A 72,089-nucleotide genomic window follows, 5' to 3' on the forward strand; every position below is an offset into this window, starting at 1 on the left:
GTCTCCATGTTCAGCCTCTGAGTTGATTCATGTTTTCATCCTAATGAGATAGAAGTCTGTAAGTAAAAATTGAAAGAGAAGACCTATTTCCCTAAACCCTCTTTGCAAGATACTGGAACATGTACCCAGTTAAGTTGATGCTTAACTAAGAGAATATATTAATAGGAATGAAAAATCTCCCCTGACTTTCCCCCAAAGTCAACTGCATTGTGAGGTGGCAGCTTTCAGAATTGTCAGGAGCAGGTAATGGGGTGCTGTTATTTGGTGGGAGATTGTGGTGCAGCCATGGAAGATGTTGTTCCCAGGACTATATCACACTTGAGGCTGATGTAATTTCACTGAGGACAGACCAAAATCCCTCATGAGGAATTCCTTGGCATCCCTCAAAATACTTTGAGAGTGTTACATTGAGAAAGTAGATGAGCAAATTAGGGAAACAACCTATAAAATGTAGGTTATTATTGATGATATGACACTATTTCATCCTTTGGCTATTAAAGGCTATGAAAAGTTGATTTGTTAATACTTTAATTTTCAAAGGAACAATTTACATCTGCCTGTATCAATCACTTTAGTCTTGTAACACTTCATTATTCTTCATCCTATGTGACAGTATGTCCTGCAACACCACCTCTTACCCTACAACCCTGGAGAACTCCTCTATTGTTAGACAGCTCAGGGGAGCACGACAGTGCAAAGACTCATGTGGGATCCAGGGCAACAGTCTGAAATGTAGCACCTTGGTTACTCTGGGCTTTAGGATTAGGGAACTAATCTCCCAGTCTTCAGGTCCCACTAGATCAAACATGCATTCTTGGTCTAGAGGACCAAGTTATCCAGTCAAAGTCAATTGCTGAGAGGAAAATGGAGACTTCTAATTTATGAGAAAAGTGCAGCATTTTTGAATGACATTCCTGGGGCTGATGAATGGTGGAAATATTTACTAAATTAAATCATTATTTTAAACTTTTAAATTATTTGAAGGGAGAATGCTAATTCCATTAAACACTAAAGATTGGGAGAAAATTACCATTCATAAGACTATTAATGCATTCTTTTAATTGGAGCATTATACTCAAAAAATTGTTACTAATTTTCATCCAACTATCCCCTCAAATTATCATATATCTTAATATCCCACCCACTTGGACAATGCCTACAAGAATCTGCACACTTTTAGCTAGCAGAATTCTACAGTTTTTCTATGTAGTTATACAGCCTTAAGACATAAAGTTAAGATTACCAAGATTTACTCGTATTTATGCCCCAGTGTGTTTTTGCCAGTTGAATTTGTTAAAAAATTTAAACAAATCATTAAAACTAATGGATTACAAGGAGGAAAAAAATGAGTTTTATGTAAAAATGTTCCAAATGTGATGAAAGTGAGTTGCTAAAAGAATCTAATGAATGAATATATAAATGTATTTTTTTAAATGAAATAAAGTAAAAGAATTCCACATGCAATGTGTTTTATAAGTATTAATTCATTTTTAGACATTGCAATTCAAGTCATAGATTTCATTTATTGAAGTTATATCTGTTTGTAAGAAAGATAATGACAGAATTCTTCTTAAGCAAATAAATCATGTTCTTATTTACAACTATAACCTACAGCTAGGGTCAGTTAATAAATATAAACATATATATTTTAATTCTAAAAAAATGTCATATGTTCTTATATCAATTTTTACGTTTTCCTGTTCAGTAGCAAGTTAAATATTTGAAACAGTTGTAAAAGTTAGATAAACTTTTAAATAATTTTTATGCTAAGGCTTCTGCAATTCTGTTGTTGTTTATTTGCTTGTTTTGCATCCAACATTATAGATATAAAGTAGGAAGACATGTCCATCTATATATGCCAATCTATATTGAGCAATATCTCTTTACATTAAGAATATTAATTTTCTCATTTTTTCCTGAAGATCAACTGCAACATACTTAGAATGTTTAGACTCATTGTTTAAATATGGAAATTATTAATTTCACAGGTGATAAATTCCTAGTGTGATACCATATTTGCTTATCTTTTCAGAATGTTAAGATGATTTTGAAGAGAGACAATAGAGGGATGCGTCATTATGTATGAACAGATTTAAGCATAGAGAAATAATGTTAACTAAAAGTTACAGAGAAACATGGTCAGCAATGCAGGAAGTGAAAAACATAACAAAATAATAGAACATATGCTGTTTTAAGATTCAGTATTCTATTTTGAGGTTCAGGAGTAAAAGAATAATTCTTATAATAATGAGTTGGAAACACTTTTAACTTCATATAATGCAACTGAAACCAAATTTGGATGTATGTAGTTTTTAGGATAAACTCGTTGCAAAAATGTTTCTGGTTATGGTTGTGACATCCTTGTCTACCTCCTGCTTTATTGGGAAGACTGCACATAGAGTTGTTCTATAATAAAGAAGAAATAGTGTATGCTCTTTTTATTTTGTCTTTTACTTACCAAAGCATGGTAGAAATCTCATCTTGAAAGCTCTGGAATAAAAACCCTATAAACTATACTTCAACATTTTGGATAGTGAAGTAACAAAGTAGTTTAAGATTGCTAAGCAGCACCTGGAGGGCGAATCTTTTGAACATTTCCATTATGGATTTTTAACTCCCTGGAACATTTGGTTTGGATTCTAAAGCACAAATCACACAGCAGAATATCTTATCTCTTTTGTCTAAATCCAGAGAAACCACATTGTCATGTTCTGGCTGACTGATTCAAAAGCTGTAATTCAGTTTGAGTGTGACTTTTGCAGAGGATCTGGGACAGAGAAGACAGTGATGATGAGGAGGCTCCTAGAAAGGTTAAAGGCCAGCACAACACTGAGGATGAAACAGGCTTTGCAGACGACTTCTCACGTGAGAAGTAAAACAGTATCTCCAGAAGCATTCTACATAAAATTTTCTTCTCCTGGGAAGATAAAGAACTTGAGTTTGTTCTCAAAAAATACTTTATAATACTGTTTACCAGTTATTACACACATGTTAGAGAACAGACGAAATTAAGAAATTGTATTCTATAAATTTAATATTTAACTTCTTTTTCTTCTATTTTACAAAGAATTTTATTTTCCAAAGAGTATAATATTATAAATACTAGAACAAAGTCACAAAACCGCCTATACATATTATGATATATTTATATATTTATATTTATATATGCACATACAGGGAGGCCTGGCATGCTGCAGTTCATGAGGTCGCAAAGAGTTGGACACAACTGAGTGACTGAACTGATAAAGTATCTGGTTCCTGACAAAGAACTCTTAAAACACTTGAAAAATGAAATGGTTAGAAGAATCTTCCTTTATAACATTTAGTCCTTGACCTCAGTCTTGACACAGAGCTCTTGAAACCTTTGTAATTTCCCTTGTGATAGAAGCTTCTGTCATCAAGCTCCTAAATCCATTGGAATATCCTGGGTGATCAGTTCAGTTCAGTTCAGTCACTCAGTCGTGTACGACTCTGCGATCCCATGAACTGCAGCACGCCAGGCCTCTCTGTCCATCACCAACTCCCGGAGTCTACCCAAACCCATGTCCATCGAGTCAGTGATGCCATCCAACCATCTCATCTTCTGTCGTCGCCTTCTCCTCCTGCCCCCAATCCCACCCAGCATTAGGGTCTTTTCCATTGAGTCAACTCTTTGCATGAGGTGGCCAAAGTATTGGAGTTTCAGCTTCAACATCAGTCCTTCCAATGAACACCCAGGATTGATCTCCTTTAGGATGGATTGATTGGATCTCCTTTCAGTCCAAGGGACTCTCAAGAGTCTTCTCCAACACCACAGTTCAAAAGCATCAATTGTTCGGCTCTCAGCTTTCTTCACCATCCAACTCTCACATCCATACATGACCACTGGAAAAACCACAGCCTTGACTAGACGGAATTTTGTTAGCAAAGTAACGTCTCTGTTTTTAAATATGCTATCTAGGTTGGCCATAACCTTCCTTCCAAGGAGTAAGCGTCTTTTAATTTCATGGCTGCAATCACCATCAGCGGTGATAGGAATATCATTTGTCTTAGAGGGTAGCTCTTGGATGGGGGCTGGTCATCAGAAAAGCCAGCCACCAATAGAAACTTGAGACTTTCATCTACTTCCCCCATTCTGCAGAGAGAGGAGAGGGGCTGAAAATGGAGTTAATAATTGATCATACCTAGGTGATGAAGCCTCCATAAAAACCCCAATAGTATCGGGTTTGAGGAGTTTCAGGTTGGTGAATACACCCACATACTGGGAGGGTCATGCACCCCAACTCCACAGGAACAGAAGCTCTTTCATTCAAGGCCCTTGCAAACCCTCTTCTATGTATCTCTCCATGGAGCTCTTCATCAGTATCCTTTATCATACCATTACAGCATTCAGTTAAATCGCTCAGTGGTGTCCAACTCTGTGAGCCCATGGACTACAGAAACCAGGCTTCCCTGTCCATCACCAGCTCCTAGTGTTTTCTCAAACTCATGTCCATCAAGTCGACAATGCCATCCAACCATCTCATCCTCTGTCGTCCACTTCTCTTCCTGCCTTCAGTCTTTCCCAGCTTCAGGGACTTTTCTAATGAGTCAGTTCTTCTCAACATATGGCCAAAGTATTGGAACTTCGGCATCAGTCTTTTCAATGAATATTCAAGATTGATTTCCTTTAGAATGGACTGGTTTGATCTCCTTACAGCCCAAGGAACTCTCAAGAGTCCTCTCTAACACCAGAGTTTAAAAGTATTAATGCTTCAGCTCTTAGCTTTTTTTATGGTCCCACTCTTACATCCATACATGACTACTGGAAAAACCATAGCTTTGACTACATGGACTTTTGTTGGCAAAGTTATGCTGTCTAGGTTTCCCATAGCTTTTCTTCATAGGAGCAAGCATCTTTTCATTTCATGGCTTCAGTCACTACCCACAGCCCAAGAAAATAAAATCTGTCACTGTTTCCATTGTTTCCCCATCTATTTGCCATGAGGTGATGGGCCTGGAGGAGAAGGCAATGGCACCCCTGGATGCCATGATGTTAGTTTTCTGAATGTTAAGTTTTAAGTCAGCTTGTTCACTCTCTCATTTTCATCAAGAGGTTCTTTAGTAACGATAAGTGAATGTTTTCCTGAATTCTGTGAGCTATTGTGACAAATCATTGAACCCAGGGAGGGGATTGTGAAAACTCTGATTTATAGTCAATAGGTCTGAAATACAGGTGACAACATGAACTTCCGATTACTAAGAAGTAATAATCTTTTTAAATGTGTAAGAGTGATTTTTGTGAAATTGCCCTTATATTTAAAATATTATATTGTTTGTCCAAGCTAAAAAAGTCTTTGTAAAATAGAAGAGAAATAGATCAAATCTTAAGTGGATAAAATTGAGGGCAATCTTGTGGGACTGAGCCCTTAACTCATGGATATAATGCTGACTTCATGAAGATGTGTCAAAATCGAATTGAAGTATAGGGCACTTGGGCTTCCCTGGTAGCTCAGCTCGTAAAGAATCTGTCTTTGATGCAGGAGACCCCAGTTTGACTCCTGGGTAGGGAAGTTCACCTCAAGAAGAGATAGGCTACCCACTCCAGTACTCTTGGGTTTTCCTGGTGGGTCAGATGGTAAAGAATCACCTGCAATTCAGGAGACCTGGTTTGATCTCTAGTTTGGGAGGATCCCCTGGAGGAGGGCATGACAACCCACTCTAGTATTCTTGCCTGGAGAAACGCCATGGATAGAGGAGCCAGGGTCAGACATAACTGAGTGACTAAGCACAGCACATAGGACACTCATCTCATATTCTAGAGAACTGCTTTGTGTGGGACAAACCTCCATACATTTGGTTACCAGTGACAAAGGTTCTTCATTTGCCCAAACCTTAGGCATGCCCTCAAACCTTCTCCTTGGTCTGTCTGTGCACTTACTTCCTTGAGAAGTCTGGTTTTAACAAGATCCCTGCCAAGTCAGTTGAACTAGAACCCTCAACTCTCAATACCTGATCAGCTTTTATATCTGATCGAGTTCATTCTCCATCATACTCCAGACCTGGCTTCAGCAAGAATTGTTAGGTCAATGTAGATAGCCTTCCTCTTACTCCTGATGTTTTCTCTTAATAATTTTCCACTCACTGCTTCCCACACTGCTCCTTGGCTGCAAATTCTCACTTGTTTGTGCTATTTTTGGAAATGAGTCTAACTTTCTCCCACTTTAATATCCCTCTGCAGTGGTCCCTATCTACCATGACGGGCCTAAATAAAGTTTGCTTTATGATCTTTAACAAGTGTCATTGAATTACTTTTTCTTTAACATAGAAATGTTAGCAAAAAAGCATTCTTTACTAGTAGTAAAAGGGAACCACAGAGGAGTCTTTACTTTTTCTCTTGCACAATTATTTAGAGAACTCAAATTTCAAAATTAAAATGATTTAAATGTTTTTTAATTCATTTTTGTTATGTGAGTTTAAAGACTATACCAACATGACAAATGGTTCACAAATAATTCTCTATTAACTGTATGATTTTATCTAGTTCTGTAAAACCCAAGCATTCACAAAAGAATTTAAAATATTTAGAAAATAACATTGAAGAAAAAGTTTGTGTAGTCCATTATAGTAGACCTGAAAAAGCAGCAAAATCCCAGGCTATTACAGCCGGCTTTTTGGTAAGGGGCATGCCTTATAATGTCATGAAGCAACTGACATAGAATCAATTTCTTCTGCTCAGTAGGGAAGACTTCTTTTCAGTTAACCTCTAAGCTATTTTTTTCCCACAACTCTTAAATTCAGATCCCTCCTACTACTGTCCCAGAGCTGGCTAAAGAGAAGATGCAGAGCAAAGAGTCAACACAAAAAGGACAGTCCATTCCTGCGCATCCAGGAGAAGTCAGTGAAATTTTGATGAAAGCCCCTGAAGAAGAGCACGCCTAACACTTGTGCATTGCATAGATCTCTGCAGAATGATATTAAGAAAAGCAGTCACTAGAGATTTGAAACATGCTTAAGGAAGACTCCATTTTAATCTTTGTTAAAAGCAGCTGAATTTTAAAATAGCTATCTCACTTGAGATGGAGAGAATTAATAACCACAATATATAAAGAACTGCAACAAATGACCGGAAACAAGTCAATCCATAAAGAAATATCAAATTATGTGAGCTAAATAGAGACAAAAAACAAACATATTAAAAGAAACCAATCTTGTTAGATAATCAGATATTAGCAGCAGGGAGGTGACAGAGGCAGAAAAAAGAAAGAAAGAAACAACAAGGAAACAAACAAACAACACAACAAAAGAGGGAAATAATCAAGTCATATTCAATCTGCAGTCAAGTGGTAGACAACTTATCCTCAAGAAAGGGAGCACAGTGGCAAGAGAGAACTTCCCTGGCTGTGCATGCCCAGATTAGGCAGGCATACAAACTCTATTAAGCCCAAACTCATTAAACAAATGTTATAATAAAATGTGCATGAAGTTTTATGCTCCCTGGGATGGGCTTTTCTTAGAAAACCAAGGGTAAGGGCATGTGTAATAATGAACTTGTTACAGAACTGGAGACAATCAATTCAATAGTGATTCTTTGTCACTCAATCATGATTGCACCAATCGCCTCGAAGAACAACTCCATTAAGCCTACACAAAAGAGCTAGTTTTACCTCACAGAAACAACCCACTCTATCTCTGAGAGTGTATTTTTGCCTTAATAAACGTTGCTTTGCACTTAAACCTGAAGTGGAAGTTTGCAAATTTTTGCTTGCTATGCTAGTGACCAAGATTGCTGGTCCTAGTCTCCAGTGACCTCCTCAGTTGGAACTGTCTGACCCAATGCACATCAACCTAGTAACATTAGTAATCAGAAAAACAAGGAATTGAGAGAAACACATTGAGATACAAATTTATATTCCATAAATATAAAATTAATTTAAAAGGTGATCAACATATTGGAAACGTTTTAGAGAAATGGATGATCCCTTACCCTGTTGGGAAAGGGGAAATTGGTACATACACTGTACAGTATGTCAGATAATTTCTAAGATAATTCAAAATGCTTTAAACATGTGAATAAACTTGTAGTTCTAGATATATCACCTGCATAAATGTTTATAAAAATGCATAGAAAATCCTTATAGGGATACTTATTGAATCACCCTTTGTAAAGAAGAAAACTGGAAAAAAAAAGAAGTTCATCTGATGGGATGTAGATATACTGAGAGTTATACTAATAAAATAAATTATAATCCAGCAATTAAAATAAGTAAATTAAGTCCCTTTGTATTAATATGTTTATAAAGATAGATGAGACAACTGAATTATGTAATAATAACAAACCATTCCATGTAATTATAGATTTATTAAGCATATATTTGGAAAGAGAGCGGTGAAAATGGACCAAGAAGAATGATAGAGGACGTTTCTATTTTTTTTTATTTATTAAAAAAATTCTAAAGCTAATATAATATGTACTTATATTTACTATTTGTGGCTATTTACAGATTTAATGAATTATATCTATATATTTTCTTTATTTGAAAATTGAAATATTAAAACCCTTCTATTTATATGTTATATACTATAATTTATTAAAGAATGATAAAATATGAAAAAAATAAAATGAAAGGTAAGATATTTTCAGTTATGCAGATTCACAAAAGATTTGTGGAAGAAGGGAAATTTAGTGCACACAGGAAAAACAGATACTGTATTGTAGAAAAATGACACCATTCCCCAAAACTATTAAACAAGCAATACATATTTTGAATTATAAAACTAGTGTCCTAGAATATTTCATAGCCATTTATGAACAGAAGTGCTTTAGTACACTATAGCTCTCAAACACTAAAAATATCATTTCTTTAACCATAACTACACATTTACTTTGGATATAGTTATAGAATTACAAGTCATTCTTATCAAATTTTGCTTTTATTTTAAACATTAATGTTAAAAATGACTGAAATAATTATGTATACACATGTATAATGTATAATGAAATAAGAAGTACGTATATTGATATTTAAGGTCTTCCCAGGTGGCTCAGTTGTAAAGAATCTGCCTGCTAATGCAGGAGGTGCGGGAGATCCAGGTTTGATCCCTGGGTTGGGAAGATCCCCTTGAGAAGGAAATGGCAACCCACTCCAGTATTCTTGCTTGGAAAATCCCATGGACAGAGGAGCCTGGCAGGCTACAGTCCGTGGAGTCACAAAAGAGTCAGACACGACTGAGTAACTGAGCATGCATGCATGATAATATTAAATCAATCAATCTATTTGTGTTACTCAATTTCTCTAGTAGAATTTTGTTTGTTTATTTGTTTTAAATTTCAATCCAAGGAAGAATTTAAAACTGTCTAAAAAGCAGTGTATGTGCTATTGGGTTGTTTAATGTCACAACTTGCTGCATAATGCCAGTTTCATGATGTTATGTCTGTTGTTCAGTTGCTAAGTTGGGTCCAACTCTTTGAGACCCCATGGATTGATGCCAGGTTTCCCTGTCCTCCACTGTCTCCTAGAGTTTGCTCAAATTCATGTCCATTGAATTGGTGATTCTATATAACCATCTCACCCCCTGTCACCCTCTTGTTTTGCCTTCAATCTTTCCCAGCATCAAGGCCTTTTCTAATGAGTAGCTCTTCACATTGGGGGGCCAAAGTATTGGCGCTTCAGCTTCAGCATGAGTTCTTTTGATAAATATCCAGGGTTGATTTCCTTTAGGATTGACTGATTTGATACCCATGATACTATATGTTTGCCCACAATTTCTAAGGTTCAGTATTGTAAAATAAGATGAGAATTGATGAGATATATTAATTTTGTCTTGATACAAAAAAAAGTTTTTGTATTTCCCTTCTTGCCAACAGATACTGCCAGTAAGTTAATGAAATTAGTTTATTTATGATACATAACTTTGAAGAGTAAAGAAATCATTGACTAGTCTCATTCTTTCCATTTTTTGAAGTCACCTATTATCTTTATAAAGTGTCAAAAGGAAAAGTATCACAGCAGTAAAATGGTTTACTTTATTACACTGATGTTCAGCTCACAACACAGCAATTCTATAGATAAGGAGATGCAGAAAGAGAAGAATTATAGAAAATCAAAGCTGTAGTTAAGGACACAGAAAGAAGATATATCAAGAAATGTATTAGACAAGGCAGGCTTCAAAATTACGATGAGATGCCATCAATATGAAGGATGATTTATAGAACACGTGTGAAGTCACATCTTTAAACCCTTTTTATTTATGTCAGCTCATCTTTTTCCACATCAAGTTCCTTTGAACACATTTCCTAAGGTGGTTTTATTATTTTTCTCATTTGGTAAGGATCAACTGCAGTATTCTAGGAAATTGGAAAATGTCCTTTCGTATTTGTTCAAAAGATATAAGAATGAATTTCAATATCCATATTTTGTCTGGAAAGAAAATAATAGAAAGTCACTTATATACATTTTGAAATTGAGAAGATTTTTATTGAATTGAAACAAAAAATCTATGTTTCATTCAACATACACTCAATCACTACAAATGGAATAGTTGCATTCTTCTTTCTCTTTTTATCTCATTTTCCTTCCCATTTGACCATTTTGAAATTTAGTATCATTTATTCATTAACACGACTGAGTGACTGACACACACTATCATTTTAGGATTTTAAGGGCTTTCCTGATGGCTCAGATGATAAAGAATCTTCCTACAATGAAGGAGACTTGGGTTCAATCCCTAGGTCGGAAAGATCCCTGGAGAACGGAATGGCTACCCACTCCAGTATTCTGGCCTGAATAATTCCACAGACAGAGGAATCTGGTGGTCTTCAGTCTATGGGTTCACAGAGTTGGACATTGAGTGACTTAACACACACACACACACATTCATTAACAAAATAGAATGTTATAAAAACACACATGAAATTTTTATAATTTTTTTGTAACTTATTTGCATGGGACTGGTATTATTATTACTGGGTTCCCCTGGTGGCTTAGCTGGTAAAGAATCTGCCTGCAGTGCAGGAGACCTGGGTTCAATCCCTGGGATGGGATGATCCCCTGGAGAATGGAACAGCTACCCACTCCTATTCTGGCCTGGAGAATTCCATGTATAGTCCATGGGGTCACAAAGAGTCAGACATGACTGAGCGACTTTTATTTTCACATTATTATTAGTAAATTAAGAGTTGAGATAAGTTTGTTGTCTGGGATAGGTTGCAGAGATCCATGAATATGCATACTCCATGTCTGCCACACACATCTTTGAAAAAGCAAAAAACAAACATACCGAAAATGAAGCTATAGTGGTTAATTCCTCTCCAAAATCATTGTTCATGTCATACACATTTTTAATGAAACTGATCATATTATTCTACCTATAACTGATTGCAAACTGGAAATTAACTTGCTAGAAACAATGGTCATCATATAAAAGATCAGAGATCTTAAATTTAATCGACTTAATAAGAGCACTACAGATTAAATGGAGGCAAATGTGCCAAATTAAACCCTCTTATCTGGAAAGTGTAAATGGTATGCAAAAATTTAAGTCTCTTCTCCTCACTTTGCTGCCTCAATGATACTAAGAAATTCATCTGACTTCTATAAAACCAAGTGTGTTCACAAGTTTCAGTATACAGTCCATAGTGTCTGGGATATAAAAGTGCTGTGTAATATTCTTTTATACATTTGTATGGAACACATTCATCAAAGGGGATTTGTGATTATTTTCCTTGAAACTTTTAAGAGCCCTATTAAAGGCTATGTGTCACTAGATAATAAGAACACCTTTTCATTAGTCAGTTGTATAAATATATTCTTGCTATTTTGTGTTTTATAGAATAGATATCTCCTTTCTTTATAATGAGTTGAAAATACTTTGATCACTTAAGGTAGAACAAAATAATCATGGAAAGGTTTTCCTTTGCAAATCTGTTTTGCTTGAATGGCACATATTATTACTATAAACACAATATTGGGGCTGAGAGTTGTAATTTAAACTCAAAAGATTTTAGTTTGAATCTCAGTTCTTCCATTTACTAGTGGTAAGATCCAGAACACTTTATAAGATGCCTGAGAATCTGTTTCTTCTCAGAAAAAAAAAAAAGAGAGAGAGAGTGAGATAATAATACCAAGTCCTAGAAATAATGCACTCGAGACATTTAATAGCTCAGGAAATAAACAAAAAACAAAAAAACACTCCCCAAATGATTGCAGTTATTATTGCTATTAAAAGAAAGTCTGAAAATAACTAGAAGATGAACTTTATAAATATGGAAATTGAAAATGTGAATCAGTACACAAGAAGAAAGACAAGTAGGATAAAGGAATTGGCATTCAGAGAAAAAAAATTGCATTGCCTAGATCTAAATATTATCACAATCACTTGCTTTTGAAAATAATTATTCCCTCTAACTATCAAGGCCTCTCTGTTAAAAAAAAAACAACCAACTCCTACTTGGGGTTGCAAGTCATTTATACATACTTACACCAGTGCTCTTCACAGTGCTTGATGACTAGAACTACCACAATGAAATAATTACTGTCTCACATCAAGAAGTCATGATAAGAAATAGACTATGTCACACATGTTCTGTTGAAATAATTTGGATGGGTCTACATCAGTTCAGTTCAGTTCAGTCGCTCAGTCGTGTCCGACTCTTTGCGACCCCATGAATTGCAGCATGCCAGGCCTCTCTGTCCATCACCAACTCCCGGAGTCTACCCAAACCCATATCCATCAAGTCGGTGATGCCATCCAACCATCTCATCCTCTGTCGTCCCCTTCTCCTCCCGCCCTCAATCCTACCCAGCATTAGGGTCTTTTCCAATGAGTCAACCCTTCGCATGAGGTGGCCAAAGTACTGGAGTTTCAGCTTCAACATCAGTCCTTCCAATGAACACCCAGGATTGATCTCTTTTAGGATGGATGGATTGGATTTCCTTGCAGTCCAAGGGACTCTCAAGAGTCTTCTCCAACACCACAGTTCAAAAGCATCAATTCTGCGGTGCTCAGCTTTCTTCACCATCCAACTCTCACATCCATACATGACCACTGGAAAAACCATAGCCTTGACTAGACGGACTTTGGTTGGCAAAGTAATGTCTCTGCTTTTAAATATGCTATCTAGATAATTATCTAGGAACCTTCCTTCCAAGCAGTAAGTGTCTTTTAATTTCATGGCTGCAATCACCATCAGCAGTGATTTTGGAGCCCAAAAAAATAAAGTCTGACACTGTTTCCACTGTTTCCCCATCTGTTCCCCATGAAGTGATGGGACCAGATGCCATGATCTTAGTTTTCTGAACGGTGAGCTTTAAGCCAACTTTTTCACTCTCCTCTTTCACCTTCATCAAGAGGCTCTTTAGTTCTTCTTTACTTTCTGCCATAAGGGTGGTGTCATCCGCATATCTGAGGTTATTGATATTTCTCCCAGCAATCTTGATTCCAGCTTGTGTTTCTTCCAGCCCAGCGTTTCTCATGATGTACTCTGCATATAAGTTAAATAAACAGGGTGACAATATACAGCCTTGATGTACTCCTTTTCCTATTTGGAACCAGTCTGTTGTTCCATGTCCAGTTCTAACTGTTGCTTCCTGACCTGCATATAGGTTTCTACATAGCTGCCTATTATACACACTCGCCATTTTTCCCTGAGGTTATAAGCACATTCAGGAGAGGCAAACCTGCTTACTATAGCCAGCCATCTTCAAAACACTGTCACCCATTTTCCACCTCTTAACAATATCTTAAGGGGATTCTTTTGCTTTCTTTTTTCTTCTTCTTCTTCTTCTTTTTTTTTTTTATACATCAGTTCAGTTTACTCACTCAGTCATGTCTAACTCCATGGGCTGCAGCACCCAAGCTTCCCTGTCCATCACTAACTCCTGGAGCTTTCTCCAACTCATGTCCATTGAGCTAGTGATGCCATCCAACCATTTGACCCTCGGTTTTCCCCTTCTCCTCCTGCCTTCAATCTTTCCCAGCATCAGGGTCTTTTCCAATGAGTCAGTTCTTCACATCAGGTTGCTAGATTATTGGAGCTTCAAACTATTGGAGCATGTCTTATCTCTCGATTTAATTTATTCTCCTGTAATATATTTCAGTAATATCTTATAATATTTGGTATAAAGATGATATATGTCTTAGTTCAGATTTACCCATAGGTATTTCATATTTTAGATACTATCTTAAAATGATAATACTTGATTAATACAATTTCCAGCTGCCTGTTGTAAGTAGAAAAAAAAAGTGATTTTTTATATCAATCTTTTATTTTGCAACCTTGATAAATACATCAAATGGTTCTAGTCACATTTTAATGGATTATAGATCTTTTCTATTATAGATTACCAAGTTGTCTGTTAAGACAGTTTTTTTTTTCCTTTTTAGTTTCTTTTAATTCTTTATTTAGTTAATGTATAGTTGATTTATAATATTGTTTAAGTATAAGGTGCACAGTTAGTGATTCATTTGTATATTTTTGGATTATTTTCCATTGTAGGTTATTATAAAATGCTGAACATATTTTCTTGTTCTTTACAGTTAATCCTTGTTGCTTATCTATCTTATGTATAGTAGTTTGTTTCTGTTAATCTCCTGCTTTTATTTTATCCTTTCCTCCTTCTATTTTCCCTATAGTAATGGCAAATTTGCCTTCTATGTCTGTGTCTATATGAAAAAAATATCTGTTGATAAGTGGTGTTAGAAAAACTGAACAGAGTATTTAATCCATTTTGAGATTATTTTTGTATATGTTGTGATAAAGTTGTCCAGTTTCCAAGACTTAAATGTAAGACGTGAAACCATACAACACTAGAAGAAAATTAGAATTGGCATTGATTTTAGCAATATTTTTTTATCATTTCCTTCAGGCAAAATAATCAAAAGTGAAAATAAACAAAGGTAACATAATCAAAAGCCTTACCACAGGTAAGGAAATCATCAACAAAAGAAAAAAACAAAAAACAATTTCCCTATTGTTTGTATAAGATGTTTGCAAATAATACACCTGACAAAGTGTTAATATCCAAAATATATGAAGAACTCATAGAACTGAACATCAAAAATAAAACAACAGAAACAACAAAAAAACAAACAATCTGACAAAAAATGGGCAAAGAACCTGAATAGACATTTCCCAAATAAGACACACAAATGGGAACTAAGCACACTAAAAGATGATCAATATCCTTAAAGGTCAGAGAAATGCAAATCAAATCCATAATAAGACATCACCTTACACTCAAGAGAATCAGTTCAGTTCAGTCGCTCAGTCGTGTCTGACTCTTTGCGACCCCATGAATTGCAGCATGCCAGGCCTCTCTGTCCATCACCAACCCCCAGAGTCTACCCAAACCCATGTCCACCGAGTCAGTGATGCCATCCAACCATCTCATCCTCTGTCGTCCCCTTCTCCTCCCGCCCCCAATCCTACCCAGCATTAGGGTCTTTTCCAATGAGTCAACCCTTCGCATGAGGTGGCCAAAGTATTGGAGTTTCAGCTTCAACATCAGTCCTTCCAATGAACACCCAGGATTGATCTCTTTTAGGATGGATTGATTGGATCTCCTTGCAGTCCAAGGGACTCTCAAGAGTCTTCTCCAACACCACAGTTCAAAAGCATCAATTCTGCGGCGCTCAGCTTTCTTCACCGTCCAACTCTCACACCCATACATGACCACTGGAAAAACCATTGCCTTGACTAGACGGACTTTTGTTGGCCAGGACATGGAAGCAGCCTAGATGCCCATCAGCAGACGAATGGATAAGGAAGCAGTGGTACATATATACAATGGAATATTACTCAGCCATTAAAAAAAATACATTCGAATCAGTTCTAATGAGGTGGACGAAACTGGAGCCTATTATACAGAGTGAAGTAAGCCAGAAAGAAAAACACCAATACAGTATACTAACACACATATATGGTATTTAGTCAATCAGTAAAGATAACCCTGTATGCAAGACATCAAAAGAGACATAGATAAATAGAACAGTATTATGGTCTCTATGGGAGAGGGTGAGGACAGGATGATATGGGAGAATGGCATGGAAGCATGTAAATTATCATATGTGAAATGAATCACCAGTCCAGGTTCAATGCATGATGCAGGGTGCTCAGGGCTGGTGCACGGGGATGACCCGGAGGGGTGGGATGGAGAGGGAGGTGGAAGGGAGGTTCTGGAAGGGGAAAACATGTACACCCATGGTGGATTCATGTCAAAACAAATACAATATTATAAAATTAAAAAATAGAAAATAAACTAATTTAATAACAAAAAAAAAATCATTAAAAAAAAAAATCTTCACAACCCAGATAATCAGAATGGTGTGATCACTCACCTAGAGCCAGACATCCTGGAATGTGAAGTCAAGTGGGCCTTAGGAAGCATCACTACGAACAAAGCTAGGGGAAGTGATGGAATTCTATTTGAGCTAATTCAAATCCTAAAAGATGATACAGTGAAAGTGCTGCACTCAATATGCCAACAAATTTGGAAAACTCAGCAATGGCCACAGGACTGGAAAATATCAGTTTTCATTTCAATCTCTTGAAAGGCAATGCCAACGAATGCTCATACGACCACACAGATGCATTCATCTCACACGCTAGCAAAGCAATGCTCAAAATTCTTCAAACCAAGCTTCAACAAATAGTGAACCGTGAACTTCCAGATGTTCAAGATGGTGTTAGAAAAAGCAAAGGAACCAGAGATCAAATTGTCAACATCCAATGGACCATCGAAAAAGTAAGAGAGTTCCAGATAAGCATCTACTTCTGCTGTATTGACTATGTCAAAGCCTTTGACTGTGTGGATCACAATAAACTGTGGAAAATTCTGAAAGTGATGGGAATATCAGACCACCTTACCAGTCTCTTGAAAAATATGTATACAGGTCAGGAAGCAACAGATAAAACTGGTGATGGAACAACAGAATGGTTCCAAATAGGAAAAGAAGTATGTTAAGGCTGTATATTGTCACTGTACTTATTTAATTTATATGCAGAATACATCACGAGAAACGCTGGGCTAGAAGAAGCACAAGCTGGAATCAAGATTGCCGGGAGAAATATCAATAACCTCTGATATGCAGATGAAACCACCCTTATGACAGAAAGTAAAGAGCTAAAGAGCCTCTTGATGGAAGCGAAAGAGGAGACTGAAAAAGTTGACTTAAAGGTCAGCATTCAGAAAACTAAGATCATGGCATCCGGTCCCATCATTTTATTGCAAACAGATGGAGAAACAGTGGAAACAGTGTAAGACTTTATTTTGGGGGGCTCCAAAATCACTGCAAATGGTGACTGCAGCCATGAAATAAAAAGACACTTACTCTTTGGAAGAAAACTTATGACCAACCTAGACAGCATGTTAAGAAGCAGAGACATTACTTTGACAACAAGAGTCCATCTAGTCAAGACTACGGTTTTCCCAGTAGTCATTTTTGGATGTGAGTGTTAGACTATAAAGAAAGCTGAGTGCCAAAGAATTGATGCTTTTGAACTGTGGTGTTGGAGATGGCTCTTAAGAGTCCTTTGGACTTCAAGGAGATCCAACCAGTCCATTCTAAAGGAAATCAGTCCTGAATCTTCATTGGAAGGACTGATGTTGAAGGTGAAATTACAATACTTTGGCCACCTGATGCAAAGAGCTGACTCACTGGAAAAGACCCTGATGCTGGGAAAGATTGAGGGCAGGAGGAGAAGGGGATGACAGAGGATGAGATGGTTGGATGTCATTGCCGACTCAATGGACATGAGGTTTGGTAAACTCTGGGAGTTGGTGATGGACAGGGAGGCCTGGCTTGCTGCAGTCCATGGGGTCACAAAGAGTCGGAAATGACTGAGCAACTGAACTGAACTGAACTGAAAGTACATATATATATATATTTAACATTTATTTGTATATATTTGAAAAAGTGAAAGTGTTTTTTGCTTAGTGGTGTCTGACTCTTTTCAACCCCATTGACTCTAGCCTGATAAGCTCCTCTGTCCATAAAATTCTCCAGGCAAGAATACCTGGTGTTGACAATTGAATACAAAGTCTATATACACTATATATTATATATATATATTATATATATATATATAAATGTATATATATGATATATATGTATAATATATATATATAATATAATATATATATACATATATAGAGAGAGAGATACACACAAAGAGTGAAAGATTACTGTGCCCTTGTTATTGTTCGTTCACTCAGTTGTATCTGACCCTTTGAGACCCCAGAGACTGCAACATGTCAGGATTCCCTGTGCTTCGCTGTCCCCTGGAGTCTGCTCAAACTCATGTCCATTCAGTCAGTGATGTCATCCAACCACCTCATCCTCTGTCATCCCCTTCTCATCCTGCCTTCAGTCTTTCCCAGCATCAGGGTCTTTTCCAATGGGTCGACTCTTCACTTCAGGTGGCAAAAATATTGGAACTTCAGCTTCAGCATCAATTCTTCCAATGAATATTCAAAATTGATTTCCTTTATAATTGACTGGTTTGATCTCCTTGCTGTGCAAGGGACTCTCAAGAGTCCTCAGGCAACACAGATCGAAAGCATCAATTCTTCAGCACTCAGCCTTCTTGATGTTACAATTCTCACCTTAAAGCAAATAAAATCTTGCCACTTTTGACGACATGAATGGATTTGAAGTATTATGCTACACTAAATGCATCAGACAGGAAGAAAAGTACTGCATAATTTCACTTATATGTGATATCTAAAAAAAAAAAAACAAATGAGCAAACACAACAAAACAGAAACAGACTCATTGATGGAGAGAACAGACATGTGATTGGCTGAGGAGAGGTGGAAGGAGATGAGAAAAAAAGGATGAGAGAATTTAATAGGTACAGAATAGTTGCAGAATAAATGAGTCATGGATATGAAACAACAGTGTGGCAAATACAGTCAATAATTAAGTCATATCTTTGCACAGTGACAGGTTGTAGCTAGACATTATGTTGATCATTGTGAAATGTATAGAAATATGGAATCAGTAGGCTGTGCACCAGGAATTAACTTTGTTTTATGTGAGTTAAACTTCAAAAACAAGCAAAAAAACAAACTCATAGAAAAGGAGATTAGATTTGTAAGTATAGGAGTGGGATATGGGGTGAGAGGAAATGTCAAAATTCTAGTTATAAAATAAAGTCCTAAGAATATAATGTGTAACATAATAATAGTACTCCATGTTAAATATGAAAGTTGTAAAGAAAGTGAATTATAAAAGTTCCCCTTACAAGTGAATTATTTTTTCTATTTATTTATTTTGTATCTTTATGAGATGACAGATGTTAATTAAAATTATTTAAGTAATCATTTCATGATATATGCAAACCAAATCATTGTGCTGTAAACCTTAAACTTACATCCCGATAAAATTCAAAGAAAAAAAGTGATAATGCAGAATATATGCTATTTTTCATTAAGAATTTGTTAGAGTTCACCAGCTAAGCTGGTCACACACACACACACACACACACACACACACACACACACATAAATATTGTATAGGATAAATTACCTGGACAGCCAAAACAATCTTGAAAGAAGAAAGGCCGCTGGCCACAATTTATACCTTGAAAAACTAAAACATAAAAGCAAAGGAAACCAATGACAAGGGAAAAAAAGAAAACACTAAGGGTCAGAGCTGGAATCAATAAAACAAAACCAAAAACAATTGAGAAAAATTTATGAAATCTGGTGCTCTAAAAATAACCAAAGAAAAAAAAAGATAAAAAATTAAAGATCTTTGTTTTCCACATAGATATCTAGATTTCCCAACACTGTTGAAAAGACCATCGTATCCCTACATTGTTACCCTTGTCAAAAATCATTTGACCATGTATGTGAGGTCTTGATTCTGAGCATTGCAGTAAGTTCTAAAATCAGGAAGTGAGTCTTCCAACTTTGATATTATTTTTCAAAATTGTTTTGGTTTTCCAGGATCCCTTAATATAAAACAATTTTAGGATGATTTTTTTTTATCTTTGCAAAATTATCATTAAATACTCAGAGAAATACACCATAAACAAAAACATTTCTTTAATGTATTTTTTGACATTGAAACAGAAACCACACTTCAAATAAATCATAATTATTCAAAAAAGAAAGATGTTTAAACTTCTTGTTAGATTTATAGCACAACAGATGGCAGATTGAAGAGTAAAAATCATTTTAGTTAATAAATTCGAGAATAATCTTTCCCTCTTGTCTTGACATGCTCTGTGGATATGCCAATTTGAAGGTCTGTTACAAATATAAATAAGGATGACTTCATAAAATTTCTTATATTGACTTAAACCACTTTAAAATGTATACCCTTTGTTTTGATAGTTTGATCATGTTTTATTTGGTGCATTTGAGGAAATATACAGAACTCAGTGTACCACAGAAATTACCGACCTTCCTAGTATCATACATTTTCCACTGCTCCTGATTTTCTCTGTCATTGAGTAATATAATTACTATACTGGATGTTCTTTATTTTCTGCAAGTTATTCTTCATCTCCTGTTTTGCAGTGCAGTTGAAAATATGCTGATATATTTAAAAGATTCTCAGCATAAAATATATAAATCCCAGCTTATTTATTTTTAAGAGTGACTAATAATATTTTTTTAATAGTATGATTTCAACCTGTGTAGTCAATTATACTAATTATATAAGAGGGTTTTTACCATCAAAATTAAGAGAATGATTAAGCAAACAAGAGATTAGAAACAGAAAAATGTAAAGTTAAACATGAAGATGAGGTTTAATTCTGTTCCTGCAGTTATTGCTTACATGTGTATGTGCATTAGTCACTCAGATGTATCCAACTATTTGTAACACCATGGACTGCTGAACATCACCTTCTTCTGTCCATGGATTCTCCAGGCAAGTGTACTGTAGTGGGTGGCCAATTCCTCCTCCATACTAGTTGTATACATGTTTGTAATTTTAATAGTAATCATCTTAATAATTTTCCTGAGAAAATTTAGATTCTGTAACTCAAAAACTTTGACATATTTGCATTTTTCTATAATCTATAATGTTGAGATATATAAAAGTAATTTTGAAGATACATAAAAATCATAATGTTGAAGATATATAAAGGGTAATTTTGATAAACTTAAAATTTAACCAGATATGCCCTTAAACCACTTTAAGACAAATTAATTATCATAAGTATTTAATAGTTTTTCTTTTCTCATTTAAAAGAAAAATTAGTATACACAAGAATAAAATGTGAGGTTGTTGGACTGTTATATTTAATGTCCCCTTCTTGTTGCCTTGGTATTCTTCTGTGACACTGACTTTTTGTATCTTTTATGGGGCAAATATACTCTAATAAGAACAAGTTTTTGCCTTATTATAGGAGAGGTCAATTAGATAAAGTTGAAATATTTTGACACTTTTTTTTTTAATTTATTTATTTTAGTTGGGGGCTAATTACTTTACAATATTGTAGTGGTTTTTGCCATACATTGACATGAATCAGCCATGGATTTGCATGTGTTCCCCATCCTGAACCCCCCTCCCACCTCCCTCCCCATCCCATCCCTCTGGGTCATCCTATTGCCCCAGCCCTGAGCATTTGTCTCATGCATCGAACCTGGAACGGTATTCTGTTTCACATATGATAATATACATGTTTCAATGCTATTCTCCCAGAACGTACCACCCTCACCTTCTCCCTCAGAGTCCATAAGACTGTTCTATGCATCTGTGTCTCTTATTATGTCTCACATATAGGGTTATCATTACCATCTTTCAAATTCCATATGTATGCATTAGTATACTGTATTGGTGTTTTTCTTTCTGGCTTACTTCACTGTGTATAATGTGCTCCAGTTTCATCCATCTCAATAGAACTGATTCAAATGTATTATTTTTAATGGCTGAGTAATATTCCCTTGTGTATATATACCACAGCTTCCTTATCCATTCATCTACTGATGGACATCTAGGTTGCTTCCATGTCCTGATTTTTTTTTAATTAGTTTATTTTCTATTTTTTAACTTTATAAACAGTGCTGCGATGAACATTGTGGTATACGTGTCTCTTTCAATTCTGGTTTCCTCAGTGTGTATGCCCAGCAGTTGGATTGCTGGGTCATATGGCAGTTCTATTTCCAGTTTTTTGAGGAATCTCCACAGTGTTCTCCATAGTGGCTGCACTAGTTTGCATTCCTACCAACAGTGTAAGAGGGTTCCCTTTTCTCCATACCCTCTCCAGCATTTATTGCTTGTAGACTTTTGGATAGCAGCCATTCTGACTGGCGAGAAATGGTACCTCATTGTGGTTTTGATTTGCATTTCTCTAATAATGAGTGATGTTGAGCATCTTTTCATGTGTTTGTTAGCCATCTGTATGTCTTCTTTGGAGAAATGTCTGTTTAGTTCTTTGGCCCATTTTTTGATTGGGTCGTTTATTTTTCTGGAATTCAGCTGCAGGAGTTGCTTGTATATTTTTGAGATTAATTGTTTGTCCATTGCTTCGTTTGGAAATAAAACCAAAAATAAACTGCTGCTGCTAAGTCGCTTCAGTCATGTCCGACTCTGTGCGACCCCATAGACGGCAGCCCACCGGGCTCCCCCGTCCCTGGGATTCTCCAGGCAAGAATACTGGAGTGGGCTGCCATTTCCTTCTCCAATGCATGAAAGTGAAAAGTGAAAGTGAAGCCGCTCAGTCGTGTCCGACCCCTAGCGACCCCATAGACTGCAGCCTACTAGGCTCCTCCGTCCATGGAATTTTCCAGGTAAGAGTACTGGAGTGGGGTGCCATTGCCTTCTCCAAATGGGACCTAATTAAAAGTAAAAGCTTTTGCACAACAAAGGAAACTATAAGCAAGGTGAAAAGACAGCCTTCAGAATGGGAGAAAATAATAGCAAATGAAGCAACACACAAACATTTTGTCACTTTTAAATTAATATGTTCTATTTCAATATGCAATGGGCTAATTAGTTGCCATTAAAATGTGCATAAAGTGATTTTTTTTTTTAATTTCAAGATGAGTTTTTGTGATGCAACCATTTCAAAATATCTGTTTTTTAGGTTAACACAAACAACCAGAAGATAAGTTAATGAATATAATCCTGGAAGAAAGTATCAGTTCTTAAGGGAATGTAAGGCTTTTCTCAGCTGTACATAGGAAAGGACATAATCAAAAGAATAAATATTTCATTTCAGCATGACTAGAATGACTAGATGACAAAAGAGATCTTTTTGAGACCAAACCAAATCTAAGCCAATACACACTTTCACAAATACAGTTAGACAGAATCATCTCTAACTGGCTTAAAGATGCAAGATTTAAGTTTAATCACACAATTTGTTTTTCCCTAACCATCTCTCCCACACATTCCTCGTCAAACTCAGCAACCCAGGAAAACATAAATGTAAATAGATTGATAGATGAGAGATAGATGATAGACTATGTGTGTATCCATAATTAGTACATATATAGTAGAAACAGATATACATAGTAGTTATACACATATACGAGTTGCATGTATAAAATGTGAGTTACTCAGTTAGGATCAACAACACAGGAACCTGGGAAGAAGGTTAAAGTAACAAATAGCATTTCCACTTTACTCTGCTTGATCACTCAGGAGCTGAATGTGTGTCTGGAGGTGAGGCATGCATATGTTCTCTAAATTTTTTTTTTGGGGGGGTACACTGGAAGATGTCTTTTAATCTATTTCCTTAATGAAAATATTCAACTCTGGCCTCCAGGAATTGCAGGAGTGAGACCAAGCAGGCTCTGACTCATTATACCCTAGAAAAAAAATTCTACACTTTGAAACATACTAAAGTTGACTTAGTTGAGAATCCGAATCTCTTGCATGCCAGACCTGCATAGCATCTTCCCAGAGAAGAAGCCAGAGAATAAGTTACAGCACAACATGGGACAAAATGTTATCAAGCGAACATTGATCAAAATTTACAGAAATTCTTCTTGTATACCCAAAACTCTCATCTACAAACTTGTGCTAAACTCTGTGACACTAATAAGCAATAAGAGTATATTGGTATCAGGTGTTTTAAACTAAGATAACTGCTAAAGAAAACCTACCTATTCTCCAACTGGCCCATTCTTCCATTACCCTGTCCATGGTTTGATTCATTTATGTGGACCAGATCATACAGACCCTAGCAGGGTCCTAGCAAAAGCCGACACTGTTGCCCTTTTCTCCTGTGCTGGGATACCTGAATTTCCACTTTAGAAAAATGTTTCAAGAGTGAAATTTGCAGCTCCAAGTTGGGGACAATTTACATGAGGAAGGACGCACGTTTTTCTTGTAGCAAACCTAAATGTACAGTATATTGTGTGCACCTCTGGCCTTATTTGTTGGCATCAGCGGTACCAGATGTTAGTACAATGTCAGTATTCCATCCAATTTGATCAAATTTCTCCTGGAAATATGCTTAGGAATATAGAAAGAAAGAAAATGAAGTCGCTCAGTTGTGTCTGACTCTTTGTGACCCCATGGAGAGTAGCCTGCATCAGGCTTCTCCATCCATGGGATTTTCCAGGCAAGAGTACTGGGTTGCCATTTCCTTCTCCAGGGGATCTTTCCAACCCAGGGATCAAACCCAGGTCTCCCAACCTGCAGGCAGACTCTTTACCCTCTGAGCCGAATATAGAGTCAATATATATTATGTTAAACTTTCACTCAGCTTATTGTAAAAGTTAATGTACAAGGTATTTTTAAGGAAAACAACAACAACAAAACACCAAAAACTGATATTTTGAACAGGTTAAGTGTGTGTGTGTGTGTGTGAAATTTTGGGTAAGTGCATGTGAGTGTGTGTGTAGTGGCAAGACACTTCATTTTCCAAGTTATTTTTTAACTCTTCTAAGGAAAGAAAGAAAATGAAATATTTTATAGTCCTTCAAGCTTACATTTTCATATCCTTTATATAAACAGCATGCCTGAATCCATGTGTATCTTCAGGTAATCTTAAAAACTTGGCCAAAAAAATGGAGCTGTAATTTTGAAGTTGCTCATCAAGATTGTTGAATATTTGTAAATTGGAATCCTCCATTATTCAGGATATATATAATTCATTTGAAGACAGCAATAAGTAATACCATATATAATACTTTTCATATATATGTTTTAAAGAAAAGAATCCAATTCATTACTCTGAGATTATAAAGGGGATGCTTTCAACCTCCAAGCATTTTGCTAATATTATAGAGGTCTTAAAGTAACAGTTTTGTCTATGTTTATTTTTGTGGTTTTCTATTAATTTAATTTATTGCCTCTCCAAATATAATTTGCATGCCTATGTCCCTGTCTCTCTGTTTTTAATATTCCATGGTTGTAAGCTAGTCTTTAGATATAAATTCTGAATATTCTCATCAATTGAATCTTGAAATATTCCAGAAGTAATGAATAAGTCACTTTGTATTAAGATTGAGGAAACAGCTCTTCAGATCGATCAATTTGCTACTAGAATGAGTTCTGTGATAAAAGTAAATCATTCTTAAGATCATAACTATGGTTAAGAAGCATACTTGAGAAAATAAAGAACTATTCCATTTTTTGCTTTCAAAATTTGAATCAAAGCTAAACACTTTCTGAAAGGCTAGACATTCCACCAGAACTCTGCAGGAAGTGTCTTCTGCAGTTAGTATCACACTCAAATGAACACTTTTTATATAGAACTTTAAACTTTTATCCTAAAAATAATGATATTAGCTCAGTCAATGTATTTCTGCTTGTTCCTGTAATCATTCTGACCTCTCTGTAAAAAAATTGCAGATCATTTTCAAGAATTTAATACGTGTGTTTATAGTATAGTTTCATACTAATCAATCCATAGAATTATTATGACTTGTATGTAGAAAAATGCATATGAAGAAGAAATTCAATTTCTAATTAAGCAGTCCACATTGAGGTGGTCTGCCAGATATGAATTAGTCCTAAGGGCATTTACAAAAAGATATTGGTTTTGGAATATTTGTGTCCATATGTATCCTCATAGTCAGGGAATTATTTAAAAAAATTCTGGCACAATTCCTCTGCTGTGAGCAAGTGAGTTGCTTGCTATCCTTATTTGTTTTTGGACATTATTAATAGCTAAGTGTGTATATGTATCCATACTTTATCCCTGAGGAGTAATTCTAATCAAAGAATTTTCGAAGAGAAAATCAAAGGCAATGATGCATAGCTTGTGTGGAAGGAAATTTCTAGCAGGTAGAAACTTTCTAAACATTTCTAAGCATTTCAACATGAGGATTAGGCCACCTAAAAGGGGATTAATTATATATATATATTATTTTTCATTTTCTTCCAGATCCTAAAAAAGGACTTATAAGTCCTGGAAGATTTGGTGGTATTCTGCATCCAATAATTGAAAAGAAATTAGAAAGTCATATATATATATATATATTCTATATATCCTATGTTTCATATATATATATATATATATATATCTCCTTTGTTTCCTATATATATGCTATATATCTTATGTCTATATGCATGTATATTCTATATTCTATGCATACATGCATATAGACATAGGATACATATATCCAAAAGTCTTTTCAGTAGTCTGACATTAATATTTTCAATTTAATCATTTAGAACTTTTTTCTTCTTATCTCCTGAATTATTCCAGGCCACCCCACTCCTGGGCAGGTTTTAAAAGAGACTTGATATTTAGAAAAATAGAATACATAGCAATCCAACATGGAATGAGTTGGTATGACAGGAAGCATTAAGAGCAGCATTGGTAAACTGGGCAAAAGAGGCAAGGACAGTAAATTACAAAATGAATACATTTGAAAATTGAATTACATTTTTGTCTGTTTAAAAACTTTGCTCTAAGTTCTCTTTACAAATTAATAATAGCAGCCATTATTGAGTGATTGTTTGAAACACAGATTGAAAAGTATTTTAATACTAACAAATAAGTTAATTAAATATCATTTACTTTTCATTAATGAAATTTAAAACGTTCAATCTTTATTGAATGCTGATAGATTGATTGAAAGCCTTAAAAGCACTGTATTATTCCTCCTTTAATTCAAATAACAAATAATTTTACCTGATATAAAAATTTATAATTAAAGAAATTTTTAAGAATATATGATGAAAGATATGTGTTGAGATTTAATATTTACATGAAGTTAAACTACTTTAAATATAATAGATCAAATTTAGGTAAAACATACTTTAGTAAAACATAGTGACTACCAATTGAAAGTCAATTTAAATTACCAATTGTTCTGAGATATACATTTTTTAATTTTGAAAATTATTTACTATATAATATTGAGAAGCAAGTAATATGTTAGAAACAACCATATTTACTATTATTTGTATTAGTGAGTAAAACATTAAAAGGTAAAAATGACCTAATTGAAAGTATTGATAACTGGATGTTATTTTTTTAATTAATTAATTTTAATTGGAGGCTAATTAATTTACAATATTGTAGTCCTGTCCATAGGTGTGTTGATTTATCTCTGGGCTTTCTATTTTGTTCCATTGATCTGTATTTCTGTCTTTGTGCCAGTACCATATTGTCTTGATGACTGTAGCTTTGTAGTGTAGTATGAAATCAGGCAGGTTGATTCCTTCAGTTCCATTCTTTTTTCTCAAGACTGCTTTTGTTATTCAAGTTTTTTTGTGTTTCAAAGCAAATTGTGAAATTATTTGTTTTAGTTCTGTGAAAAATACCATTGGTAGCTTGATAGGGATTGCATTGACTCTATAGATTGCTTTGGGTTGTACACTCATTTCCACTATATCGATTCTTCTTCCAATCCATGAACGTAGTATATTTCTCCATCTAATTGTGTCAACTTTGATTTCTTCCATCAGTGTTTTATAGTTTCCTATATATAGGTCTTTTGTTTCTTTAGATAAATGTATTCCTAAGTATTTTATTGTTTTCGTTGCAATGGTGAATGGGATTGTTTCCTTAATTTCTCTTTCTGTTTTCTCATTGTTTGTATATAGGGATGGAAGGAATTTCTATGTATTAATTTTATATCCTGCAATTTTATTATGTTCATTGAATAGCTCTAGTAATTTTCTAGTTGTGTCTTCAGGGTTTTCTATGTAGAGGATCATGTCATCTGCAAACAGTGAGAGTTTTATTCTTCTTTTCCAATCTTGATTCCTGTTATTTCTTTTTCTTCTCTGATTGCTGTGGCTAGGACTTTCAAAAATATGATAAGTAGTAGCGGTGAGAGTGGGCATCCTTATCTTGTTCCTGGTTTTATGGGAAATGCTTTCAATATTTTGGCATTGATAATAATATTTGCTGTGGGTTTGTCATATATGGCTTTTACTATGTTGAGATATGTTCCTCCTCTGCCTGCTTTCTAGAGAGTTTTTATCATAAATATGTGTTGAATTTTGTCAAAGGCTTTCTCTCCATCTATTCAGATAATCATATATATATATATTTTATCTTTTAATTTGTTAATATGATGTGTCACATTGATTGATTTGCAAATGTTGGAGAATCCTTGCATCTCTGGGATAAAACCCATTTGCTATTCATTTCTGATCTTTTTAATATGTTGTTGAATTATGTTTGCTAGAATTTTGTTGAGGATATCTATATCTATTTTCATCAGGGATATTGGCCTGTAGTTTTCTTTTATTATTTTTTTTCCTGACATTTTTGTCTGATTTTGGTATTAGGGTGACGGTGGCCTCATAGAATAAATTTGGGAGTTTACCTTCCTCTGCAATTTTCTGGAAGAGTTTGAGTAGGATAGGAGTCAGCTCTTCTCTGAATTTTTGGTAGAATTCACCTGTGAAGTCTTCTAGTCCTGGCTTTTGCTTCTTAGAAGATTTTTGATTACAACTTTGATTTTCATGATTTTGATGGCTCTGTTAAGATTTTATGTTACTTCCTGGTTCAGATTTGGAAGGTTATACTTTTCTAAGAATTTGTTCATGTCTTCCAACTTGTTCATTTTATTGGCTTATAGTAATCTCTTATGATCCTTTGTATTTCTGTGTTGTCTGTTGTGATTTCTCCATTTTCATTTCTCATTTTATTCATTTCATTTTTCTCCCTTTTTTTCTTGATGAGTTAGCTAATATTTTGTCTATTTTACTTATGTTCTCAAATAACCAGATTTTAGTTTTGTTGATTTTTGCTATGTCTTTTTTGTTTATTTTTCATTTATTTCTGCTCTGATTTTTATTTATTTACTTCTACTAACATTAGAGTTCTTCTTTCCTTCTTTATCTAGTTGCTTTAAGTGTAAAGTTATGTTGTTTATTTTATGTTTCTCTTGTTACTTGAGGTAGACTCGTATTGCTCTGAACCTCCCTCTTAGCACTGCTTTTTTGAATCCCATAGGTTTTGGGTTTCCATGTTTTCATTTTCATTTGTTTCTATGCATATTTTGATTTCTTCCATGATCTGTTGGTTATTCAGAAGCGAGTTATTTAGCCTCCATATATCTGCATTTTTAATAGTTTTTTTTTTTTCCCTGTTCAGTTCAGTCACTAAGCCGTGTCTCACTCTTTGCGACCCTATGGACTGCAGCATGCCAGGCTTCCCTGCCCATCATCAACTCCAGGAGCTCACTCAAACTCATCGCCATCGAGTTAGTGATGCCATCCAACCATCTCATTGTCTGTCATCCCCTTCTCCTCCCACTTTCAACCTTTCAGAGTATCAGGGTCTTTACTAGTGAGTCAAATCTTCACATCAGGTGGCCAAAGCATTGGAGTTTCAGCATCAGTCCTTCCAATGAATATTCAGGACTGATTTCCTTTAGGATACACTGTCGTTGTGTGTGTGTGTGTGTGTGTGTGTGTGTGTGTTTTCCTGTAGTTGATATCTAATCTTACTGCATTGTTATCAGAAAGGATGCTTGAAATGATTTCATTTTAAAAAATTTACCAAGGATAGATTTATAGCTCAAGATGTGATCTCTCCTGGAGAATGTTCCATGCTCATGTGAGAAAAATGTGAATTCCACTGTTTTGGGGTGAAATACCCTATAGATATCAATTAGGTATAACTGGTCCATTGTATCATTTAGTGCTTCCATTTTCTTGCTAGTTTTCTGTTTGGTGATGTAGCCATAGGTGATAGTGGGGTATTAAAGTTCCCTGGTATTATTGTGCTACTGTTAATTTCCTTTTCACATTTGCTAGCATTTGCCTTATGTATTGAGGTGCTCCTATGTTGGGTGCATACATATTTATAGTTGCTATATCTTCTTCTTGGATTGGTACTTTGATCATTATGTAGTGTCCTTCTTTGTCTCTTATCACAGTTTTTATTTCAAGGTCTATTTTATCTGATATGAGTATTGCTACTCCTGCTTTCATTTTGTCCCTGTTTGCATGAAGAGTCTTTTTCAGCCCTTCACTTTCAGTCCATATGTGTCCCTAGATTTGAGGTGAGTGTCTTGTACACAACATATATAGGGGTCTTGTTTTTGTATCCATCAGCCCATCTTTGTCTTTTGGTTGGAACATTTAATCCATTTACATTTAAGGTAACTATTGATAAGTATGAAACTGTTATCATCTATTTTGCTGCTTTGGGTTCATTTTTATAAACATTTCCTGTGTTTCCTGTCTAGAGCAGAACCTTTATCATTTGTTGAAGAGTTGGTTTTGTGGTGCTGAATTATCTCAGCTTTTGCTTGCTTGTAAAGCTTTTGATTTCTCCTTCATATCTTCATGAGATCCTTGCTGGGTAGAGTAATCTTGGTTGTAGTTTTTTTTCTCTTTCATCACTTTAAGTATGTCCTGCCATTCCCTTCTGGCCTGAAGAGTTTCTATTGAAAGATCAGCTGTTATCTTTATGGGAATCCCCTTGTGTGTTTGTTGCTTTTCCCTTGCTGCTTTCAATATTTGCTTTTTGTGTTTGATCTTTGTTAGTTTGCTTCATATGTGTCTTGGGGTGTTTAGCCCTGGGCTTATTCTGTTTGGGAGTCTCTGGGTTTCTTACACTTAGTTGGTTATTTCCTGTCACATATTAGGGAAATTTTTGACTGTTATCTCCAAGTATTTTCCTATGCCCTTTCTTTTCATTTTCTTCTTCCAGGACATCTATAATTCAAATGTTGTGTGTTTAACACTGTCCCAGAGGTCTCTGAGATTGTCTACATTTCTTTAATTCTTTGTTTTTCTTTTTTTCCTCTCTGCTTCATTTATTTCCATCATTCTGTCTTCGACCTCACTTATCCTCTCTTCTGCCTTGGTTATTCGACTGTTGGTTCCCTCCAAAGTGCTTTTGATTTCAATTACTGGATTATTTATTACTGATTGATTCTTCTTTATTTCTTCTAAGTCCTTGTTAAACATTTCTTGTATCTTCTCAATCCTTAACTCTAGTCTATTTATATGTAACTCCAGTTTCTTTTCAGGATTTTGGCTCTTTTTTACTATCATTATTCTGAAATAACTTTTAGGTAGACTCCCTATCTCCTCCTCTTTTGTTTGGTTTGATAGGCTTTTAGCATGTTCCTTAACCTGCTGAATATTTCTATGCCTTTTCATTTTGTTTAGGTTACTGTTTTGGAGGTGCCCTTTCTTCAGGCTGGAAGTTCGTAATTCCTCTTAATTGTGGAGTCTGCTCTCTGTGGGTGGGGTTGGACTAGTGGCTTGTTAAGGCTTCCTGATTGGGGTAGCTTGTGTCTGTATTCTGGTGTGTGGAGCTGGATCTCTTCTCTCTGGAGTGCAATGAAGTATCCAGTAGTGAGTTTTAGGGTGTTTATGAGTTTGACAAGGTTTGGACAGCCTCACTTTGACTGTCCAGGGCTTTGCTACTGTTTTGCTGTAGAATTAGCATGGTGTGTCTTGCACTGAATCTCACTGGCTCTTGAGTGGAACCTGGTTTCATTGTAGGTGTGGAGACATTTGGGTGAACTCTCGTCTATACTGAAATACTGATTTTGGCTAAAACCAAAATCAGATTGATTATATGCTTTGCAGCTAAAAATGGAGAAGCTCTATACAGTCAGCAAAAACAAAATGAGATGCTGACTGTGGCTCAGATCATAAACTCCTTATTGCCAAATTCAGACTTAAACTAGAGAAAGTGAGGAAAACCACTAGACCATTCAAGTATGACTTAAATCAAGTCCCTTACAACTACACAGTGGAAGTGACAAATAGATTCAAGGGATTAAATCTGGTAGATAGAGTGCCTGAACAACTATGGATGAAGGTTTGTGACATTGTACAGGAGACAGTGATCAAGACCATCCCCAAGACAAACAAACGAAAAAGGCAAAGTGGTTGTCTGAGGAGGCCTTACAAAGTACTATGAAAGGAAGAGAAGGGAAAGGCAAAGGAAATAAAGAATGATATACCCATTTGAATGCAGAGTTCCAAAGAAGAGCAAGGAGAGATAAGAAAGCCTTTCTCAGTGATCAATGCAAAGAAATAGACGAAAGCAATAGATTGGGAAAGACTTGAGATCTCTTCAATAAAATTAGACATGCCAAGGTAACATTTCATACAAATATGGGCACACAAAAAGACAGAAATGGTATGGACCTAACAGAAGCAAAATATATTAAGAAGAGGTGATAAGAATATACAGAAGAACTATAGAAAAAAAAAAAAACCCACAAAACTTCATGATCCAGATAATCATGATGGTGTGACAACTCACCTAGAGCCAGACATTCTGGAATGTGAATTCAAGTAGATCTTAGGAAACATCATTATTAACAAAGATAGGGGAGGTGATGGAATTCCAGTTGAACTCTTTCAAATCCTAGAAGATGACGCTTTGAAAGTCCTGTACTCAATATGATAGCAAATTTGGAGAACTCAGCAGTGGCCACAAGACTGGAAAAGATCAGTTTTCATTCAAATTTCAAAGAAAAGCAATGCCAAAGAATGCTCAAACTACTGCACAACTTCACTCATCTCACATACTAACAAAGTAATGCTCAACATTCTCCAAGACAGACTTCAGTGGTATGTTAACCATGAACATCCAGATGTTCAAGCTGGTTTTAGAAAAGACAGAGGAACCAGAGATCAGATTGCCAACATACGTTGGAACATCAAAAAAGCAAGAGTATTATAGAAAAAAAAAACTGCTTCTGTGTTATTAAATATGCCAAAGCCTTTGACTCTGCAGATCACAACAAACTGGAAAATTCTGAAAGAGATGGGAATACCAGATGACCTGACCTGTCTCCTGAGAAATTTGTATGCAGGTCAAGAAGCTACAGTTAGAACTGGACATGGAAAAACAGACTGGTTCCAAATTGGGAAAGGAGCACATCAAGGCTTTATAGTATCACCCTGCTTATTTACTTACATGCAGAGTACATAATGAGAAATGCTGGACTGGATGAAGCACAGTCTGCAATCAAAATTGCCGGGAGAAATATCAATAGCCTCAGATATGCTGATGACACCACTCTTAAGGCAGAAAATGAAGAACTAAAGAATCTTTTGATGAAAGTGAAAGAGGAGAGTGAAAAATTTGATTTAAAACTCAGCATTCAGAAAACCAAGATCATGGCATCTGGTCCCATCACTTCTTGGCAAATAGATGGAGAAACAATGGAAACAGTGGGAACCTTTATTTGGGGGGCTCCAAAATCACTGCAGATGGTGACTGCAGCCATGAAATTAAAAGATGTTTCCTCCTTGGGGGAAAAAAAAAAGTTATGACCAACCTAGACAGCTTGATAAAAAGCAAAGACATTACTTTGCCAACAAAGGTCCATCTAGTCAAAGCTATGGTTTTTCCAGTAGTCATATATGGATGTGAGAGTTGAACTATAAAGAAATCTGAGCACCAAAGAATTAATGCTTTTGAACTGTGATGTTGGAGAAGACTCTTGAGAGTCTCTTGAACAGCAAGGATATCCAATTATTCCATCCCAAAGGCTATCAGTCCTGAGTGTTCATTGGAAGGACTGATGTTGACGCTGAAACTCCAATATTTTGGCCACCTCATGTGAAGAGCTGACTCATTGGAAAAGACCCTGATGCTGGGAAAGATCGAAGGTATAAGGAGAAGGGGACGAGAGAGGATCAGGTGGTTGGATGGCATCCCTGATTCAATGGAATGAGTTTAATAAACTCCAGGAGTTGGTGATGAACAGGAAGCCCTAACGTGCTGCAGTCCATGGGGTCACACAGAATCAGACATTACTGAGTGGCTGAACTGAACTGAACTGAACTGAACTTGTCTATTAATTTCATTGGAGTCAGGATTTCTCTGATGTTTTAAAGTTTTGGAGTTAAGCCTCCTGCCTCTGCGATTCAGTCCTTCTCTTACAGTAGCCTCATGACTTCTCCATCCATACAGAATAGAAGATGAAACCTCTAGGTTATTGGTGAAACAATTCTCCACAGGAGCAGTCAGAGAGAGATATATATATATATATATATATATATATATATATATATATATATATATATATATATATTTAGAGCGAGAGAAAGAGAAGATAAGAGAATAGGTAGCTAGAGGTGACCAGGAGGAGAAAAGGGGGAGTCAAAAGTGAAGAGGGCAGTATAGCCAGTAATCAAATCCCAAGTGCTCTCCACAGCCTGCAACACCCAGAGAGATTCATAGTTATGTAGAGAAGAGGCAGGAAGGAGATAGAGGTGACCTGGAGGAGCAAAGAGAGAGTCCAAAAGGTAGAGCACAATCAAGCTGATAATCAAATCTGTAAGTAAAAATGGATCTTGAAGATTAGATTATTAGCAGTATAAAATTGATTACAAATTTCAAAAAGCAAAGATTAAAAACCTAGAATGAAAGTTAGACTCTCAAAAATACAATATAAAAAGGCAAAGCATAATTAATCACAAAAATTAAAATAATATATACATATGGAATTTGTTTTAAAGATAGGGTTTTCTTGGAAAGGTAATAGTAGGCTATAAAAATGAAAGTTAAAGGAGCAATAAAGAATTAACTTAAAAAAATGAAAAGTGATAATAGCAAACATATGTCTACGGATTTCTCTGGAGCCATTGTGAGCAGTATGGGGTCAGCTCGTGTCAGATAGTCCCTTGTTCAGATTTGTACTTGTTCTCAAGATTTTTAGGTGCTCCTCAAATGCACAGTCTTCAGTATTAAATGCAGGGTTTTAATCTATTGGACCTGTCACTTTCAGAGCAGTTCTCCTTCTTTGTTTATTTTGGCTTCCTCTGTTTGTAACTCTCTTTAGTGTCGTATCCCCCCTGCCACAAGGGGAAAAGGTGACCACTTATTTAGGCTCACTTGTTCAGTTTTGTTGTGGTGAAGGAGGGACACTGCAAACAAACTCTGCTGGCATGTGTGGGAAGTGCTCACAGTGGATGGACCACACTGGTTTTGCCATAGTCCAAGGCAGTGTGTACTTCCCACGTCTACACTGCTCAGTCTCTAGGGTGCTCTGCAGGGCCACCATTCCAAGTGGGCCCTGCAATTCATGCAGTTCCCAGGACTAAGCCGCTCATGTTCTTAGGTGCTCTGCAGAGGGAGAGACCCAGATGGGCTATGAATTTTGTGTCCTTCCCAGGTCCAAGCAGTTGAGACCAGGTGCTTCATGAGCGCTCTGTCCCAGGTGGACCATGAGTCTATTCCCCTGCCCAGTCCCAGCTGCTGTTTCCTGGGTGTGCCACGAGGGCACAGTCCCAGGTGTGGTGACCTGATCTCAGGGTGCGACCCTCCTGGCAAATGTCAACCGTCCAGGATCCCAGGAAGACGTGGTGAGCAGCTGGGATCCTGATCACAGTTTGGTGGAAGATGCGGACTCAGGGGTCGAGATTGCAGGAGCCCCTCGCCATCCTGCTCTGGCTATTACACTCCTGCCTCTCTGCCTCTGGGGAAGGAAGGCCCTAGAGGGCAGCCCACTTGCTCTCCTTTGGTATTTTCCCAGTCCTTTTTTCTGTGAGTGCATTCTTAGAGACTTTCACGTGAAAGGTTTTTTTTTGTTTGTTTGTTTCTCTGGAGATACCATGGGTTCGGTTGCTATCTCACATTAGCTCCCTCAGATTGTCCTCAGGGCATTCACGATGTAGCCCCCTCCTCCCTGCCCAGCCCTCACTGTCTTGTGACAGACACAAGCATCTGGGCCACTTCTCTGCTGGCAGTTGCAGTTAGGCGTGTATTCTGTGTGGCTTTGTTGTTGTTGTTCTCTTTTTCCTAGTCATGTTGCCCTCTGAGATTCCAAAACTCCCTACAGACATGCCCACAAGAGGAATCCCTACTGTGTGGAAACTTGTCCTCCTTCACGACTCCCTCCCCCCTGCCAAGGGCGGGTCTCCATCCCTAAATCTTTGTCTCTGTGTTTCCCTCTTATATTTTGTTCTACCTCCTTTTGAAGAGATTGGGCTCCCTTTCTGGGTGCCTGTGTTCTCCACCAGCATTTAGAAGTTATCTTGTGGAGGTTGCTCAACATTCAAATGATCATTTGATGAATTTGTGAAGGAGAAAGTGGTCTCCTCATCCTATTCCTCCACTGTCTTGGGACCCCTCCACCCCTGGTTTTAAATGTGTTACTCTCTTGTTTACATTTTTTGTATTGTTTGATGACCTACTTTCCATTTCATTTGTTTTAGTAGTCACCGTTATGTAACTTAAAACTTAAAGAACTTTACAATTACAGATTTTTGTCATAGTAGCCAGTCTAATACTAATGACTTACCTACTCTTTGAATTAATTCATCCACATTACATATCCTCCTTATTTGTGTAACATAAGATATACAAAGAAGCAAAGTACTCAGAATAAAATGTCTCTTATTTGCTCTGTGTGTGTGTGTGTGTGTTCAGTAAAGATTTCTAGATATATATCCACTAGCCAATGAGATAATTTACTTACTCTTTTCTATTTACATGTCTTTTATTTATTTTTCTTGCATAATATCTCTAGCTAGAACTCCAGCTATGTTGAGTAGAAGTAGCAAGATTGGGCATTCTTGTCTAGTTCCTAATCTTAAAAAAAATATTTATCATATTTTTGCCACTCAGTATAAAATCAGTTGTGGGCTTTTCATTTACAGACTTTATTATATTGAAATAAGTTTATTCTATACATAGAAAATGTTATAAAGTTTCAGAATAAAAAAATAAATATAAAAATCAATGGCATTTCTCTACACTAACAACAAACTATCTGAAAAGGAAATTAACAAAAAATAATTTCAATGACATACCATAAAAAAAGAATAAAACATTGGGGCTAAACCAAAGAGGTAAAAGACTTGTACACTTAAAATGACTTGACATTGATGGCATAAATTAAAGTAGACACACATAAATGAAAAAGACATCTCATATTCTTGGATTAGGTGGTATAACAGTGTCAAAATATTCATAGAAATAATTCTATAAGTTTAATGCAATCCCTATGAAAATCCCAATGACATTTTTATGTATTAATGCATAGAAGAAAATCTTAAAACCCATATGACACCACAAAACACCCTGGATAATCAAAGCGAACTTGAAAAAAAAGTGATATCTTATTTCTTGATTTCAAAATACAATGCAAAGTTATTAATTAAAACAGTATGATATTGGCATAAAATAAACATATAAACCACTGGAAAAGAATTGAGAGCCCAGAAATAAGCCAATGTATACACACAGTAGGGCTTCCCTGGTTGCTCAACTGGTAAAGAATCCTCCTGCAATGCACAAGACTCTGGTTTGATTCCTTAGTCAGGAAGATCCCCTTGAGAAGGGATAGGCTACCCTCTACAGTGTTTTGGGGCTTCCCTGGTGGCTCAGATGGTAAAAAATCCACCTGTAGTATGGGAGACCTGGATTCGATCCCTGGGTTGGGAAGATACCCTGGAGGAGGGCATGCCAATCCACTCCAGTATTCTTGCCTGGAGGATCCCCATGGGCAGAGGAGCTTGGCAAGCTACAGTCCAGGGAGTTGCAGAGTTAGATCCGACTGAGTGACTAAGTGCATCTCATACACACAATCATCTGGTCTTTGACAAGATGGCAAGAATACACAATGGGAAAAGGAGAGTCTTGTTAACAAATGGCATTCCACATAGAGAAGAATAAAGCAGACACAAATATCAACTCAAAATACAGACTTTAAGAATTATGATTGAGAACGACTGAAAAAATGGGGTAAAAGTGAAAATTACACTATGATTAAAGATTGATATCATGCTTAACATGAATTTGTTAATCAAATGTATTATATGTGAATGTTATCTAAGCCTCTTATAGGATTTCTCTATTTAAGTGACTGATGGAATTGCTATCAGCAGAGCTGGTTAACTTGGAATTTCATTTCATCATTTTTTCTTTTACATTCATCAGCATATACATTATTTTGATTGTTCTTCACAACATTCTTTGAGTTTCCCTCTTCTTATTTTTTGTTACAATATGCGATATAATATAATAACCACTCTGTACATAGACATGGACATTGCTTACTGCACTGTCTCAACAATGGCAAGAGTGTTATGTCTGCCTGCAATTCGCTTTCATATTCTATGTGTTGTCATCATATCTATTCCTATTTTCAAACTTCCCAAATTTTCCCTGTAAAGGCCTGTCTTCCCTTCATTTAATCTAGCAAGATCAACTTTTTACAAAAATGTATTACAAAGGAAGTTGTCTCTAAACATATATATATATATATATATATATATATATATATATAAAATTGAACATGAATTTTTAAAATTATTATTACAGAGGTATTAAGATGTTAGTACATGTAGTAAAAACTGAAATAGAAGGAAGGGAATAAAACAAGTAGTTCTCAAAATAATTTGATGACGAAGATACTTCAACTCTCTATCCCAAGGCACACAATTTGGGAATTGCTCATTTAAGTCTATGCAGACTGTATTTGTATTCTTTTAGTAATTACTTGGTCAGTTTGTAATATTTGTATTCAAAATTTGCCCTGAATCTTTCTTTATGTGATTTTATATGTGCATGTGTGCATATGTGTGTGCATGAGGGTGTATGCTAGGAGATAAAACAATTCTGCCAACAGAATACTCTTCTTCACCAATAAGAGAGAAAACATTACTTACTACCCTGTTTGCATTAACAAACTCACATGCATAAAAATTAGCATGAAAGTGGCCATGAAGTTAACACAAAATATCACACATTCTAAAAAGAAGGGAAAGTGGATGGCAATTTATTTGTCTTTATATATTCAATATTTCCTATCGTTCCACAGCTTTTAAACTCATCAAAGTAAACTATTTCTTGATATTTTTCATATTTCTGCCTGATTATTCCAACTCATTTCTGTATATTCTACTTTATTAAGCACTATTCTTCACTCAGTACACTGTTATATAGAGTAGACCCTTCATAAGTATTGTTCAGTAACTCACTTACCCAATTAAATCTCATTGGGATTAAAAGAACAAACTAAAGGTTTACTATTATTGATAGCAATGATATTAATTAATAGTAATAACATATTATAATCATATAATAAAATCATATTACTTGATCAATATATTAATTAGTATATTATTAATAGTAAAAATATAGCCATTATTTACTATAGATAGCTCTCTAGTAAAAATTACTTTAAAATCTTTAAGCATAATGTAGATGAAAAGTAAACCATTCTACATTAATAGTGAGATAGTATAATTCTCATATATATTAGATTATTATATAAAGTGTCAATAAATTAAAAACAGAGATTAAATCAACAAATGAAGCTTTTATGCCATATATTCTAGATGGAAATTACGCATTGCACTATCACTGGTAAGTCTCGTTGAGTGAATGAAATTATCCAAGAAAATATATTTAAAGTTAACACGTTAGGCATTATGTAGGACAAAGGAAACACTAAATAAAGTTCATGTTTCCTATACTAAATGATCTGCTCTTCATAATTTAATTACTGTAAGAATGTACCAAGTGTCAATACATTTAATTTGGAGATAATACAAATTTAGGAAGCATTGGACCAGGAAACAAGCAGGGAGTGATATTAAAAAGAACTTTGTCTTCACCTGCTATGTAGCTGCTAAAACAAGATACTACAAATACTGGAAAAATGTCAGGTTGGTTTAATCCTCTCCCCTGGTTATTGTCTTGTTATAAGAAAAAATTGAAACAACAGACTAAAGGGTTTAAAACAACAGACAAGTTACAACTCAGTTACAGCTCAAGCAGATCTTATATTAAACAGCCATTCTCAAGACAAGAGAGCAGGCCAAACCCAAAGGAGTTGTCATAACCATGCCTCCTGGCTTTCCCATTTTTATACTTGCCACTCCTTCTTTTGGCTGTGCCCTGTGCAAAATAGGGCTTGTAACCACTACAAGTCATGAAAGGAAAGGCGAATGGACATACATTCAAGGCTGAAAGACATTGCTAGTTGCATAACAACAGGCTTGTTGTGATGTCTTCCCATAATTCAGTTTATTACTTGTTATTGTTGTTCAGTCCCTCAGTCGTGCCCAACTATTTCTGACCTCAGGCAGCAAGCCAGGCTTCTATGTCCTTCACCATCACTTGAAGCTTGCTCAAACTCATGTCCATAAAGTTGGTGATGCCATTCAACCATCTCATCCTTTTTCATCCTCTTCTCCTCCTGTCTTCAATCTTTCCCAGCATCAGGGTCTTTTCTAATGAGTCAGTTCTTCTCATTAGGTGGCCAAAGTATTGGAGCTTCAGCTTTAGCATCAGTCCTTAGAATTAATATTCAGGATTGAAATCCTTTAGAATTGACTGGTTCAATCTCTTTGCACTCCAAGGGACTCACAAGAGGCTTCTCCAACACCACCATTCAAAAGTATCAAATCTTTGGTGCTCAGCTTTCTTTATAGTCCAACTCTCACATCCATGCATGAATACTGGAAAAACCATAGCTCTGACTATGTGAAATTTTGTTGGCAATGTCTGTGCTTTTTACTAGGCTGTCTAGGTTTGTCATAGCTTTTCTTCCAAGAGGCAAGTATCTTTTAGTTTCATGGCTGCAGTCACCATGTGCAGTGATTTTGGAGCAAAAAAGTAGAGTCTGTCACTGTTTCCATCTATTTGCTATGAAGTGATGGGACCAGATCACAAATTTTCAGGTTTGTTGTGATCCACACAGTCAAAGGCTTTAGTGTAGTCAATGAAGCAGAAGTATATACTTTTATTGAATTCTCTTGCTTACTCTGTGATTCAGTGGAAGCCTGCAAGATGCCATGATCTTAGCTTTTTGAATATTGAGTTTTAAGTTGGCTTTTTCTTTTTTATTTATTTATTTATTTTAGTTGGGGGCTAATTATTTTACAATATTGTAGCGGTTTTTGCCATACATTGACATGAATCAGCCATGGGTTTACATGTGTTCCCCATCATGAACCTCCTCCCACCTCCCTCCCCTTCCCATCCCTCAGGGTTATCCCATTGCCCCAGCCCTGAGCATTTGTCTCATGCATCAAACCTGGAATGGTGTTCTGTTTCACATATGCACTCTCCTCTTTAATCTTCATTAGCTCCTCTTCGATTTCTGCCATAAGGGTGCTGTCATCTGCATATCTGAAGTTATTGATATTTCCCCCAGCAAACTTGATTCTAGCTTGTGCTTCATCCAGCCCAGAATTTCACATGATTCACTATGCATAGAAGTTTAATAAGCAGGGTGACAATATACAGCCTTGACATACTCCTTTCCCAATTTGGAATCAGTCCATTGTTCCATGTCCAGTTCAAACTACTGGTTCTTGATCTGCATACAGGTTTCTCAGGAGGCAGGTAAGATGGTCTGGCATACCCATCTCTTTAAGAATTTTCCACCGTTTCTTGATATCCACATAGTCAAAATGTTTAGCGTAGTCAATTAGGCAGAAGTGGATGTTTCTCTACAATTCTCTTGTTTTTTTCTATGATCCAACAGATGTCAACTTGATCTCTGTTTCCTCTGCCTTTTCTAAATCCAGCTTGAACATCTGGAAGTTCTCTGTAGATGTACTGTTGAAGCCTTGCTTGGAGAATTTTGAGCATTACTCTGCTAGCTTGTGAAATGAGTGCAAATGTGTGGTAGTTTGAACTTTCTTTGGGGTTCCCCATCTTTGGGATAGGAATGAAAACTGATCTTTTCCAGTCTTGTGGCCATTTGCTGAGTTTTTCAAATTTTCTGGCATATTCAGTGCAGGACTTTCACAGCATCGTCTTTTAGGATTTGAAATAGCCCAACTGGAATTCCATCACCTCCACTAGCTTTCTTCATAGTGATGCTTCCTAAAGCCCACTTTACTTCACACTCCAGGATGTCTGGCTCTAGGTGAGTGATCATATCATCGTGGTTATCTGGGTCATTAAGATATTTTTTTATATAATTCTAATTTGTATTCTTGCCACTTCTTCTTAATACCTTCTGCTTCTATTAGGTCTATAACCCTTCTATCCTTTATTGTGCCTATCTTTGCATGAAATGTTCCCTTGGTAGCTCTCATTTTCTTGAAAAGACCTCTAGTATTTCCCAATCTATTATTTTCCCCTATTTCTTTGCTTTTTCACTTTGGCAGGTTTTTTTGTTTTTTTTTTTTAATCTCTCCTTGCTATTCTTTGGAACTCTGCATTCAGATGAGTATATAGTTCCTTTTCCCTTTCTTTCTCTTCTTTTCTCAACTATTTGTAAGACCTCTTCAGACATCCTTTTTGCCTTCTTTAATTTCTTTTTCTTGGGGATGGTTTTGATCACTGCTTCCTGTACATTTTACAAACCTCTGTCCATAGTTCTTCAGACACTCTGTGTATCAAATCTAGTCCCTTGAATCTCTTTATCACCTTCACTGTATAATCCTCAGGCATTTGGTTTAGGTCATACTTTAATGGCCTAGGGGTTTTCCATAATTTCTTCAATTTAAGTCTGAATTTGTCAATAAAGAGCTCATGATGAGAGCCACAGCCAGTTTCTGGTCATGTTTCTGCAGACTGTGCAAATCTTCTCCATCTTTGCCTGCAAAGAATATAATGAGTCTGCTTTTGATATTGACCATCTGCTGATGTCTGTGTGTGGAGTCATCTCCTGTATTGTTGGAAGATGGTGTTTGCTATGACCAGTGTGTTCTCTTGGCAAAACTGTGTTAGCCTTTGCTTTGAATCATTTTATTCCAAGGTGAAACTTGTCTGTTACTCCAGATATCTGTTGACTTCCTACTTTTGCATTCCAGTCCCCTATGATGAAAAGGGATTTTTTTGGGGGGGGGGGGGTGTTAGTTCTAGAAGATCTTGTAGGTCTTCATAGAACCATTCAACTTCAGTTTCTTGTGCATTAGTGGTTGGAGCATAGTCTTGGATTACTGTGATACTGAATGGTTTGCCTTAGAAACAAACAGAGATCATTTTGTCATTTTTTGAGTTTGCACCCAAGTACTGCATTTTGGACTGTTTTGTTGACTATGGGGACTACCTCATTTCTTTTAAACAATTCTTGCCCACAGTAGTAAACATAATGGCCATCTGAATCAAATTCTTCTATTCTTGTCCACTTTAGTAGTTCACTGTTTCCTAAAATGTCAATGTTTATTCTTGTCATTGCCTGTTTGACCACTTCCAATTTACCTTGATTTATGGACCTGACATCCAGGTTCCTTTACAATATTGTTCTTTACAACATCAGACTTTCCTTTTACTACCAGACACATCCACAATTGGATTTTTTTTTCCCTTTGGCTCAATCTCTTCATTTCTTCTGGAGCTATTTCTCCACTCTTCTCTAGTAGCATATTGGAGTGAGGTGTTCATCTTTCAGTGTCATATCTTTTAGTCTTTTCATACTGTTCATGGGGTTCTCAAAACAAGAATGATGAAGTGGTTTGCCATTCCTTTCTGCAGTGGACCACGTTTGTCAGAACTCTCCACTATGACCTGTCCATCTTGGGTGGCCCTACATGGTCTGGCTCCTAGTTTCATTGAGTTAGACAAAGCTGTGATCCATGTGATCAGTTTGTTTAGCTGCCCGTGACTGTGATTTTCATTCTGTTTGCCCTCTGATAGATGAGGATAAGAGGCTTGTGGAAGCTTCCCAATGGGAGGGGCTGGCTTTGGAGAAAACTGTGTCTTGGTCTGCTGGGCAAGGCTATGCTCAGTACATCTTGAGTCCAATTTTCTGCGGATGTGTAAGGATGTGTTCCCTCCCTATAGTTTGGTCTGAGGCCAAACTATGGTATGGGTAAAGTTATATGTGTCCTTGTTTGCTTAGTAACTCAGTCATATCCAATTATTTGCTATCCCATGGACTGTAGCCTACCAGGTTCCTCTGTCCATAGGATTCTTCAGGCAAGAATGCTGGAGTGGGTTGCCATGTACTCCTCCAGGGAATCTTCCCAACCCAGGGATCAAACGCAGGTCTCCCACATTGCAGGCAGATTCTTTACCATCTGAGCCACCAGGGAAGCCCAGATGTATATACCTGTAGAGTATGTATGAACATTTACTTGACTCAGCTGCCTAAGTTTACTTGAGGAAACCCCTGTGGTTAGTTTGTATCCACTGTTTGCTTAGAGCACATGTGCTGGAGTTGGAGAAGCCCCTGTGATTAGTTTGTATCCACTATGTGCCTAGGGTGCATGCAGAAGAGCTGGAAACATTTATGTGGTTACTTCTGTAGCGTATCTCTGAGCTCTCCTGAGTGTGTCTGGATGGGGTTTAGAGATCAGCTTGTGTTCAGCCAGGCCACACCTTATTATTCTTGCCTAACTTCCTGCCTAACAATTGTGATCATAAATACACCTATCACATTCGTAAACTTCAAGGTGCTTTTACATTTTGAGAAAAAGTGTGGATTTGAGGTCACTGACTTTACAGGGAGTGAAGAAAAGTGGAAAAAATTGAGGGAGCTTTTGCATACACCAATTACAGAAACTTAACTTTTCTTTTGATTAGAGTCACAGAGGTGACTGAAGTGATTGAAAAATTGTCATGTATTTTAAAGGAACACAAATGTTATTTATCTAGATATATAACAACAACAAATTAAAGAAAGAAATTAGAAACTCCAGGACCTAAAATTGATCCCAAACTGTACAGCTCTTTTCAGATTCTTGTATTCTACATACACATTACCATTGTAAGGATTGATATGCAGGTTGAAACTCTTTAGGAATGCCATAAATGGGATATTTCTTATGAGGTTACAGAGAGTAATGGAATATTAGCATTAGTCAAGTCTGATGTTTTGCATTTTAAGTGTGTAAAGCATCCTACAGGTGCCTGGGTATAAAGGTCCCTAAGAAGAAAGGCACTGTAACTACTCAGAGTATGAGTCATTTTTTTTCCTGAAATTTTCATTGCATTTAATTAACAGTAAATAAGATTATTCCCTGAGACATTCATATTTATTAATTAATCTGATTATAGTCATTGTCTTTACACTATTTATTTGGAAATTATGATGCATACCTGCTTATCATTTTTATACTACCACGTCTCCTTTGCTTCTCCTTTGGGTTGTTTATTAGTTACCACCTCATTAAGATTTTCTTTTTTTTTGTACTGCAATTGACTTTTTCTGCAGGTCTTCAATGAAAATTTGTGGAGAAGGTCATCAAACTGATTTTAAAAAATTCTCTTTGATGGAGTCAACATAAAATAAAAATAGTACAAACTGAGTATCAGAGAATCTGTGAATATTTGACTTCTTCTGCAGTAAGTCGAGTTCAAGTACTAATTGTGCAATAGGCTCTGTCCTAAATGATATTGCCGGAGTCCAGCTCCAGCAGCCAGGGAATTGGCCTGAAGGGATGAGTGGTGTCGGCGGAGAATGATGCAGCCTCTGACTCATAGTGCGAGACTGCATGTTTATTTTAAGCATCAGGTTTTCTTTTATACTTTTACAAAAGCATTAGGTCAGAGGTTTGACATCTTCAGTTTCCCCTCACCCAAATTTACTGTCTCCATAAATCATTGTTGTCCTTCAGAGTTCCCTCTTAAGTGTCCTTGTGATTACATTGTAACTCATGTTTGTCTCTGGGCTGCATACCATATCCCTCAGTTTATTTTTTATCTTTCTAAATCCTGCTATCCCCTAGTAACTTAAGCTCATTATCTCCTAAAAAGGCTTCTAGCTATTAGTATCTCTAAAATTCCTAGTCTCTATAAGCTATAGTAAAATATGCCAACACTACAACATACCTTAAACTTTTAGCTTCTAACTATTCTTAATTATTCCTAAACCCTAAACTCAACAAACTTCTTTTGCCATAACATTTCCTTCACAAGCAGGTCTCAATAACAGTCTTTCCCACGGCCTCAAGCTGCGGCCTATGTGCTCATCCTGGAACATTTTGTAAAGGTCCTTGAACAAATGTAACTTTATGGGTTATTTCCTGGGCAACTGCAGAAGGCTTTGTGCTTTCTCATGCAAGAACAATAAACACCTTAACATTCTTTCCAGCCAACTCAACATAAGGAAGGAAAGGACAAGTCAGAATCACAAGCCTAACTCCTTCATCCCGGGACCGTGCCTGCGGGGTGAGGAGAGGGTGTTGGGGCCGTGCCTCCATTTTGTCAGTAATTCCTAACGCGGCTCCTGACATGATATGAACAAGAAAATTAAAAAAAAAAAATATGTAAGGCACAATCTATATTTTCAATGCAAGCAAAATAAGTGGGAAAGAGACCTATAAAACAGATCATTACTATTTAACATGCTAAGTACAGTGTTTATAAACAAAATCCTAAGAAAAATACTGACAGAAACTAACTACACATAAGGATTATGGGAAAGGAGCTCCAGGGAAGTTATGTCAGATGAGCTGTGAAGATAAGTAAGGATTTCCCCAGAGAAAGAGTATCAAGGAAAAGTAATTCCATGAAGAGACTTGCACACACAAAGCCTCACACAGTAGAGCAATATGAATTGTTTTTTTTTTTTTTTGAAAGAGCCATAGGAGTAGTTGAACATGTAGCCCTCTTAGAGGGCTCATATCTTAATCTCTGAGAGATTTCCAAATGTGCAGAGAATCTGAAGCAGGGTATTCATGATGACAGCCCCTAATATGGATTTTTTAAGCCACTGCTATTTCACGGGATCAAACTTTGTATTTCTATTCATTTCTTCAGAACCACGGATATTTCCTACTGAACTGCAGTGTTTTGTAAACTTTTAAATTTTTATTTGTTTGTTTGTTTTATTCATCCATTACTTATTGAGAGAGTGGCAATTGTTGAGGGCAAATGGTGGTCCAACTTTCTTTTATTTGTTTTTGCTTGAATCAGAGATTCAGCATAGCTAAGAGCATATTGAAGAATTTAAACATACAGATTTAAAAAGTCACAGTCAATGAGAACTTTTATTAAGGTTTTAACTCACACAAAATTAGTAAAATCTTCCAATTCTCAAACATGTAAGTACCAAAAGAAATGATGAGTCTGATATTTAAAGTTAGTTTAGAACCCCAATTGAATACCAGAGATTATAACTGAATTATTTAAGGTATTTCTCTCTGAGAGATTTCACTGCTTCAAAGATATAAAAACTAGTGTTCTTGATTGTTTCTGATCAGGAGAATGTGCATGTTCTACTAAATACAGATCTGAAAGAACTAAGATTATTTCTTGAATTTCGGACAAGCACATAAAAATTGAATATTCATATTTCTTATCCATTGAAGGACTCAGATGTAAATGATACAGTGCTAACTTTTGTAACATGATTCAAAATGCAGTTATTAAAATACTAACATTTTAGAAAACAATTTGCATTAAAATTTAGTTGCACTGAGTTATCTAATAAGGGAAGAACACAAGTGAAAAATTGATGATGCATACATCATCACATCATCATATTAAAATGTATTTCTTGTTTCTATAGAAAATTATAAATATATTTAAAATAAAGCATGACATCCATCTTAAGAAAATGGGTTTTCAACATAATCCTCCTTAACGGAAAAAACGAAACCCCAAACCCACACTCCTCCTTGACTAATATATTGAATAAATGAGAATAAAAGTATTACACAACTCAAAATTAGGAACGTTTCTTATTAAATTTTCACTTTAAATACTTTAAATATGGCCATTATAACCATTGTATTATCAGCTTGGTGACTTCACACAATGTTCTCCTTTGAAAACAGCAATTATTCATATAGTATGCAGTTTATTTAAACATTTACAATTAACACAAAATGATCAGTATAATTGTAGAATATGTTCAACAAAAACAAGAAAATATAAATGGAAATATTTTTCAATCTAATTTTCATGACTCTAACTTAATTAAGTATATTATCAGAAACAAATTATAATCATACAATTCTACTCTTTGATAAACAATTTGAAGACAAAACTATTAATGAAAAATATTAGCTTAATAAATATGTTTTATTGATGTATAGGTAATATACAGTTTTAAGTAAATATTGAATATATTCTTCTAAAATGCAGTTAACATAATAAAAACTCCCTTTTTGGTCAACAACCTCCATTTTTCAAACAAATCTAACATCTATCCTTACAAAGATAAATCAAGTTTATTTTCACCAGTATAAAGAGTTATGCAATCTCTTTTAAATAAATGACCTCACTTCATGAACATAATTTTCAAGTCAAGGGTAAAAATAATTAAACAAATTAAAAATTGTGATGTTTATGCTTAATCTTTTCCCAAATATCACTTTTTTAAAGAAATATTGTATGAGAAATCTGTCAGGCATTTTTCTAGATTATCTTATGCTTAAATGAGATAAGATTAGGTTTAACTCCTAGCCAGTATATAAGAGTTCTTCTACTATAAAAGTCAGGAACTGCACTTTTAGATATTTGATATAATACTAATGATACATGGATTTGTAAATGCTAAAGAATACAAGCTGAAAAATCAGCTTGTTTTTATTTCCTTTTAAGCTTGAACTTAGCACTGAAATTAAACAACAACAACAACAACAACAACTTGCCTTAGGGAACAATTTTGGACTAAATATGAAATGTTATATTAACATCTTTAAAATTGCATATTTTTCTTGAGAATGGGCTTATTTTTTACTGTTTCGTGGAAGACTCCCATAAATCATTTATATTTGAAATGCTGATGTAGCATCATAATCACTTTCCAATCCCCTAGAAACTTCCTCAAAACTAAGTAAATAGCAAATTCATCTTTGGTAAGTTATGCTTTTACAGGTTAAATGGCTGCTTTGATTTGACAAATTAAGTACTTCGGGATTTATTACTGAGTCTTGGTTTTAATGGTGTGATTTCATTGCTGTTCTTTCAGTGCTCATATAAAAGATAAACTGTTTTGATGTTTTATATAAGATTCAAAAGTTAAAGGGTTGATCCTGTTATCAAGGAAGACATCTAGTAAACAATCAAGATTTTTTAAGTAAACAATTGCATCTTTTTTAAGTTTTTTCTTTATAAAAGCAATTTTATGGGATCAAAAGAACTAACAGTGTTACATATAAAATAATCTAAGGTTTATTAAACTCATATGATGAATTAAATAAATATATCTTAATAGGCATCATGAGTTGAAAGCACATTTAATTAAACTTGAACTTGGAAATATACCTAGTGCAACAAACCTGACTCTCTGTTGGATCTCTTCCCTTAGCTCTACCTTTTGTGCTCTGTTGCGTGTGCTTATTTGTGCTGGCTCTGAGCCTTTGTAGAATATTGCCTATAGCCTGAGTTATCCATGATAGCCCATTCTCAAGTTTCTGACCTTTAAGAGTATAACATTTTCCCATTCATATAGAGACAAAATGCTGCAGAACAGAGAATAACACTGATTTTGTTGGAGATTTATAGAAACAACATGACCTGACCTATGTGGACAGCTGCAAGAACAAAGGATCCCAGCACCAAGAAGTTTGCAACAACCAGCCACACTCCCTCCCCTTTTAATATTGAGATGGTCTTTGGGGCACTAGTCTACCATCTTCTTGGTCTGCTGGCTTTCTGAATTAAGTCATTATTCCTTGCCCTAGCACTTTGTCTCTCAGTTTATGAGCTACATATGATCATGGACTTGGTAACAGCAGAATTAATTTTTCTTAGGACTCTAGGATTCAGTTTACCTTGATTTTCCAAAGTCATCATTGGAGAAATAGGTTCTAGTAGGAGAAATACTCTACTCTTATGTAACTGTGTGTATGTAATCACGTACATAACCATAACCTTTACTGCATTTCATTAGCTAGAAACAAAATGTTTCTTCCCATATACACTCAAATGGGAGGTACCATATAAAAATCACAAACATCAGGAATTGAGGTTTACAGGGGCCACCTTAAAGCTTGTATGCCACACTTACTAATTTGTGTAAGATTCTGAGAAACTTTTCAAATGAAAATAATTCTATAAGAACATCTGTGTTCAATTTATTATACTGAAATCTACTAAACTAGAACTTTCTTATCATGTCAGGGTTTATGAAATTCATTCACATGGCATCTTATGAAGTAGAAAGCTGATGATTATATTTTATCCTCATTTCAGGACGAAAAATAAATTTAGGTTTAGAAAATGCAAATGTCTAGAACAAAAGGATTTAGCTTGTTATTGAAGAGGTCTTCTGGCTGTCAATAAAATGATGCAGCTCAGCCTTTGATACCCTGTATCATTGACCCTGCATTTGGGAAAATTTTAAGCAAATACATATTTCATGTTTTTCTTTTAAAGGCGACACGTTTATTTTACTTAGAATTGCTTAATGAACCTCAATTTTCTTGGAATTCCTTACTGAAATTGTAATTGTTTAGTTGTGTTTATAACATGCTGTTAAGTAAAATAATATAAATAATAAGAATGTTTTCATTAGAAAATATTTTTCACTTTAAAAGCTTTCGAATGTATACCATATGGCAATAGGATAACAGAGTATTTTGACAAGGGCAAGTTCAGCTTCATTTTCCAAAATAATGTGAAAGGATAGGGATGCAAACAAAGACATTTCTTCTTCTCCATGTTAATTCCCATATAGTTAATTATGTAATAACTCCCTGGAATGAATCAACCTTGTTTGGGGGCTATTTGCATAGCTAGTGTGTTTGTATAATCTGACTCTTTGGGGTGCATTAAGTCAGATTTGTATTATGGAAAAAGTCAGTTAAGCATTCAAGACAAAAAAAACTAGAAAGAAACATAATTTTGCAAGGTAAAATCCTTTTGTAACCAAATTTATTATACATTTAAGCATTGTCATAGTCATCTCTGGTAAATCTTTTTTTTCCCATGCATTTCATTAATCTTGGGTTTTGGGGGCACTTTAAAAGCAACTGACTGTGATCATTCAGGTTGATTATTCTATCTAAATTGTTAAACTGGGACTCATTTCATGCCTCAGTTTCAGTGTTTGTGAGGAAACTATCAATATATTGAAATCAGGCCAACTTTCCAAAAAGCATCTGAACAAAGATGTTTTTTTTGGCTCCAACAGGAAGATTTCAAGCTTATGTGGTGTGTTCTATTCACATCTCCCTTTAAATCTCCCTCACAAGCTGCTTCTTTCAGGGTAAGTTGTGGTATCTAGATAGAAAGAGAAATAGCACATTTTTACTGAAGAATGACATAAAACAACAGGAAAATATGCAGCATTCATGTAGCCAGAACTGATAGACAAATATAACCTGAAAACACCCTTGAAAACTTTCTGCATCTGCATTATTTTGTTCAAACTTATGTCAGTTCCATTCATATTCTTGCATATAATTCTACAGTGTATCCTCGTTGATATATCAGTTTAGTTCAATTCAGTCACTAAGTCTTGTCAACTCTTTGTGACCCCATGGACTGCAAGCGTGCCAGGCCTCCCTGTCCATCACCATCTCCCAGAGGTTGCTAAACTCATGTCCATCAAGTCGGTGATGCCTTCCAACTAGCTTATCCGCTGTTGTCCCCACTTCTCCTGCCTTCAATCTTTCCCAGCTCAGAGACTTTTCTAATGAGCCAATTCTTTGCATCAAGTGGCCAAAGTATCGGGGCTTCAGCTTCAGCATCAGTCCTTCCAAAGAATGTTCAGAATTGATTTCCTTTAGGATTGACTGGTTTGATCACTTTGCAGTTCAAGGGATTCCCAAGAGGCTTCTCCAACACCAGTTTAAAAGCAACAATTTTTTGGTGTTCGGTTTTTTTTTTTTTTTTTATGGTCCAAATCTCACATCTATAAATGATTACTGGAAAAACCATAGCCATGATCACATGGACTTTTGCCAGCAAAGAGATGCCTCCAATTTTTAATAGACTGTCTAGGTTTCTCACAGCTTTTCTTCAAGGAGCAAGCATTTTTTAATTTCATGGCTGCAGTTACAATCTGCAGTAATTTTGGAGCCCAGAAAATAAAGTCTGTCACTGTTTCCATAGTTCCCCTATCGTTTGCCATGGAGTGATGGGACCAGATGCCATGATCTTAGTTTTTTGAATGTTGAGTTTTAAGACAGCTTTTTCACTCTCCTCTTTCACTTTCACCAAGAGGTTCTTTAGTTCCTCTTCACTTTCTGCCATAAGGGTGATGTCATCTGCATATCTGACATTATTGATATTTCTCCGGGCAGTCTTGATTTTAGGGTGTGCTTCATCCAGCCTGGCATTCTGCGTGATATACTCCACACATAAGTTAAATAAGTAGGGTGACAATATACAGCCTTAACGTATTCTTTTTCCAAATTGGAACCAGTCTGTTCCATGTCCAGTTTTAACTGTTCTTTCTTGATTTGCATGCAGATTTCTTTCTCAGGAGGCAGGTAAGGTGGTCTGTTTTTCACCTTTCTTTAAGAATTTTCCTGTTTTTGGATATCCACACAAAGACTTTAGCATAGTCAATGAGCAGAAGTAGATGTTTTTCTGGAATTCTCCTGCTTTTTCTATGATCTAGTGGATGTTAGCAATTTGATCTCTGGTTCCTCTGCCTTTTCTAAATTCCACTTGAACATCTGGAAGTCTAGGTAGTAGCCACCTAAAGACAAATGCAAATAAAACTGTTATCAATATTATAAATATGTTTTCATGCACTTATGCAAATTTTATTTGCTTAATAGGAGGAGTTTTGCTAAGTCATATGATATTAGGCTTCCCAGGTGGCTCAGTGGTAAATAATCAACTTGCCAATGTAGGGGATGTGGGTTTGTTCTCTGAGTCAGGAAGATCCCCTGGAGAAGGGAATGGCAACCTACTCCAGTATTCTTGTCTGGGAATGCCTATGGACAGAGGAGTCTTGTGGGGTACAGTCCATAGGGTCACAATGAGTTGGACATGACTTAGCAACTATACCACCACACCACCACCATGATATACATAATGCCAGTTATTCAAAGTAGTTATGACAAATTAGACACCATCATTAATGTATGAAAGTCATTTTATTCCATATCCTTGCCAGTAGTTCTAATTCCATAAAATTTAATATTAGTCATTTTGGTAGATGTTTTGTAATATCTTAATGTTATTTTGGTTTTCATTTCCCTAATGACTAATATTTTATTTTTGTAATGACTAATATTTTCTATGTGACTTAGTCATTTTCTGTATCCTGTTTGTAAACTGTGTTCAAGATTTTTGCTCATTTTTCTATTCTGTTGAATTGCCTATCTTTTCCTTACTGATTTATAAAAGTTCTTTTTATATTTGAATATTCATATATACATTTTATATGTTTTGGATTCTCTTGCCAAATATACTGATTGTGAATACGTTCTCCCAACCTGTGATTGCTTTTTCACTCTTTTGATGATCTATTTATATTTCAGAATGAAAAAGTTATATAAAAACTGTATGCCTGAATAAGTCTAATTAAGTCACTAAATTCTCTGTATGAAAATCAGATTCAGGAAAAAAAAAATCTTCAGTCTCTGGTAGTGAGTGTATAAGCTTGGCTTACAATTAGATAATAAGGTGCAAGCTTAGCTTATAACCACCCTGAAATCTCCATAAGGCAACAGTATAATGTAACCAGAATTTGGTCAAACATTAACCTTGCATTATGAAAACTAAGTGTTGCTAGTTGTAAAGAACCCACCTGCCAATGCATGGCGTATAAGAGACTCTGGTTTGACCCCTGAGTTGGGAAGATCCCCTGGAGGAGTATATGGCAACTCAATCCAGTATTCTTGCTTGGAAAATCCCATGGACAGAGGAGCCTTGTAGGTTCCATAGTGTCACAAAGAGTTTGACATGATTTAATTGAATTACCATACCTGCACATGATAACTAAGACTAGGACAATGGGTGGGAATCATACGGTTAATTATAATAGAGACGCTTGCATTAATTGATTTTAAGAAAACACTCCATATGTGGCTTGAGTCTTCAAAGGCAGAGTCTCTCTACTCCAAAAATTAGAAAAAAAAAAAGATACTACTTTTATGGTGGGTGAGTGTTCAAAGAGCAATGTGTCTTGGAGGAAAAGGATCTGGGTTTCAAAAAGAAACTCAAATTCCAAACTTTGTCATTCCACTCCAACTTTTAATGTTCCTGATTGTGCTTAGAGTCCCATAGGTAAGTGATTTTTTTGGTTTTCTTCTTGCAGCAACGAGATTCAGCCTTTTCCAAGGAAAAAGTAAAAACAATACATTATTTAAATTTCTGTTGCTTTCCCTCCATGCTTTTCTCCTTTATTATCTGTTTGTTGTTTTCTGTAGATTCTTGCCTGCTTTAAGTTTGCTTGTTTATTTGTTTTTATTTTAACTAAGAGTTTATTTAAGGAAAAAGGTGACATTTCCATTGTGCTTTGTGATCACATTTCCATCAAAGGAAGTTAATCATTTATTAACCGTGCTCCATTCAGACCTAGATACTTCAATAGTTATGCTTTTTAGTAATAGATTTTTATTGTAACAATATGTAAATATTGTCACTATGACACATTTAATTTTTGATAAATATTATTGAATATTTCCATGAAAGTGTAAGATCTTGGCCTATTTCTTCTCTACTAAGATTCCCAGAATATCTTTATTCATCTTTCTCCTCCATGAAAGCATATAAATTATTCTATTTCAAAAATAATTCTTCATATTTTCTATGAGACTTAATTTCAGTATATATAAAAAAACTTCAAAAGATATGATATAATCAATACTGATAAACATTTTGATGACTATGATATATAGAAAGATTAATACATGTAATATATTAGGAGAAATTATTTTAATGAAGAAGTAATTCTAAAATTCATTGACTATTCATTGAAATATTCATTGACTATTTATTGGAAGGACTGATGCTGAAGCTGAAACTCCAATACTTTGGCCAACTGATGCGAAGAACTGACTCATTTGAAAAGACCCTCATGCTGGGAAAGATTGAAGACAGGAGGAGAAGGGGACAACAGAGGATAAGATGGTTGGATTGTATCACCGACTCAATGGACCTGAGTTTGAGTAAGCTCTGGGAGTTGGTGATGGACAGGGAGGCCTGACTTGCTGCAGTCCATGGAACCACAAAGAGTCGGACACAACTGAGTGACTGAACTGAACTGACTGAAATCTAAAATTCATATAAAAAGATGACAATGTTTTATATTAAAGATAGTTCTTTGGGAACTTATCTTCATCTGCACAATAATTAACATACAGATTTATTTATAAATTTTATGACTGTGAAAGACAAGTTAGAGACATAGTTTCAGTTCTTATTTATTTATTCTTATAGCCACTTTAAAATTATGCATACCCCTTATGAAGTATGCATATTTTTTTTTAATTGCTACTTAAAAAGCCATTGAGACACTACATACACTCCTGTGCATACACACTGAAAGCAGTATCACCACTCTTTCATATATTAAAACCAGTTACTCTTTGTTCACATCAGTTATTTGCACATGTTAATATTAATAATTATGGACATACATTGCACTTTATTATAGTATGCATTTTATATATTTATTATGGCCATTTTCCTTGCCCTTCCAGAACTGTTACAATGCAATTGATGACAAGGTAGGATAAATGAATCCTCAAGTTGGAATAAACAAGTTATGTGACTGAGTGGATACTTGAAGACAGTACTGAATCTGCCGTGCTTTTATGTGTCATATACTGTTCCTTAGCATTTTATTTTTCTGAATAGCATGACCACTCTGAACACAAATACCATGGAATGTACCTGAAGAAGACATGGTAGAATCCAGACTTCTTCAATACTAAAATGAGAGGGGGTTTAGCTGGTTGCTGAAAGCATTTTGGTGCAGGAATCTTTTGTTTAACTTCTAGCAAAACAACAGAATATAAAGGTTACAGTAAAAGAAACAAATCCAACGTAGTGTGAGATTTGTTCATCCCTATGACACTCCCATATGAAATTAGGTCTGGATGAAGCACAGTCTGGAATCAAGAATGCCAGGAGAAACACCAATAACCTCAGAATACACAGAAAGTGAAGAAGAACTAAAGAGCCTCTTGATGAAAGTGAAAGAGGAGAGTGAAAAAGTTGGCTTAAAACTCAACTTTCAAAAAACTAAGATCATGGCATCCGGTCCCATCACTTCATGGCAAATAAATGGGGAAACAATGGAAACAGTGACAGACTTTATTTTCTTGGGCTCCAAAATCACTGTAGATGGTGACTACAGCCATGAAATTAAGACACTAGCTCCTTGGGAGGAAAGCTATGACAAATCTACACAACACAGTAAAAAGCAGAGACGTTACTTTGCTGACAAAGGTCCATCGAGTCAAAGATATGTTTTTTTCCAGGAGTCATGTATGGATGTGAGAGTTGGACTATAAAAAAAGCTGAGAGCCAAAGAATTGATGCTTTTGAACTGTGGTGTTGGAGAAAACTTTTGAGAGTCTTTGGACTGCAGGGATATCAAACCAATCAATCCTAAGGGAAATTAGTCTTGAATGTTCATTTGAAGGACTCATGCTGAAGCTGAAGCTCCAATATTTTGACCACCTAATGTGAATAACTGACTGATTGGAAAAGACCCTGATGCTGGGAAAGATTGAATGCAGGAGAAGGGGACAACGGAAGATGAGATGGTTGGAGGGCAGCAATGGCTGGATGGACATGAGTTTGAACAAGCTCCAGGAGTTGGTGATGGGCAGGGAAACCTGGTGTGCTGCAGTCCATGGGGTCAGACGACACCTAGTGACTGAACTGAACTTAGACTGAGTGGCATAAAGTGAAGAGGAACTAAAGTTTCTTGATGAGGGAGAAAGATGAGAGTGAAGAAGCTGGCTTGAAATTCAATATTAAAAACAACAACAACAACAAACTAAAATCATGGAGTCTTGTCCCATCATTTCATTGCAAATAGAAGGGGAAAAGTTGGAAGCAGTGACAAATTTCCTCTTCTTGGGCTCTAAAAATCACTGTGGATGGTAACTGCAACTATGAAATTAGAAAATGATTGCTTCTTGGAAGGAAAGCTATGGCAAACCTAGGCAGCTTATTAAAAAGAAAAGATATCACTTTGCTGGTAAAGTTCCACATAGTCAAGGCTACGGTCTTTCCAGTAGTCGTGTACAGATGTGAGAGTTGGACCATAAAGAAGTCAGAGGAGAAAAGAATTGACACCTTTGAACTGTGGTGCTGGAAAAGACTCTTGAGAGTCCCTTGGACAGCAAAGAGATCAAACGAGTCAATCATAAAGAAAATTAATCCTGAATATTCATTGGAAGTACTGATGCTGTAGCTTAAACTCCAAAACTTTGACCACTTTATATGAAGAGCTGACTCATTGGAAAAACCCTGATTCTGGGAAAGACTGAGAGCAAAGAGGAGAAGGGGTCGACAGAGGATGAGACAGATGGAATGCATCACTGATTCAGTGGACATGAGTTTGAGCAATTTCAGGGAGATAGTGAAGGACAGGGAAGCCTGGCTTGATGCAATTCATGCAGTCTCAAAGAATTGGACATGACTTAGTGACTGAACAACAATAACCTCAGACAATCGCTTTGCCTTTTTGCATTTCTTTTTCTCTGTTATGGTTTTGGTTATCGCCTTCTGTACAATATTGTGAATCTCTGCCCATAGTTCTTTAGGCACTCTTTCTATCAGATCTAAACCCTTGAATCTGTTCATCATATCCATTGTACAGTCATAAGGGATTTGATTTAGGTCATACCTGAATTGTATAGTGGTTTTCCATACTTTCTTAAATGTAGGTCTCATGAAATAAGGAGCTCATGATCTGAGCCAAAATCAGCTTCATGTGTTGTTTTTGCTGACTGTATAGAACTTTTACATATTCAACTGCAAAGAATATAATCAATCTGATTTTGGTATTTACCTTCTGGTGATGTCCACTTTTAGAATCATCTCCTGTTTTTGGAAGAGGTTGTTTGCTATGAACACTGTGTTCTCTTGACAAAGCTCTGTTAGCCTTTACCCTGCTTCATTTTGTACTCCAGGCCAAATTTTCCTGTTACTCGAGATATCTCTTAACTTCCTATTTTATGTTCCAATCCCCCATGATGAAAAGGAAATCTTTTTTGATGTTAGTTCTAGAAAGTCGTTTAGATCTTCATAAAACCAGTCAACTTCAGCTTCTTCAGCATCAGTGGTTGGGACATAGACTTGGATTGCTGTGATGTTGAATGTGTTAGCTTGGAAACAAATTGAGATCTTTCTGTCTTTTTTGAGATTGCACCCAAGTACTGAATTTAAGGGCCTTCCTTGGTGGCACTAGTGGTAAAGAACCTGATTGCCAATACCGGAGATGCAAGAGATGTGTGTTGGGGGCATGGCAACCCACTGTAGTATTCTTGCCTGGAGAATCCCATGGACAGAGGAGCCTGGGAGGCTACAGCTCAGGGGTCCACACAGAGTCAGACATGACTGAAGCGACTTAGCATGCATGCATGCTCTGCATTTCATACTCTTGTGTTGACTATGAGAGCTGCTCCATTTCTTCTAACAGATTCTTGCACACAGTAGTATATAGAATGATCATCTGAATTAAATTCTCCCATTCGCATTTAGATGTTGATATTCACTCTCGCCATCTCCTGCTTGATGATGTCCAGTTTACCTTGATTCATGAACCTAACATTTCATGTCCCCATGCAATATTGTTCTTTACAGCAGCAGATTTTACATTCACCACCAGACACATTCACAACTTCAAGTCATTTCCACTTTGGCCTAGCTGGTTCATTCTTTCTGGAGCCATTAGTAATTGCCTTCCACTCTTTCCCAGTAGCATGTTGGACACCTCCAAACTGGGGGTCTCATCTTCCTGTGTCATATCTTTTTGCCTTTTCATACTGTTCATGGTGTTCTTGTGGCAAGAACGCTGGAGTGGTTTGCCAGTCCCTCCACCTTTGACCATGTTTTGTCAGAACTCTCTACTATGACCTGTCCATCTTAGCTGCGCTGCATGATATGGCTCATAGCTTCACTGAGTTACACAAACTCCTTTACCATGACAAGGCTATGATCCATGGAGGGGACTATAGTGTGTGTGTGTGTGTATATATATATATATATATATATATATATATATATATATATATACTCACTGTATTAGAAATTAAAATTGATTTCTGAAAATGTTAAAATAATTTTAAATTAATAATAAACTTATTTAATGCTAATATATATAACATGTTTATGAAAAATAACTGTACTTTCCAGAAACATTTAGTTAATGGTTGGCATTATTTTATAATGTTGTAAATATCTTAAACATCTGACTTAGTAGATCATAGTTGGTTTCTTGTGTCAGTTTCTGCATTGACTCTGTTGCCATATATTGTTTTAATTGAAGTTCATGAAAAATTTCTATCTGCTTTCAGAAACATGCAGTTGGAAAAAGGAACAATATCTTCATGAGCTTTTTGCAAAATATTGGATATTCTCCTTTGTTCATGCTCATGCTCCGTTCATGCTTATGCTCATTCACTCATCTGTGTCCTACTCTTTGTGATCCTATGCATTGTACTCCACCAGGCTCCTCTGTCCATGGGATTTTCCAGCAAGGATACTGGAATGGGTTGCCCTTTCTTCCTCTAGGAGATATTCCTAACCAAGAAATTGAACCTCTGTCTCCTATATCTCTTGCATTGCAGGCAGATTCTTTACTGCTGAGTCACAGGGAAGCTCTGTTCTCCTTTGTTGCTATACCACAATGCAACCTGTGATAGTTTTTTAATGCTCAATTTCAATATGAAATGTGAAATTTTATTAACTATGTTTCATTCTCGGTTACAATAAATATTATTGGATCTTTCTCACATTTTGAACACCGCTTTTCCATGTGTTGATCGCTTGGGAAATAAGATTCAATGAGTTATTCAATGAAATTTTCCAGATGTTCAGACACCCTTTATCAGTATCAAAAATTCACATTCATTAATATCACCATCAAACTCATCAGAAAGTCTTTGAAGTGTTGAGAAGCTGTCAAGCTCATAGTTTTAGATACAAGTTTAACAAAATTCTAATTTAGGTTTGAAATCTTGAGTGCTACCATTGGTAATAAATAATGTCAAAGTATTCTTTCAAGTTTGAGAAGTGCCCCATGATAAAAGTGTGTAGTTCAAATAAAAAGTTATTACACTATTGTATACATAAACTAAGCAAGTTATGAAATAGTTGCAGTATAAGCAACTATGAAATGTTTAATATTCTCACTGCATAATGCAATTTGTAATGGTGATCTATGTGCTTCCCAGATGATGCTAGTGGTAAAGAAATCACCTGCTAATACAGGATACTCGAGTTCAATCCCTGGTCGGGAAGATCCCCTGGTGGAGGGCATGGCAACCATCTCCAGTATTCTTGCCTGGGAAATCCCATGGATAGAGGAGCCTGGGAAGATACAGTCCATAGGGTGGGAAAAAGTCAGACACGACTGAAGCAACTTAGCACAGCACAGCACAAAATTATCAATATCAACATTTTTTTAGTGTGAATGACAATGAAATGCCCAGTAAATACATATAATACTTAACCCACTATTATATTAAAAAAGTTAATTATTTCCCAATTAAATACATATATGCATTTTTTAAACTGTCCAAATTGAAATGTGAATATATATATGTATACGTATATATACACGTACATACATACCTATATGCTATTGATGCAGCTCATACATACATATGTATCTCAAGGAAAGCGCACATGTTGAGAATTGTGTGAAAATTCAGCTTTAAAATTTGTATGGGATTAGAAATGAGAAAACATCCATAGGAAGTTCAAAATTTGTAAAAAAAAAAATACTGTTTTATTTGGCCCATTAATTATTTGAAATAAACTGTGTATTAAAACATGGGTCCCCCACCCCAGGCCCAGTTGGTACCAGTACCTGTTAGGGACTGGGCCACACAGCAGGAGGTGAGGGGCAGGTAAGCTAGTGAAGCTTAATCTGCAGTTCTCCATTGCTCTCCACCTCTCACATTTCTACCTGAAGCTTCCACCCCCAGTTACTGGAAAAATCATCTCCCATGAACACAGCCCCTGGTGCCAAAATGGTTGGGGACCACTGTATTAAAATATGACATTGCTATACATGTTTAATATTAATATGACAAAATATTATGTGGTCTTTAGAAATCTTGATTTTTGATAGACAAACTTTTATTAAATATGTACAATAGTAAAGAAAATAAACCAGAGTGTCAAATACCATTTTCTCAAAGAAATCCTTGATGTATATAATAGTCATTCATAATCAGCTTTGTCATCTATTTAAGTTTATTTGACAAAAAAAGTTTTCTTTGCTTATTTTAGATATTTTTCTCAGGTAAATATAAGTTTCATGAGGGAAAGTATTTTTACTGTTTATTCCTTTATCATAGCAGATACACAGAACCTGGTATCTGGTACAAAGAACTGTTATGTTAATGATTAGATAAAAATTAACATGATATACATTTGGGAATGATAAGTTTTTATTTTTTATAGCTTTCTGAGGTTTGAGGGTTTTTTTTTTTTTTACAAATTATTTTTTGGACAATTTTGCATGCTGCAATTACTAAATCTGTATGTTTGATAAAGCACAATCTTTTGAACAGTCATTCCATATCTTAGGCCTTTTTTTTTCAAATTGGAAATTCTTTTATTACTCAGTGTAAGGGATGTTTGATTTCTAACAGAGCTCTTCTATATTCAAAGTAAGTACTTTAATTCTCTCTACATTTACTCAATTCCTACCATGATTTTTTTTTTTTGCTTTTGTTTGTTTTTGTTTGTTTGTTTGTTTGTTTTGCTTCTCACAGGAGACAATTCTGTACTTGTCAAGGGATAAGATTTTCTATAGCTTTGGAATTGCCTTCCTGAGTATACTTTCTAGAATGTCAGGTTATTATTGATTTCTAAACCTTTGCTAGTGCATTTTGAAGACATAAAGCACTGTGAATTTTTACTGTAATTACCCTTTGGTGTCTTTATTTTGCTTAGAAGAAAATCCCAGGCAGAACAGTGGCCTCTTGTTAATTCTCTGAAACACTGCTACATAACAAATGAAATTTCACACAAATTGACAAAAAATTTTTACTTTAATTATATGGTCAACAGGAACATTTTCAGCTTTATTTATTGTCTTGCCACTATCATTTCTTATTAATTACAAGATAATTTTGTAACTCATATAGATATAATGCTGTCCTTAATTATCTCTTTGATATCCAGAGCATACATAGATTTAAAGGGATGTATAAAGTCTATGCCATGTGTTAACTGCCATTTTGCACTCAGATTTTTACTATGTTACCTTCTTTAGAACACTATTTCACACAACTCTGCCCCATAAAAATTCTAGACATTCTCAGTCAGTCCAGTTAGGTCGCTCAGTCGTGTCCGACTCTTTGCAACCCCATGAATTGCAGCATGCCAGGCCTCTCTGTCCATCACCAACTCCCGGAGTCTACCCAAACCCATGTCCATCGAGTCAGTGATGCCATCCAACCATCTCATCCCATCATTCTTTCTGGAGTTATTTCTCCACTGATCTCCAGTAGCATATTGGGCACTTACTGACCTGGGGAGTTCATCTTTCAGTGTCCTATCTTTTTTCCTTTCATACTGTTCATGGGGTTCTCAAGACAAGAATACTGAAGTGGTTTGCCATGCCCTTCTCCAGTGGACCACATTCTGTCAGACCTCTCCACCATGACCCATCCGTCTTGGGTGGCCCCACAAGGCATGGCTTAGTTTCATTGAGATAGACAAGGCTGTGGTTGCCAGTATACTAAGTTGAATATATTGGGGGATGAAGTAATCAAAATACTGTAAAGTGGTCTGCCTCTTTTGTTATAAAATTTCCAGAGTTATATGCAGGATAATCCTGTTTAAAAAAAGAAAAGAAAAAGAAAGAAAGAAAGAGGGCCCTGAGCTCTGGACTGAGTGGACAAAGAAGCATCATGAAATTGTCATCAGTTCCAGGCATGTGGCTTAGGGCAGGTTTTCTCTGTTTCTATCATATTAAAATTTTTGTCAAAAGGATTGCTTTTTGTAGGACCTGGATTATTCATTACAGCCTATAAAGAATCACCTCTACCCATTATATAGAGCAGTATTTCTTACCTCCCTGCATGGCAACCAAAATAGACTCTAGATATTGGCAAAAGTCCCCTGACAAAATCTTACAACACTCCAGGTGAGAACCACAACTTTAGGCATTAAAACACACAACAGCAAAACAAACAAACAAACAAAAAACATTTCATAATCACAAGGGTTTTCAAACTGAGGACAACATCAGTTAAATGTAAAATCACCATGGTTTCTTGGCGAACAACATTTTTTAAAAGTTGGGTCCAATTATAGATTTGAAGGTCCGGGTTTTGAAACTTTAATGTATATACAACTTATCTAGGTTTTGGCTTAAAATAAAGTTGCTTGGACTCCCATTTGTAAGAAATTGTAATTCAATAGCTTTTCAATAGAGTCTATCAAATACAGTATTTGTTTTTAAATAATGAGATCTATAGAATCACAGTATAAATGAGTTACTTCATAGAAAGTTTAAGAAATTGAATAAGAGATGTTAAAACCGAAGATAAAAATTACTGCAATCAATAAAGTGTGGGATTGGGTGGAGGTTCAGAGAAGAGGTGCCCTGCTTTAGTGGGTAGAAAGATTTTTTTTTAACCTGTGCATGAAGAAGTCTCAACAAATATGTTTTACTTCTATTCCTCTGGAGTAAATGAGGTGATTTAGAAATACAAGTCATGTACAAACAATGAACAATGTTTTTGTGGGGAAAATGATGGCTATTATCTTGAAAAGTAAAATATTTTCTTGACTACATTTAAAGTAACAGAGGGTGAATTGTCTTTTACAAAAAGCTTTAGTTAGAAGCTATATCTTATCATTACAAAAGATTTTAAAGTTGAAAATATGTAACTGAGTGTAGCACTTGACAAGTTAGTTACATTTCAGTGGGGCATAAAAATAAACCAGTGGAGGCTTTACATTGATTTTTGTTTGACCATTCTGAGCAAGGAACTCACGGACTAGATTTGGAGTAGTCAGTGTTCCTTCTCAAACCTCTGCTGACACAATCTCCTCAGTTCTTCGGAAATAGTGATTACTACACACAATCAAATCTGTCAGCTGAATACAGAGTTCTTTTCAAAGAAACATTACTCAAGATATTTCCTTCATACTTCTTTTTTCAGCAAGTAGTTACACTGAAGTTTCAACAAAGACAAGTGGGACTACACTGAAGTGACTTTCTTTTGAGATATTGGACTAAAATTGTAGCTTTTTCTTATTCTTCAGTATGTTTTTAAAATGCAATAGCTTTGTTAAAAGGCAAACACCATGAAGGTAGCACTGCTTTTAACCTGTTTTGTTTGCTGTTGTGTTCCCAGCTGTTAAAAAAGTTCCTAAGGCATAGAAGCTGCTTAAAAAAAAAAAAAATCGCTAAATGAACAAATAAACAAACTCATTGTGTTGAATTCAAAAGGAGAGAATTTATTTAGTTATCTCTCAAGCATTTCTGAGCAGACATAATTACAGATAAATACATTATGTGATCGTTTAAGTCCCACCCTCCGCTAGTGCCTGTCTCTTTGTTTGGAAGAAGACAATGCTCTTATCTTATTATAAAAATAATTCAGAGACAATACACGCAGATCAAGAAAGTAAAGTGAGGATTTATTTTTGCAAGAATACACTCAGAGCAGGCGTGAGTATACAGGTGAGGAGAAGCTGTCCTGAGTTGTTTTTTTTTTTTTTTGGACAAGCCAGTTATGAGGGGCATATAAATGAAGGAGCGCTTTCTGGTAGTTCAGTTGGCAAAGAATCCGCCTGCAGTGCAAGAGTCCCCAGTTTGATTCCTGAGTTGGGAGGATCCCCTGGAGGAGGGCATGGCAACCCTCTCCAGTATTCTTGTCTGGAGAACCCCCATGAACAGATGAACCTGGCAAGCTACAGTCCCTAGGGTCACAAAGAGTCAGACACGACTAAGTGACTAATCACAGCACATAAATGAAGGGATTGGATATTCACTGGGGAAGGAGAGGTTTGGGGGTGTATTATTTGATTTTCACCCCATCTCCACGTTTCCAAGGGGAGGAGAGATTTTTGTCCTTATTTAGCTCTTGCTGGAAGTGTCATGGTGTTGCTGCATGTTGGAAATTTCTTATCTGTAAGGCTAATTTTATTGTAATGAGAGCATATGAGCAATGGATTGCTTTTTTTTTTATTTTATTGGAATACAGTTGCTTTACAATGTTGTGCAATTTTCTGTTATACAGCAAAGTGAATCAGCTATACATATACAGGATTTTCTTCCCATTTAGGTCACCAAAGAACATTGAATAAGCTCCACTACTGGGTATAAACACAGAGAAAACCATAATTCAACAAGACATATGCACCCCAATGTTCATTGCAATTCATGGGGTCACAAAGAGTCGGACACGACTGAGCGGCTGAACTGAAGACCTTATCACCCAAAATGTGTGGTTTCCTGTCAGTCTGGAGGTTCCTGCTTTTCTTTGTCTACTCATGGAAGCCTGTTGTTCACAAGATGAGTGATTTTCTGACACCTGGCTCCTGCCTCCATTTCTCTGCTTTTTCTAGCTACCTGCTTACTACATCCTGGCCTACACAAAGCCATTGATTTCTGCTTCTTGATGCATCACTATCCTTTCCTTTTCTAGGGGCCCATCCAGATAATATACATGTGAGCTGTTTTACATCCTTGTAGGGAAAAAAAAATAAAAGCTCATATAAGACAAAGGAAAGACAAAACTTTTTCATGTCCTTCCTTCATTCTCCAACTATATTCTCACTTCTCTTTCTATTTACAAAAAGGATTGTTTGAGCTTTCAGTTTTAATTCCTCCCTACCTAGTTTTTCTTGAACTTTTTCTAGTCAGGAATTCACCCTTACAAATTCACTGAAGGTGCCAGTGTAGGTCAGCAAATGTCCATATAATGCTAAATCCAATATGCAATTCCAATTCTCACCTTATTTGTCGAAGTAGCAGAAACATTAGTCAAAATTAATTTTTAATTAACCCTTTTCTCCTTGAAACATTCCTCACTTGGTCTCTAGTTCACAGAATTGTTAAATCTTATCAGGTTCTTCTCAACACTTTTTCTTGCTTCTACTTATCTCCCCAACATGTTAAATTTGGAATGTTCTAGCCCTCGCTCCCTGGACATCGTTTCTTTCTCTGCTTGCCTTCTCTACTTTGAAATCTTCATCTCTTCTGGTTTCCAACTTCACCTATAAACTGATGCCATCGCATCTTTATCTACACCAAAGGGTTCCCCAATGAATTCTAGGCTGTCTGGTTTTGATGCCCACCAAGAACTGTGCCTGCGTTCAGATAAACTTTCAGATTCACAGGAATGTCTTATGCCTTAGCTGGCACCTACCCACACAGAAAGATGTGGGTCAGCTACCTCAGTTGTCCATCAGGAGTGTCAAGCTTCCTCATCTGTGGGAGTCTAAATAGCCTCCTTTGCAGCAGTTCGCACAGTTTGGGTGCAAGGGCATAAAATGCTTTCCAGGAGGAACCCTGATCTCTCAGCTTTAAAAACTCACCCACCACAGGAACAATATTTTTGTAACAATTCATTGGCATAGTTTTCAAGATCTTCACAAACATGTGCCCAGTTACCTCCCTTACTGCACTCAGGTATGTACAAATTTCTGCCTTTAAAACGGTTATAGCTTCCACAGTGCAGTCAATTCTAAAGGAAATCAATCCTGAATGTTCATTGGAAGGACTGATGCTGAGGCTGAAGCTCCAATATTTTGCCCACCTGATGCAAAGAACTGACTCATTGGGAAAGACCTGGGCAAGATTGAGGGCAGGAAGAGAAGAGGGTGACAAAGAATGAGATGGTTGAATGGCATCACTGACTCAATGGACATGAGTTTGAAAAAACTCTGGGAGATAGTGAAGGATAGGGAAGCCTGGTGTGCTGCAGTCCACGGGGTTGCAAAGAGTCAGATACAACTTAGTGACTGAAAAACAGTGCAGTTGCAGTTCACTAATCATGGTCAGGAATTTTGGCCATCAGCAATGTTTCCTTGCATTAAAGTTAAATTGCCAAAGTCCATCGATGATACACCTATAGTAAAAGAAAAAAAAAGTTTAAGCTTCTCAAGTTTATTGCAATAAAGGGCACATGAGGGTTAGTGGGGTGTCTTAAAAAGGGGGAGTTATTGAAGGACATATAGGATTTTGAGGTCTGGAGTAATCACAGGATGATCTTCCTAGTTACGTGTGAGATTTTGCAAACTAGGAAAGTATCAGAACGGTCAGTGATCTCTATTTTTAGAATATACACATTCACCTAGAGGCAGTTTTGTTTCAGTTTATTGATGGTCCTATCTTGAAGTGTATGGTTCTCAATGAGCTTGTGTTAAAAGAATTTGAAAATGGAGCATCTGTGTTGAATATTATGGCTTTGGTTTGGTGCCTTTATGGATTTTGTGTGCCATAATGCAGATTGCTTTGAAATAATTTAGTTTTCATTTTAATTTTCAGTTTCACTTACTATCTATCAGGATGCTGCTGCTGCTGCTGCTAAGTCGCCTCAGTCGTGTCCGACTCTGTGCGGCCACATAGACGGCAGCGCACCAGGCTCCGCCGTCCCTGGGATTCTCCAGGCAAGAACACTGGAGTGGGTTGCCATTTCCTTCTCCAGTGCATGAAAGGGAAAAGTGGAAGTGAAGTCGCTCAGTCGTGTCCGACTCTTAGCGACCCCATGGACTGTAGCAAGAGTACTGGAGTGGGGTGCCATTGCCTTCTCCGTCTATCAGGATATCAACACTTTATTATTAATAATGCCATTAACATATAATATTTATGAGATTCCCAGGAAAACAAAAGAACACAACAAAAATCAAATTCTATTATGTAGGGAAAGTTTTGTTAACCCTTTCCCTCAACATCTATTTGCCTACTTTATACTTCTCATGGAGGAAGATCACAGATGATATTCACATTAAATTTAAGATTTCCCTATTTAGCATTCCATCCTTCACCAGAAAGCAAATAAGCTAACAAAGAGCCAAACCAAAGAAAACACACACAGCCTATCCCTGCTTCTTCTACAGACTGCTAACCCCTTATATAAAGTCCAAGCTTTCAGTTTTGCAAATTAAGCACTTTGTGTGTGTCCCTTTCTCTCACTACTCAATCAAGTCTCATATTCTATTGGGTATCTTCAAAACAAATCCAGAATTTAGTCAGCTTGTAATTTTTATCTCGCCTGGATGTTTGCAGTATCCCCTTCAGCCTATTATGACTATTGCAGCTATGATGATTCTTTTAAAGTATCATCAGATTTTTCCTCTCCTTCTCAGAAATTTTCTGTGGAGCCCATGTCACTCAGAGTAATAGCCAGAGGTGTTGAAATGACTTTTAGGGCCACAGGGAAATTTACCAGCGTAAGTTATTTAACCTTAGCTCTTAACTGAGGATGGTTCCCCCAACACCACTTTGTGCTCCTTTTGAAAGATCTAATAATTTTTAATGAGTAAAGAGGAGGCTCAAGAAGGAGAGGATATGTGTATAATTATGGCTGATTCACACTGTATGGCAGAAACCGTCACAACACTGTAAAAATTAAAAAAAAAAAAGATAAAGAAAAGAGTAAAGGGGAAAAGGTTTCCTTAAATCTGGGGAAAGAAAACATTTAAAAAGTCAACAATATTTCAAGTTTGAAAATTCATAATAAATTATGATCATTTTCTTCTGTTTACCTAGTTTCGTGTAATTAACTGATGTTTCACTTGATCTTTTGCTAGAACTTTGATGAAACAATCTGTTTTTTTTTTATTAGGATTCTCTAATTTGTTACTCAGTTTAACAGTATGATTTGGTATTCACCAGAAACTCCTACTGTAGAGTGCTTATGGAACTTATTTCCATGAATTTCTCTGAAGGTGAAGCACTTGCATGTAGACTTTGTAAAAGCATCTGAATAAAACAATGTCTTTAAATTGTAAAAACCACGCATGTACATTATTAAAGATCTGACATTATAATGGAATTAACAAGGATATTTGGTTATTTCTGGATCACACCTTTTACAATAATAGTTAGAATTTTGAATGGAGAAGGAAATGACAACCCACTCCAGTATTCTTGCCTGAAGAATGCCATGGACAGAGGAGCCTGGCAGGCTACAGTCCATGGGGTCTCAAGAGTTGGACACAACTAAGTGACTAAACCACCACCATGAATGATATCATTATATTAGGACATTTCCACATTTTAGGGATTTCATATACATTTCTAGAACATTTATGCTACTTTGATAATGTTTTACATGTAATTTAACATACAAAATAACTCAAATTAGTTTAACATTTTACTTTTTTAAAGAGAGAAAAAAAAATCTTTTGAAGTGTTCCAGAAAGTGCTCTGGAAAATCCCAAGATTATTTCTAGGTCAATCAAGATTCATTTAGGATTTAATTTTGGAGAACTTTGTAGAAAAAAAAAAATGCTTGGTCCAATATGATTATAAATCACTATGAAACAAGATAGTCATCTATTGAATCAAAGTTACAAGGATTTTGCAGACAAATATAGAAAGTTAAGTATCAGTTGGCCCTTGAACAACATGGAGCATGGAGGTGAAGACCCTGCACATAGTAAAAAATCCACATGTAATTGTTAGACCTCTATGCATGCAGTTCCTCTGTATCTGCAATTTTTCATGTCCATAGATTCAACCAAATGGAGATTGTGTGGTACTGTAGTATTTACTATTTACCATATCTGCCTATAAGTTGAACCACACAGTCCTTATTTTCCCTGTATACAGAAATGTTTTGCTTATATGTAGTAAAGTTAATTGCATATTCTAGAATTCTTAACCATTAGAAGTGCTTCCCTGTGGGCTCAGTGATAAAGAATCTGATTGCTAATGCAGGAGATGCTACGAGATGGTGGAGTAGAAGGACAGGCTGTGTGCTCATTTTCTCCTGCAAAACTCCAAAATTGCAACTCACTGCTTAACAATCATTGACAGGAGAATGTTGGATTCCACCCCAAATAGACACCCCATGTCCAAGGGCAAAGAAGAAGCCCAGACAAGACATTGGGAGGGGCAAAATTGCATTTAGAATCAAGCCCCATACCCGACACAGATGCTTGGAGGGCTCAAACAAAACTTTGCGTGCAACAGGACCCAGAGGCCCCGCAGAGATTGAGCCAGACCTACCTTTGGGTGCTTGAGTGTCTCAAACTGTTTATTCAACTTGTATGAATAGTAAATCATATTTATTTAACTTATATGCAGAGTACATCATGTGAAATGCCAGGCTGGATGAAGCACAAGCTGGAATCAAGATTGCCAGGAGAAATGTCAATAACCCTAGATGTGCAAATGGCACCAAACTTATGGCAGAAATTGAAAAGGAATTAAGGAGCCTTTTGATGAAACTGAAACAGGAGAGTGAAAAAGCTGGCTTAAAATTCAACATTAAAAAATCTAAGATCATGGCATCTGGCCCCATCACTTCATGGCAAATAGATGGGGAAGCAATAGAAATTGTGACAGACTTCATTTCCTTGGGCCCCAAGATCACTGCAGAGCGTGACTGCAGCCATGAAATTAAGACACTTGCTCCTTGGAAGAAAAGCTATGACCAACCTAGACAGGATACTAAAAAGCAGAGACATTACTTTACCGACAAAGGTCCATCTAGTCAAAGCTATGGTTTTTCCACTAGTCATGTATGGATTTCAGAGTTGGACTATAAAGAAAGCTGAGCAGTGAAGAATTGATTCTTTTGAACTGTGATGCTGGAGAAGACTCGTGAGAGTCCCTTGGACTTCGAGGAGATCCAACCAGTCAGTCCTAAAGGAAATCAGTCCTGAATATTCATTGGAAGGACTGATGCTTAAGCTAAGCTCCAATACTTTGGCCACCTGATGTGAAGAACTGACTCATTTGAAAAGACCTTTATGCCAGGAAAGACTGAAGACAGGAGGAGAAGGGGACGACAAAGAATGAGGTGGTTGGATGGCATCACTGACTCAATGGACATGAGTTTGAGTAAACTCCAGGAGTTACAGGAGGTCTGGCATGCTGCAGTCCATGGGGTTGCAAAAAGTCAGACAAGACTGAGCGACTGAACTGAAATGAATGCAGGAGATGTGGGTTCAGTCCTTGAGTTGGGAAGATCACCTATTGGAGGAAATGGCAACCCACTCCAGTATTCTTGCCTGGAAATTCCATGGACAGAGGAACCTAGTAGCTATAGTCCATGGGTTCACAAAAGCATTGGACATGACTTAGTGACTATGAAACAACAGCAGCAAACCATTAAAAATTTCAATTTCTAATAAAAACTAACAAGTAAGCTAATGTGAATTGTTCATTACATAAGGATTCTTTAGATTGACATGTTTCATAATTTTTAGTAGTATACATTTTCTCATAGATTTTTTTAATGTGGTATGAGAGATATTTATTAGTAAGCCAATACACCATTTGTTCCTCTTTATTAAGATGTCAAAAGTAGATAAAATTAGGTTTATTAAATAATCAATGTTTCAGTATATTATATTGCTTGGAAATGGTCTAAACATTCAATAAAGCTTCATTTAATTTAATTCTGTTAGGTAGTTAGAATAAGAAAAAGGAATCCAAAATGGCTGTGGCTAAAAGACAAAGAAAGGAAAAGCCTGTGAAAATGAAAGAAAAGAAAATCCGAGGACAGGAGTGAAGTGAGAACTTCAGTTGAAAAAAGTATCCCTCCTGGTTAGCCTAATTTACATAGGGCAGACTCAGGGGGAGGAGACAAAAGGTATAAAAAGAGGAAGCCAAGATGGATTGAGACCTCTCCCTTTTGGATTGGCCCAGCCACATGCCTCCAGGGTGTAC

Source organism: Giraffa tippelskirchi, chromosome 9, assembly GCF_054371585.1.
Source record: "Giraffa tippelskirchi isolate mGirTip1 chromosome 9, T2T-mGirTip1v1.2.pri, whole genome shotgun sequence".
In the NCBI taxonomy this organism is placed as follows: domain Eukaryota; kingdom Metazoa; phylum Chordata; class Mammalia; order Artiodactyla; family Giraffidae; genus Giraffa; species Giraffa tippelskirchi.